Source organism: Choloepus didactylus, chromosome 11, assembly GCF_015220235.1.
Source record: "Choloepus didactylus isolate mChoDid1 chromosome 11, mChoDid1.pri, whole genome shotgun sequence".
NCBI lineage: Eukaryota > Metazoa > Chordata > Mammalia > Pilosa > Megalonychidae > Choloepus > Choloepus didactylus.
The window spans coordinates 28,635,672-28,707,760 of record NC_051317.1 but is presented as its reverse complement, the minus strand read 5'-3'; the positions used below and the strand labels follow the sequence as shown (position 1 = coordinate 28,707,760).

Here is a 72,089-nt window from a genome sequence, read left to right as displayed (position 1 = left end):
ATGCAATTCCCTCTACCAGAGTTCTTTATTTCTTCATATGGCTTCAAGTTACTGTCTAGTATAGTTTCATTTCAGTGTGAAAGACTCCCTTTAGCGTCTTCTGTAGGGCACATCTATTAGTGATGAACTCCTTCAACTTTTGCTCATCAGGGAATATCTTAATTTCTCCTTCATTTTGAAAAATTGTTGGTTATAGAATTCCTTCTTTCTTTCTTTTCTTTCAGCACTGGAAAATATCATCTAACTCCCTTTGGCATAGCTTCTGATGAAAAATCTGCTATTAATCTTATTGAGGTGATGAATCACGTCACTCTTGCTGCTTTCAAGATTCTCTCTTTGTCTTTGTTTTTCAACAATTTGATTATCATGTGTTTTGCTATGGATCTCTTTGAATATATGTTTCTTGGGGATCTTTGAGCTTCTTGAATGTGTAGTTTCATGTTTTTTTCTTAAATAAAATTCAATCATTATCCCTTCAAATATTCTTTCTTCCCTTCTCCCTCTCTTCTCTCCATTTTGGATTACTGTTGTGTGTTTATTGGGATGCCTAATGGTGTCCCATGTGTCTTTAGGCTCTTTTCATTTTCTTCTGCTCCTCAGACTGCATGATATCAATTTACCTAGCTTCAAGTTTTCTAATTTTTGTTCTGCCTACTCAAATCTGCTCCTGAAACCCTCTAGTGAACTTTTTATGTAAATAATTATACTTTTCAGCTACCAAATTATTAGTGTTTGGTTTATTCTCAAAGTATCTTCTCTTTGCTGATATTCTTATTTGTTCAGAATCATCCTGTAGTGTCTTTTATATCTTCATCTATGGTTTCCTTTAGTTCTTTGAGCACATTGCAGACAGTTGATTTAATATTTGTCCATTAAGCCCAATGGCTATGTGTCCTCAGTAACAGCTTTAATATTTTTTTTCTCTGAGTGATCATAACTTTTTGTTTCTTTACATGCTCCCTAATTTTTTGTTGGAAATGTTATATATTGAATATTTTAATGTGTTAGTTCTGTAAATAGATTCTTGTCCTTCATCAGAGTTTTTGTTGTTGTTGCATGCTGTGGGCTATAGCTATTTAGTGACTTTTATAAACTATTTTTGTAAAGTCTGCATTTTTTGCCATGTGTGGTGTCTGAAGTTGTGCCAGTTTGTATATATTATGTCCCCCAGAAAAAGCCATATTCTTTAATGCAATCCTCTAGGGGTAGATTTATTAATCTTTCTGATTAGGGTGTGACCTCTTGATTGAGTGCTTCCATGGAGATGTGACTCACCCAACTGTGGGTAATATCTTCAATTAGATTATGTCCTTGGAGATGTTACCCTGCCCATTCAATGTGGGTCTGAGTTAAATCACCAGAGGCCCAAAAGAGCTCAGACAGTAGAAGTGCAGTGCTGCAGTTGAGAGAGACATTTGGAGACAGCCATTGAAAGCAGACTTTTGCTAGCCCGGAGTTTGCCTGGGAGAAACTAAGAGAACACCCCCAGATGCTTAGAGAGAAATGTCCTGGGAGAAAGCCATTTTGAAACCAGAACCTCAGAGCAGATGTCAGCCATGTGCCTTTCCAGCTGACAGAGGTTTTCTGGATGCCATCGGCCATTCTTCAGTGAAGGTACCCTATTGATGCCTTAGTTTGGAAACTTTTATGGCCTTAGGACTGTAAATTTGTAACCAAATAAACTCCCTTTATAAAAGCCAATACATTTCCGATATTTTGCATAACAGCAACATTAGCTAACTGGAACGGAAGTCTTTGTTAGTTTATCTTGTGGGCAGCAGACCTGTCTCTGAGGGTTATGCTATGCACCTCACTCATGATCCACCTTGATTGATTTGCTAATCTTTGCAGATGGTATGCCCAGTGCTCACTCCTTCCCCAGAGATCCCCTTGTATACTCTAGTTCCCACTATTTTTCCCCAAGAAGAGTTTTCTTATACATAGAGGATCAAAGAAGCTTGCAATAGATTATGTCTCACAGTTTTTTGAACCTCAGTTTCCTCTTCTGTGAAATGAAATGATATCACTATTTATAAAATAATTAAATGAGCTTAGACTTGCATTATAATCTTTACGCTTATTGCCATTATCAGCAGAGAATGACCTATACACTTCTATTAGAAACACAAGAAACACTGCTTTTCCTATTTTCCAGCCTATTTCTGATTATTGTGCTTTTGGTGTTCAAGAACCCCTCACCCCACTTGGTTTACAGTGTATGTGGGAGGGGACAAGGGTAAATGTTCACAGAGCTGTGTCCACCCAGGATTGTTGTGAAGTCCCTGGCATGGAGGTCCCTGGGGAATGGTGGGCTGTGCAGGACAACAGTGGCTGGGCATGGCCTCCACTGATGGAGAGGGGTTGATGAGCAGAACCAGCTCTTCCTTGGGAAGCTGCTGGGCAGCCCTGAATGTCAAAGGGTGATACAGGCTTTGTGCCCCGCTTCCTCAGCATGCCCCCTCCCATGCTGGTGTCACTCGGCATCAACTCTCCTCTCTCTGTGGAGCTCCTGGTCAGATCCTCCTTCCAGGTAGTGTCCCCCATGGTGTTGGGCTGTCCTCCCTGCTCCCTCCACTCTGTCCTCACCCTGCCTGCCTCAAATCTATAATGCCCTCTTTTCACCTGGCAAACATTTTGAGGACAGAGACCCTTTAATCTGCTTTCCTGAGGCCCTTATCTTTGGATTACCAAGATCCAGGTTTGAAAGAAAGAAAAATAAGTAAACTATATTAACTTATTTATCCTCTTTGCATGTCTACTGTAACTTTTAATTTTTCTGGGGGTAATTCAAATACTTCTGAATGAATTTAGGAAATTTAGTAATTATGGGTGGGGGAGCTGGAAGATTACTATTATAAAAGCTTAAGATGCCACAGAAATACACATATTAGAAAGATTAACAAGAGGGTAACCCAGTGAGCCTGTCTGGGTTAAAATGTGTGATTCTGGCTCAGGTCCTTGCTTTGTTAAAAGAATTCTCAAAGTCAGAGTCCTGTCACCACCTTCTTGACACTCAACATATACACCCTGATCTATATGACAGAAAATGATGGGCAGTTTTTGTTTTCCCTGCTTGTTCTTTATTGTCCTTCCCCCTCTTTAATAAAGACTATAGCTTGGTAGGCCACTGGCTCTAAGGACGAATAATTATATAAATGTAGAAAGACACAGAGAGGTCTGTCATCTTCATCCAATTCCAATGACTGTAGCTATCCTCATCTTTGAATAGATCCCTCCAGACTTAATAGACTTAAAGGGACAAAACTGTGTCATATATTATGCTTGCTAGCAATCATTAGAAAGTCCATATTCTTTGATCCAAGGTTCTTGTATGGTAAGTGTTGGTCACCTGATGATAGAGTTTAACAAAACTTTGATTATTTTCTCACATATTGTCATGTTAACTGCTATCACCAAATTCCTTCACATTTTATAGCTCTTTTACATAAAATGCACAGCATGCTACTCTTTCCATATCTATAAGACATGCATAGGCTGCTCTCCTCCCAGAAAGGCCAGATCAGGTCCTGAGTTAGGGCTGGCATTTTCATGTAAATGGCAAGTTCTATATCAATGTCATATTAGCCACAAGGTTGTTTAAACACTGAAACCCTCTGACCAGTTGACAAGACAGGATTTCCATGAAGGAGGTGACATTTCTGAGTCATCTGTGTTTCTGAGGTTTTGATGTATTAGTTGATCTATCCCCTGATGGCTAGCGAAAAAGACACTATTGTCAGTCTTATAAAAATAATAAAAAAAATGTATTTTTCCCTGCTATAGTTTTTATTTGAAAAATCATTCTGTTACCAAATTACCTATTCAATATTAACATTAAAGCCTTGGACCAACTGAATTAAAAAACATTGTGACCATATCCCTCATAATAGAGGAAAGCAACCACATATCATGCAAGTGAAGTCGATTTACAATCAGAAAATTCTCTGAGACAAGACAGTGGCTCCTTGTTTCATAGTTTCTACCTACATATGAGAAAAGGTGACTAGTCCCAGGGTGTTGCATGGTTTGTAATTTACTTTTGAGCAGACGATAGGCTCTGGGGTGATAACAATTAAGTCACAGAATCACACTCTTGTGCTTTTGGAAAAGACCATGGTTTCTTAACTATTTCCTACCTAAGAGAGAAAGAAATATGATTTTTCCTTATAGCATTTGAACAGCACAGATGTTATACAAAGAACAGGAAATTCACAGCATACACACTGAATTATATTGCAAGCATCATACGGAGAGATTTTAGATTCCCTTGATTTATTCTCAACAGTAGTGATAAACTATTTCTATCAGTTTAATTGTATATTCATTCCTTCTTTCCTTTACCCCATATTTTAGAAGTAAAATATCTACTAAAGCAAGTGAAGTTATTCAATGATAACTTTGTGTTTGGAAGATTAGGTTTAATAACTTAGGTCAATCATGGCATGACCAACTCCCAGGTTCATTGACTGTAAAATGTCATCTTTCTCCAAACTGCTGGAAACCCTGACTTATTAATTATAATAATAACAATAACGGTAATATTAACTATATTGATAAGACCACTATTTCAATAAGTTGCCCAAATTTCTTCTCCTTCTCTTTGTCCTTTGTCGCAGACATTTTTTAAGCAATGAAATTTCTAAAACATGCCCTTATTATGTTTTTCTTACTCAAAAACTTGAAATAGAATTTCAATGCCTACCAGACAGTTCTGAACCCTTTATCCTAGTAATCATGGCTCTCCCTGGTTATTTATAAATGTCCCCTGTTACTCCATTTATTAATTCCACTTTCAGGCCAAATTGTGTTATGTGTTTGTCCCCAAACATGGCCTACAACTTCCTATCTCCATTGTATTTTCTACCTCTGCCTGTCTCAGTCTTGCACATTCTGCAGAATCCAGGTCAGATATACTGTCTTCTTAGTGAAGAACATCTGCTCTTGTCAGTCAGTGGAAATTCCCTTCCTTGGCAATGGAATGAGTTGTAAGTGCATGTAAACTGCTTGAGCACAGAGACGACGCTTTTATAAACTTCGCACTTCAGTAAATCACCAAAAAGGGCTTTATATACAGAAATATGAATAAATTAAGACTATTGGCACTTTACAGGAAAAAAAATGAAATGATCCATCAGTTGAAGCATGAGAGAAGAAAATATCTCCATTGTGTTGTCAAAGCTGTACTTCCTCAAATCTAAGCTAATTTACCTGAGGAAACAGACGGCATCATTTCCTTTGTGGAATTCTTTTTGGGCTACAGGGGGTTAAAGTGGAAATGCCTGCTTGTAGATTCTGTCTTTGAATAGCTCCAATATAGAAAGTGGCTGAATGGCTGCTGACTGGTTCTGTGCAGTTGACTGCAAGGCCAGATTGATGAGAAACATGTTTTAAAATGCAAAGTGCTAAGTTTTAAATAAGATATATAATCCATAAGAATCTATATATCCAACTAAAACATTCCAGACACAATTTTAGTTAAAATTTACATAAAAATGCAAGAATTGAGTTAGTAATCAAGTTAGAAGAGAAAAATATTTTAGCTATCCCATATTTTAGCTTGAATGATTATTCAGGCAAATATTCTGGGCCTGTATTTGAAAGCCATTCTGAATAAATTGTGTTCTGATAAGTATTTGCCTTGAATACCAAGTTTCCTCCCTTAAATCAACACAAAGTGAAGGCCACAAGCTCAAACAAGGGGAGAGAACTGATTAGCATGGAACTCCATCCCTCGCCCGTCTTGTTGTTTATGATATTTTTCCTGCCTTCTTGTTAGTGTGGTGTAAGAAGGGACAGCCTGCCTGTCTGAATGTGGATAAGTCTAAAAAATTCAAATCCAGCTTCCAAATATTCAGAGAGTGGGCACCAACAGATTCATAGAGGATGGTACAGACAAAAATAGCCTGTTAGACTAAGAAAATTTAAAACCTATTTCAGAGTTAGTTGAGATTTCTGTAATGTTGCAAGATTTTTATTTGCCAATTTAAAATGTAATTCAGCAGTCTATGGCAAAATAGAGACATGCATCATCACGATTTTACGTCTCATGCGCCAGTTAGTGAAGGCTGGTGGAGGTACTAGTTTGGGATCTTATTGTTTGAGATGCAGGCTGTTGAGGGTGGGAAGTAGTCACCCTCTCAGCGGAGGGCAGAAATGGTGCTGGGGAGAAAAATGAAAATGAGAATGGAGGAATTCAGGTAGGGAGAAGGGAGTGCATAAAAGCCATAGGAAAACAGGGCATAGCTGAGTATATCGAATCCCACCGCACTCCATCGCCCAGGATCTCAAGAGTCTGGAGGAAAAGAGTGCTCCGGGTGTGTGAGAATGTTTGGAGGGAACGGTTTGAAAAAGCACAAGCTCAACATGATGCAGATTTCTTGGGGATGGAGATGGCAGAAGAAATCCTGAAGGAATGTAAGCAAATGGGTGGTTGTTCCAACCCAGTTCTTGAAGGGCTTGGGTCTTACAGCCCTAAGACCAGAGAACCACCAGGCACAGAGTGAAATGTGGGTTTTTTAGGACTTATGGGCAGAAGAGAGTTCTTCCTGGTGGCAGCTGGTTGGAAAATGGAATTAGCATCTGCAAGGGTGGGGGATGCAAAGGGCAGCTTATAAAACTTTAGGACAAAGACCTTCCATAGGGTATAAGAACAGATTTTCAGCAGAGTCTCATGGTACAGGATCTGGAGGCTTATTATCAACAGTGATTGATTGGGAGGGGGGAGTTTTAATGCTTTGATTATGACACCATCTGACATTCTTTCTTCCTTGCGTGAGTCTGATGACCTTCAACTTCTGTCCTTGTCAAGCAGGCTGCTACATGCTGTGGAGCCTCATTCCCCATGAGGGAGGGGGACCTGGGCCCTGGGTCCCCATAGAGATTGTGATGATAGAGAGGATGCTAGGGTGAAAAGAGGAAAGCTGACTCAAGGTTAAAAGCCTGGACCACTGGAAAAATCTGTCAAAGTAAATACTTAAAATTACAAAACTACTTTTTAAATGTGCTATTACTTAAATGGCACTGCCTCCAAGCAGTCCTTGGAGGTATTTACGGCCAGAGTATAGGATGGGGGTGTGCACATGGATCTTTTGTGCATATCATGTGTTTCAGGTGTCCTCTGTCTTTTTGCTTTTCTGCTGTTCTGACTTGTTTTCAGTGCTGAAACCTAACTGCTTTCCACTTTATTTGTCTGTGCAATCACGATCACTAAGCCGCTGCTCAGCCAAGGGGTTGCCTAGGGAATCACTCAACGTTACCTTTACTAATACAGAGATTGGTACATCTTATACCAAGGTGGTTAAACCAAGTGGCATTGGGCCGTAGGCAATAAGGTAGCTATTGGAAGCCAGAAGGCTGGAGAGCTCTTCTCCTGGGTTGTTCTGATCCATTGATGTGCTGTCAGCTTAGAGGATGCTGTGGATCTCGTGTGTGTGTGTATTTGTTCATGGGTCACCATATCAAATTCACTTGTCTTTGGACCTCAACCACAAAGAAGCATTGCTTCTTCCGACTCTCCTTCAGCTGGTCAGGAGTCTTAAATAGCATAAGCCCACCATAGTGGGTGATACAATAAAAATACAACTGAGAGTTAAAAATTTGCAAGGCTAAAAGGAGATTCAATTTAGAGGAAAAGTGGTCTATGGGTTCTGTGATGCATGAGAACATTTCCCTCAGAATTCAAGGACCAGTGATTATTATTCTGTGGCTATTGGTATTGTAATGACATTGTCAACATAAATTATGTATTTGAATGACTCCTTGTTTTAGACCTCCCACCTTAGAACAAATTCTGTTAGGTCCCATTCCCAAACCCCCTTACAATTTTAATTGATAAATCCATTTAGGTAAATGTATAGACAAAATACTGTAAAATAATTTATGCTAAATAATTTTTAGCCGATGATGCTAATTGTGTTTTCACTCTTACATGGCAAAATCCTTTTCCTAAAGCAGTGGTTTAACTACTTTTGTTGTTGCTGTTGATATTTTTACTGTAAATTCATCTTTAAATGAATTCTTGCAGGAACCTCTGAAATATAAATCTTATAGTTGAGATGCCCTACTGATGTTGCATGGAGGGCCTAGGGAGTTTTGACACTGAACGCTCCCAACCTACAGGCTAAAAGAGGGCTGAAAGTCGTCCCAGACACAGGGTCCCAGAGCATGGCTGGCACGAAGTGGACCTTCACCCAGTATTCTATTGTAATAAGTTCATGATTTCAGGTTACCATGACTGTATTCGTTGGTGCTCGGTCTTTAAACAGAATGGGTCATTTCCAGTTTTACAGTGACTACTGTCAGCGCTCCTGATGTTGGGCTCTGTTGGGGCCATGTTATCTGGCCAAAAAAGCTCCTTCTTGCAGAAATGCCCTGATGAACTCTCTACCAGGCTGGTTTCAGAATTTCTTTATCTTCAACTCATGCATAATTCTCTAATGTGCCTCGCTATCCAAAGTTAAAGGTCTGATTCCATCAGAACATGTTGTAAAACGGAGCTGAAAGCAAGAATCTGCACTGACCGCAAGGGAATACTGAGCTTTCACCTATTTCTTAATGGAAATGGTGTGGTTTGCACGGCTAAGTGACGCCGTATGCGATACGTACTTGCATATGCATATTTTCCAATAACACTCATTATTGTATTGGCAGAGTTAGGCAGCATCTATTGAGAAGCGGACTTCGCCATCATGAGGCACTCCCGTTGGGGCTTCCTGCCAGTCTCCTGGGCTGTCTTTCCTTAATGCAGTGTATCTGTATTCCGTATGCAAATTCTCCAGGGAATGATTTTCCTGTTTTGTAAGCCAGACTGCACCTGTAACGTGTGGGATTGAGTTAAAAATGACAAGCCGACAAGGACAAGACACATTATCTTGACAAACTCAGCCTCCGAAAATTACCCTGGGTCTGAATTATTGAAATAACAAGGAATATTTCACTCCACTGTGCAGAAATGATCCTAATTGTCCACTTTAGCTAAATCCTTTCAGTCTCTGAGATCGGTCAATTTACACTGGTGGCTTGCAAATTCCTCAACTCCCATTAGAGAAAAGCATAGCAGCAGCCCAATGCACCCTCATTTAATTTAACAACCTGCCAAGCAGACATGAAAATGTTACAGTTGGAAGGCTACAACGTGACAGGACCCTGACTTGTCAGAGCCACGTTACAATCAAGTTAAAATACTTTCTTTCTCCCTTTCATGTCTTCTCAGGTAAGTGGGAAACTAATTGTCAAATTACTAATTTTGTTGGCATTAATATCAATACTAAGACAAGAGGAGCATGAACTGTTGAATGAGAGGTTTTTCTCCTACACCTGCTGCTGATGGGGAAATTACCCCGGAATCAAGTAAAGAATTAAATTTCTATGATCCAGTTGTTATTTGGTGCTACCTCATTCTTGCAGGCACTGCTTGCTGATACTGTTGATCATAAAGGACCTCATCTGGCTTGTTTGCAGTCTTAGCATGTAGGATATGATGATAATAAATAAATACTAAGCATTTCCTCTGTGCTACATTGTGTACATTTATATGCTCACAGGCTTGATATTTAAAGTCATTGCAGGTAAAGGACTTTAAATCTGAGCATAGATTGCGTGGTCCTAATTTTTGGATTATGTCTGTTTTCCTGGAAAAAAATGATTAACAGGCACCCTGTTCGCTCTTGGAAGAATGCACAACTTCAGTTGTAGAAGCCAGGTCTATTTGCTAGCCAGTTTTTATACTACTTAAAAAAGGAAAGAAAAGAAACCCCAACACTTGAGTAAAATGGGATGGAATTATTTTAAGAATGATGAAACTCACACAGCCCATTTCTATTTGATTCTCCAAAGGAAACAATGCATGAGCTTGAGTTCCTTGGTGTCTGTTGATTTTCCAACATAGTAATTCCTTTAGTCAATGAAGCAAAGCCTTTGTTTTCCACTATTGGCGTCTTATTTTGGCAGTCACAGTGGGATACCACATATTCTAAGATACAGAAAATTTAATGAATTGACTGTTAATCATGTTTACATATTTTTCACATAAGGTACTCATTATTCTATTTTTTCTTAGCAATTTTAAATCAAAATCCAGTCAGAAGCATTATTCTCTTTGGAAGAATTCATTATTTGTTTTGAAGCCTTTAATTTAAAGAAATTAATAAAATTAATCAATCTTTCCTTTATACAAAGTTGGTATTTGCAATAAGTGCTTCTGAAATTAAAATCTGTGGGAGTTCTTTTAGCCTTAATTTGTGCATTTGTTAGTGCAATTAGCTGCTCAGGTGTTCCAGGTGAGCACAGACACCTGGGTCAGAGATAACACAATTATCTTCCCCTGTGATCCTCTGTGGATATGTTCAAGAGCCACATTGCAGGCATCAAACACATTGTTTTCTTTTCTTGAAATTGAAAAATGTTTAGAAACTGAATTCTGCTTTGTAAAGAGAGGCATTTGTTCAGGTGTCTAGTGGGAAACTGAGGCAGTGAATTCATGGGACACGAAGGCTAAATGGGGAAGGGAACTCCAGGAGGAATATCAGTACCTCAAGCAGAAAATATAAACTGACAACTCCTATATCTGGTCAGGCAGAACTAGAAGAACCCCGATACTTTGGTTCTGAAAGTGTAAACCAGTACTACTTCCCTATTTGCACCTAAAAGTTCAGACCCCAAGACGGGGAGGCCCCAGGTGGGATTGCAGGGTACCTTCTGGGCCCAAGGCTTACTGAGGCCTGTTGCTAGGAGTCTCCTCATTAGGGTTGGGGAGTCCAGGGTTTCCTTTTCTGAATTGTCTAACTGAGCCCATCTGTCAGGTATGTGTGCCCTGTACTTGGGACAAAGAAGACCGGGGAACTGTGTGTTGGTTGTGGATCATCAACTGGAACTTTATATTGCCTTGCTCCCCTGGTGAGCAACATTTGTGGAGGAGACATGAAAATCAATGGGCTACTTGCTTGAGGAAGGGTTTATCTCTTGCCTAATAATGGAAATGCACAAGACTGTGAGTGATGGACTCACAGCCTTGGACTTCACATCTTTTCTTTCTTGGTATTCAATGAATTCTGTTCAAACCTGCAGACTGTGCACACCCATCCAACATGTCTTCCTTGGGCTGGTGAACAAAGCTCTATTTCCCGCCCTTGGGCATCCCTGTGTTGTCAATGCCCTGGCATCTCACATCTGCTTCTCTAATACCAATCTGCCCCTCTACTGTGGTATTCTCAGGTGACGTATCTCCCTCCCAAGGTAGAAACTACAGGTTCAATTATCTGAATCAATCTGGCCTCTGAGAAATCTGTCCACACCTCTCTTTTCTATTCTGATTATGACTTACCATATCTTCTTGGTTTTCTTGTCATTTCTTTTTTTGTTTGTTTGTTTTAGAGATGTTGTAAGTAACAAAACTCATGCAGAAAGTACAGATTTCCTATAACCCCATCACCACTACCACCACAATCCAGTTTTCCCTATTATTACCACTTTGCCTCAATAAGATTAAGCACTGCTTTCTTCTCATTGGAAACCACAGAGGCAAGAAGGCAGTGGGAAGACATATTTAAAGTGATGAAGACAAAAGGTTGCCAACCAAGAATTCTGTGACTGGCAAAACTATCTTGCAAAAATGAAGGAGAAAATAAGACATTCCCAGACAAACAAAAGCTGAGGGACTCCATCATCACTAGACAAGCTCCACAAGAAATGCTAAAGAGAGTTCTTCAAGTTGAAAAGAAAGGACACTAGACAGTTGACTGAAACCACATGAATAAATCTCTCATAAAGATAATGATATGGGAAAATGTAAATATTATCATATTTTTTATGTGTGCTTCCACTTATTACTTCCTACAGGTCCTAAAAGACAAACACATAATGTATAAATATGTAATTGTGACAAGAACTACATAAAGGTGTGGGGATAAAGGGGCATAATATGAACAGTCCTGAAATTTTTAAGTTGGTATCAAAACAAATGCTATTATAGATTTAGGGTATTAAATTTAAGCTCCACGGTAAAAGCAAAGAAAATATCAGAGAATATGCAAATTCATAGAGACAGAAAGTAGAAGACAGGATACTAGGGTTGGAGGCACTGCATTGGGCAGATAATGCAAAATATTATGTTACAGTAATAGACAGTGATGAGGGCACTGCAACATTGTGAGTGTGAGTAATCCCAGGGGATGGCTTGCCTGGGATGCACTGCCGTGGGAAGATTTATGTTATGTATGTCTCAAGAAAAGAAGGATTGAAGAGAGGAAGGAAGAAAGGAAGGGAGGGAGGGAGGGAGGAGGAAGCTAAAGAGATAATTGCAATTAAATGCAATAAATGATACTGGATGGGACCAAGCATGGAAGAGAAAAGGTATAAAAGGATATTTATTAGGTCATAAGAAAAAAAATGGAATATAGAATGTAAACTTTATGTAAACACTGAATTTCTTGAACCTGACAATTGTACTTAAAGTGATTATACGTGAATATCCTTGTTTTTAGGATGTACGTAGAAGTATTACATGTTCAAAGCATATGATGTATGCAACCTTCTCTCAAATGTTCAGAAAATGATAACTAAATAGGTAGAAAGATTGATAGATAATAGAATGACATTATTTCAAAGCAAAAAGTTTAAAAATATATAATATCAAAACTTGTGGGATGCTACTAAAACAGTATGTATGAAGAAACTTATAGCCCTGAACACTATTATTGAAAAAGAAGAAAGTTCTCAAAAATGTGACTTTAGATTCCACATTAAGAAATTAGAAAAGAAAGAACAAGGCCCAAAATAAGCAGAATAGAAATAAAAAAAGATCTGAGTGGAAAACAGTGAGGAAAAAAGGAAAAAAAAAAAAAAACAGACATAGTAAAAAAAAAAGAAATTAATGAAACCAAGAGCTGGTTCTTTGAAAAGATCAATAAATTTGATTAACATCTTCCCAGATTTTTCAGGAAAAAAAGACACAAATTAACAATATCAGGAATGGGAGGAGGAACAGAACTGCAGATTCCAGAGGTATTAAAATTATCTGGAGATAATAAATACATTTAGAAATATCTGTGTAGTATGAAAGTATAATATGAACAACTTCATGACAATGAATTTGACAATTTGTATGAAGTGGAAAATTCCCATGAAAGACACAAAGCAACCAAACTCACTCATGATATAATAGATGACCTGAATAGCTCTATTAAAGACATAGAATTTATACTTTAAAACCTTTCCACAAAGAAAAATCCAGGACCAGATGATTTTGGTGAATAAGATCATTCCTCAAAAATCAAGATTTACTAAAGAAACAAAATTAATTCTCTACACACTCTTCCAAAAATTTATTCTAAAGCCAGTATTACCCTGATAATAAAATAGGGAAAGACAGTGTACGAATTGAAAACTACAGACCAATGTCTCTCATGGGCATGAATGTAGAAATCATCAGTACATGACTGATAAATCAAATACAGCAATATATGACCAGGTGGAGTTTATTCTAGGTATCCAAAGCTGCTTGAACTTTCAATATCAATTGATGTAATTCTCCATATTAAAGATCCAAGAAAGAGAAACTGATTGTTCATCTCAATATACAAATTGCAATATTCATTTACTGATGAATATTCTCAACAACCTAGGAAGAAAATATAATTCCTGAAATTGAAATGAATGTCTACAGAAAATCTGCAGTTAATACCATGCTGTATGGTGAAAGAATTAATGTGTTCTGCCTAAGATTAGGAACAAAACAAGAATACCTACTCTCACCACTTCTATTCACCTTTGTATTGAAAATTTTAGCTAGTGGAATAAGAAAATCAAAATAAATAAAAAGCACCCAGATTGTAAAAGAAGAAAAAATACACATCTTTAGTTGCTGTTCCTGTTTGTCAGAGCTGCTTATTCAAAATACCAGAAATGGATTGGTTTTTACAAAGGGGGTTTCTTAGGTTACAAATTTATAAACAAAGGTCATGCAAGTGTCCAAACTAAGGCATCAACAAGAGGATACCTTCACTGAAGGAAGGTTGATGGCATCTGGAGCACCTCTGTCAGCTGGGAAGGCATGTGGCTGGCTTCTGCTCGTCCCTTGCTCCTGGGTTGTATTTCAAAATGAATTTCTCCAAAATGTCTCTGGGCTTCTCTGTCTGTTAGCTTCTCTCAGCTCTCTTCTTGGTTCTCCTGGGGCGTTTCTCTCTAAGCATCTGGGAGTCCTTTTGTAGCTTCTCCAGGGCAAACTCTGGGCTTCATCTCATAGCTTAGCATCTCCAAACATCTTCCTGTCTGTATCTCCAAGCATCTGGGTCTGCGTCGGCTCTTAGCTTCTCTCCAAATTTCTCTCAGCTTCTCTTGGGGGTATTTTGTCTTTTCTGCTCACTGGGTGAGCTCTCTAATTAAAACCCACCTGGAATAGCTGGGGCCACATCTCCACAGAAATAATTTAATCAAAGTTCTTATTCACATTTGGGGGGTCACATCTCCATGGAAACACTCAATCAAAAGACTTCACCCTAATCAAAACCAATAAGGCTGCCCCCCACAAGATTGCATTAAAGAACATGGCCTTTTTGGGGGACATAATAGATTCAAACCAGCACTGGTGCCATGTTTGATAAAGTAGAAAGCTGATATAATCTACAGTAAATAATAGGACTAGTAAGTGAGTTTAGCATGTTAGCAGAATACGAGATCAAGATCAATATATAAAAATTACTTGTATTTCAATATACTAGCAATTTACTATCAGAAATTAAAATATTTACAATAGTATTCATGGTATAATGGAAATATACTTAAAGAAAAACCTTATAAAATATTTGAAAGACCTTTATATTGAAAACTACAAAATATTGCTGAAAAAAATTAAAGAAGTAAATAAATGAAAAGATACACTATGCTCACGGGTTAGGAAGGCTAATATTGTTAAAATATTAATTATCCCCACAATAATCTGCAGATTCAATTAATTTTCAATCAATAATCCAGCACACAGTTTTGTATAAATTGACAATTGGATTCCAAAATTCGTTTGCAAATGCAAGGTGCTTAAATTAGCCAAAGAAACATTGAAAAAGGGAAAAAATAAACTTGGGCAACACACACTACCTAATCTCAAGGTCCATTTGTAAACCTACAATAATCAGTACATTGCTTCATTGATGCAAATATACACAAATAATAAAAGAGAATAGAGAGTTAGGAAATACAACTGCACATCTATAGATGGCTGATTTTCAGGAAAGATGAATAGGCAATTTGAGGGAGAAAAGAGTCTTTCAACTAATGAGTTTGGAATCATTGCATACTAATGGACAAAAAACGTCAGAAAAAAGCAGTGAAAATACCCTTCGATTTATACCTTATACCACATGCACAAATTAACTCAAAATAGATCACAGGTATATATGTAAAATGTAAAACTGTGAAATTCATGGCAGAAAACTGAATTGGAAAAAATCTTTGTGACCTTGATTTAACAAAGATTTTTTTTTAGATATGACACCAAATACACAATCAATAAAAGATTTTGGTAAATTGAATTTCAACAGATTGAAAATCTCTGGTCTTTGAAAATTACTGTTAAGGGAATGAAGACAATACAGAAAAGGAAAGAAACATATTTTGAAATTATCTTTCCAATAAAGGATTTGACTCTAGAATATGTAAGAACACTGAAAACTCAATAATAAGAAAACATACAACTCAATAAAAATGGGCAAAAGATTTGAATAGACACAACCCAAATAGTCATATTGATGGCAAATAAGCACTTGAAAAAGATGCTCAAAATCATTAGGGGGCATGCAAATTAAATGACTGGGACATGCAAATTAAACCACAATAAGATGTCACTGTATACCTATTGGAATGGCTAAAATTAAAAAGTCTGACCATACCAAGTGAGTGTGGAGGACTGGGCACTTGTGTGCACTGCTATTGGGAATGTGAAGTCACACAACCACTTTGGAAGGCTGTGTGGCAGTTTCTTAAATAGTTAAACATAGAGCTAGCATAAGATCCTGTCATTCTCTCATAAGTATTTACCCAAGAGTGATTAAAGCATATATACATAAAGGGATATGTGCATAGATGTTCACAGCATCTTTATTTGTCATGGCCCAAAGTGGAAACAACCTAAACATCCATAAACATAGGGGTGGATGAACAAATAGTGCATGTGCATCCAATAGGACTAGTCAGCAATCAAAAAGTATCAGAATATTGGTACACAAAACAGCATAGATGAATCTCAAATGGATTATTTTGAGTGAAATAAGCCAATTATAAAAAGACCACATATACTATAGATTCCTTTTGCATAAAATTCTAGGAAAAGCAAATGAATCTATAGTGACAGAACACAAATCAGTGGTGCCTGGGGATGGAAGGCAGAGAGGCAAAGAGTGGCAAAAGGGATGGAATAAAAGGGGTGCTGGAAAACCTTTTGAGATGGTATATATGCTCATTATCTTGAATGGTGTGATATGTTCACAGGTATATATTATGCAAACTTATCAAATTGTAAATCTTAAGTATGTGAAATTTATTGCATGTCAATCATATCTCAATAAAGTTAAAATGGCTCATGCAATTCATTTCTCTGCTTTCTTGATATTAATTATAAAATAATTCTGAATATATATATATGCTGATAAAATTGGTTTTCCTCTGAAATATTTTCTGACCATTTCCAACCCTATTCCAGTGAAAACTATCCAACTTAATTCACTTGTCGTGGTTTGGGGGTTATTTTTTTATGATTGTTTTTGTTTGTTTCTCCTAACACATAAACATATAAACCCTCTTTTCTTTAATGTTGTTCATATAATATAATACATTAAAAATAGATCTCAAAACCTCCATAAATTATGTTTTATATTATATTGAAACACTCTGATTTTAGGGGCAACAGTCTAGGTGGAAAGCCAACTTTGTTTTAAAAGTAATAGGGTTGAAACAGAAATTCCAGATGCATAAACATCTTGTTTGTGTACTAACCTCAGGCACCCTAGTGACCCATCAGGTTAGGGATGTTATTGTTTGAAACTAATTTTGCATATTACAATTATTCACATAGTTGATACTATTATAGTGTTTTTACTTGTTCAGAGGGAGCATAATTTTGGGAGCATTGGAAGTGACAAAATGTGGTACTTAAAGTAAGTTCTCCACAAACTTGCTTTAGTTTTATTATCACTGTGTAATTTTAACCTCAAATTTCAATGCTAAATGTACAAATACGCATACATTTTAATTTGCATGGTAGAAAATTTGCAGAATTATTCATGACTTGGTACTCCAAAATAGGCAATAATTTCAATGAATTATCTGATATCAATATTGCTGTGCTGCATATATAGTACATAACAACAAGCGAGCCATGGACTAAGATTAAAGCATCTGTGACTTTCAAACTACAGGAATTTTAAATAAATAGGAATACTTTTCATTCATTCCAACGCAAAGGAAGAGAATATTGCTACAACCACTTACATTTCACTTACAAGCAGTTGACAGGTTGTCTTAAATGAAAATAAACATCTCTCCAAACAGCTTTGCCATTTGCTACAGAAAATGAAATAAGTAAGCATCAAAGAGTTTAATGGAGCTAAAATAAAATAGACGTGGCAAAATAAATGGATCTTAATCCCTCTATAACTTGAGTAAATAAATACTGCTTTAATTTAGATGCAGTTTTGCCTTTGGGTCTCTCTGTTCTGTTAACATCACCTGTCAGCAGTAATTCCATGTAAATGAGCAAGCTGAGCCCTTTCCCTTGCATCTTTGCTAATCCTCTTCTATTCTTCTAATCATGCTACACAGAAGCCAATATCTGTTTTCATCAGGCAGATAGGATCTCTTAAGGAATTAAAGAGGTTTTCCACTTAGTTCTACAGTGGGCAAGGACATGCCTGTGATCTGGGGCTTTAGGGATTTCTCATTATGCACCGGCACTTGCTGGATCGAAGAACTGAGTTCTGATTACTGGATTTTTAATCCTCTTGTGGTCAGGGCGAGAACTTCCAGTTATTTAAGATCTTTGATTACTCAGCACTTGGATTTTGATTGAGTGAACTTCTGAAGAGAGCACAGGACTGTGATTTCAAGTTAGTAGTTTTATAGTAACTACTGGAAAAAATAGATAGGAAAAGCCTATGATTAAGCTACCCTATCCCTTTTTAATCGACTTTCTGCAGTTATCTGATGCTTAACTCTTCATGTGTCACAGGAAAAAAGAAAATACACAGAGTGAGTGCATTTAATGATTTCACCTAAGGGGGGAAACTATATATAAAATTTACAGGACTCCAGACTGAGAGAGGCCCAGGAGTAACAATTGATATGTAGAGGATTTAACATGAAACAGATGAAGCACATTTCCACCTGTGGATAGAAATTCCCAGGGATGATGATTTAAGCCTTTAGGAAAAAAATAGAAACAAGGCCACTGTGACAATTCTGTGAGTTCAGAGAGTGAGTATACAATTTTTTAGTACAAAATATATTACAAATAAAAAATATTTTTGTACTGATTAACAAAAGTTAGACAGAATAAACTTAAACAACTTTTCCTATGTAAAATGAGGCATGAAAGAGATCTGGTCTCATTTGTCTGGTCCTGGAAAGAAGTTATTCACGAGCGATGATATCTGTCAGACATCTGTTATAATAAATAACTTTGAGAAAGGAGAATCAGTGAAAACAACAGCTCTTACTTCCTGGAGGCTATTGCTGTAGAAGCTCCTGAGAGTCCTGACTGGCCACAGAGGGTGTCGCTGTGACTCTGGTCACACCTTGTGACCCTGTTCTTTCCTTTCGCTCTTTCCTGGGTGGGGCTATGGGTGGATCCATGAGTCATCATCCACAGTTCTGCTGTGTCACCCATTCTGAATAGTCATGTGGACAAATGCAAGAAGGTCTGTTCCCATGGCTGTGGTGAGACGGGAAATGTGAGATCGAGCTTCTCCTATCCTTTCCTTTGTGGACCACACACCCAATAGTAAACCATTTTGCCATTTTGGAAAGGCCTGGGGTGAACAGTGTTCAGATATTTTAAAACTATTTAGTGGTATAAGGAGAATGGGGAATAAAAGGCTGCCTTTCAGTTTTTGATATCAGCACATAGGAACTATCTGTAAGAAGAGAGAAGATAAGGAGGCAAGTTAAACCCTGGTTGGATCAGGAAGGAATGGAGATGCAAAGGAGATAACTGGATTTGGAAGCAAAATGTAGAAACCTAGACATGAATATACTCTACATGAAATACTTTGCTTCATTCAAACATAGGTTCTTGGCATCCACAATTGAACTCACTGCATATAAAATAAATTTTGTTTTGTGTAACATGGTCCTTGATTTTTACCCCTGAAGAGGTCTTAAAGAGACATGGAGTATAAGACATCCCACTTATAGAATGGTCAATTAGCTCATTTGGGGCAAACCTTCCACATAGAACAGTGATGAACTCTGGGAAAAATACATAAAACAACAGTCTTAAGTTACTGGCAAGTGATCAAAATCAGAAATAAATTGGAGAATTGGAGGGGAGTTAACACTTGGAAGAAGCAAATGACAGCATATGACATTTCCATCCTTTTTTTTTTTTAATTTTTCATGAGGGCAGTTCCTAGAATTGGTTAGAAAATGATAATGTTACTAGTTTGAGAAGTCAGATGGCAGAGTTCAGGGCCACTAGGGCAGGTTAAAAGTGAAGAATGGAATCCCTGTTAAGAGAAAATTATGGAGGGTTTGGCCCAGATTGTCCACGTAAAATTTATCCCAAATCTATCCCCTGAACTAATGTGTGAGTCTGAGCATCTCAGCTAAGGTTAAATGAGTTGAACAGAGTTTCAGTTACTAATTACCACAAGTAAGGCAAAGTTTGAAATGGCTTTTTCCAAGTTAATTGCCCACTAAAACCAAAAAAAAATAATGCTCCTCAGGGGAATATAACTGAATCCATAGTTTTTGCAACACATCTTTCAAAGTGTCTGTGATGCCATGAAAAATTACTAGACATTCTAAGAAAAAACTACATGCAACACATACCCAAGGCAAAATGCAGTCAATGGAGACCAGCTCTAAGATGAACCAGTTGTGGGAATTAACAGACAAGAATTTTAAAGCAGCTATTTAAACTATTCTTAAGGATGCAAAGTAAATATGGTCATAATGAATAGAAAGTTAAGAACTCTCAGCTGAAAAACAGGAGCTATAAGATAACTTCTGGCTGACCAGCAATTCATGGGGTTCCCTGGCTTTTCTATCACATGGTGACATCTTTTCCTTTCTCTTCTGGGTTCTCTTGACTTCTGGATTCCAGCTCTTCCTGTGGATTTCTCTCTCTATGTCTGGATTTTCTTTGGCTTTCAATGACTTAAATAATCTGGATTAAAGCACAACCCAATTCAGATGACCATACCATAACTAAAAATAATATCTTCAAAAGGTCTATTAAATTGAGTTCACATCCACAGTAATGGATTAAGATTAAGATTAAGAACATGTTTTTCTAGGGTACATAATTCAAGCTATAATATCCAATCCCAGGAACAGAGGATAAAACTATTGAAAAAATAATGAATAGATCCTCAGTGCTCTTGGGAGCAAAATCCAGAGGTAAACATATGCAGTTGGAGAATTGAAAATGAGGGAGAAATTGAAAGGAGAGAGAAAATGGAGCAGAAAGTATACTTGAAGAAATAATGAACAAACATTTTTCAAATTTGAAAATAAAGTATAGCAATTATCGAAGGCAAGACATCCTTACCTTCTGGGGAGTTGCTCTAGAGTCAGCAGTGAAAGACATGCCTGCAGGCTTTCATCAGAGATACTGATCTATTGTCTTTCTGACTCATGTTTCAGTGATACTCCACGGTGACCTGGAGTTTTCTATGCATTAATGGCAGGGACAGATTTCTGCTGGTCCCCAGTGACTTGAGGCGGCACATCAGTCTTCAGTGCAGATCATTCACTTGTGTGCACTCAGCCGTGCCTGCACCTGTAGGTAGCATTTATGAACTCTCACCAACTCCTCTATTTATAGATAGATATAGATACAGGTAGAGGTATGGTTTGGATATTAATATAGACAAAGACATAGATCCAGATATAAATATAGACACAGACATTAGACAAACAGATAGATGGAAAATATATAGATATAGATAGATAGTTATAAATATATATAGATATAAACATGGAGATATATATACATATATACTTGAAGGGAAAGGAAAGCATGGATTCACAAAGCCAATTTTCAAATTGTTCTCAACAGCCACATTAAACCTTGGGCTTTCAGTTGATACCTTTGAGCTTCTGGAACTCTTGCAACAACTTTCCTAGAACTAGAATACTCACTTTTTTATTGCTAGAAGAAAAAGTGAACACACGGTTCAAGTGTTACGTCTTACCTTGTACATTTTCTTACTTTGGCTTAGGGGTAAGAGATGATGTGAGTGAAGTGATTGAGATGTGGGTCTCTGCCACCAGATTTCTTGGGCTTGAATTCCATCTTGGGCAAGTTTTAAACCTTTCTGGGTCTTATTTTCCTCTTTGCAAGAGGAGGGACACTATTACCTACCTCATAGAACTGTTGTCTTGTTTAAATGACTAAAATGTGACAAACTCCTGGAACGTTTATCTCATAACAATACTCAACAATGTTACCTGTTATGCCATTATCATTATTGCTCATGACGAATGATTATTTTCAAAATCAAGATCACCCTGGAGCACTGTACTTGCTACCTATTCCCTGTAAGTCTCATTCTCCTAATTCAAATAATATTTAATTAACACTAGGTAATATAGATAATCAGTGAGCTTTCTTCGTATAATTGCTGTCACAATGCCTTCACTTAATACTTTGGCATTTAATTATATACCATGGTTATTTTTATGTATGTGTATATAATATACTGTCCAAAATTGCTATGACCTAGCAAAAGGGGCAACAATTTTTCTAATTTGTATCAATTATAGTACCCGTCATGATATACTTTGCAATATAGGTTTTTATATAGCTGTTCTTGATATTAATCATGGTTGTAATATGTTTACATCCCACGTAAGAAAATTTTGATGAAATTGGAAGTTAAAATAGTTGGAATGTCTTCTTATGTGTTTTTGTATATTCTGGATTAACCTGGCATTTGATATTATATCTACCTCTAGACAATTGATTCTATTCAAAGTTTTCAATTAAGAATTATATGAATATCATAACCTAAAGCATTTCCTTTTTTAATTAGTAAAGGGTCTTTCTTTTCCAGTTGCAATCATGAAATTTGGTTTTCATTATTACAGAGATCCACACACTTGTGACTGCTTGCCTTTCAAAATGAAATTCATTCATTCCTTCATTCCTTCAATATTTATCAAGTGCTTTCTATGTGGTAAGTGCAGTCCAGCATGAATTATTGGATTTGTTTGTTTTTTTCCTAATGCCATTTTTGTTTTATTTCCTCCTCTTAATTTGATAACCTAATGTCGGAAGACCCGGGGCTCAGTTCTTGGACCTATTCTTGTTTCTATCTTACACCTAGGTGGTCTAATCAGCAGATTAAAAATTAACTTTCTAATTTCTCAACTTAACCAAATCCAGACCTGCTCTTCATTCAGATCTGCTCCTGCTCAGAATATTCTGCTCAGCATATTCCCTTGCTTTATATTTATATCTATGACAAAAATTAACTCAGATTTTTTTTTTTAACTTAAGAGAAACGGTAGATGAAATCAGCAGTGATGGAGGCACGGCCATCCTAATCCTACTCTTCTCTTACTCTATTCAGATGCTGCAGAAGGACATCAAGGATCGTCAGTACGTCCACTGTTTTTTGCTTGTAAATATTCTCAAGGACCATGTATTTATTGTGGAATGTTGTTATGGATTTTCTGCTTGAAATGCTGAATCCCTATTTTTCTCATCATCACAGTCTTCAAGAGATCACCATGACACAGCAAGGATAATAAATCAGCAATTGATTTCTACTGTATTAGGAGCTATTCAGTGCCCTAGGACCTTCCACTTACATTATGCAAATGACTACACTAGACCAAGAAAGTGCCTGTTTCCCTGCAAAACTTTGTGTTGGGTGGCAAGTGGGGAGAGGTTACATTCTCTCTTGGTGTTGTCGTCGCAGCACAGTGGCTACGAGTTATTTCAAAACCTTGACTCATTTGTTCCATGAATACATTAGTGGAAGAACCCTGTTTTAAAGTTTGTTCTGCTTTAACTCATAATGATTCGATTAAGTCAATGAGCAAATGGCTTTATGTGTCTTTCGAGATTTGCTGTCTTATTCCCCAATCATTTAATGCACCAAAGTCTAGAACCAATTTAGGAATGAACTTGAACATCTTGAACCAAAATCTGAATATTCGATCATAGGCTATAAGGCTGTCTGCAAACAGGGAGGGCTCTCCAAAGCTCTGTATTCAGATTAAAAGACCGAGGACTGTGGGCAATCCCCATAGTGGGGAGGGGGCAACAATCTCCATGCTCTTTATAGCCGGACATCTTCCAGGCACTGATCAGGGTTCAGAGGAGGTTGGTCAAAGCACAGACTCAAATTAGCATTTATTTTCATAACTTCCAACATATTAGTGATGCTTTCACCACTTTGTTGATGGTCACCTTAGATCTGCTGGATGGATTTGGTTACAGATCAAAGCCAAGAGAGAGAGCACATTTCAGAATCCTCAGCTGTAGGTCTGCTATAAATATCTCCCTCATAAACTCCTGGTTCCAAGCACCTTTTGTTAGCAGATTAAAAATTAACTTTCTAAGTGCATCTGCATTTTTTTTTTTTTTTACAAAAGGATACTGAAACTTTTATTGTGGTTCTCTGTATTTTTCTCCACAATAGATGAAGACTCCATATCCCTTTCCTAGGAAACAAAAATCGCTAATTGGAACACCTTTGATTTACTTGCTTGTACTTCCCATTCTTTATGCTCTGAAAACATTTTTGCAAAGACTGCTTTATTCTTAGGGACAAATTGATTCACAAATAGAATTTGGTGGAAAAAATGCAGTGAGAGAGAATGAGCCAGAGAGAAATTGGAGTTGCAGTTGAAGATATCAGCAAATTTGGACAAAGTCAAAAATAACTCAGGTATAGATAGACCTTAATTAAGGGAATTGATGTGTTCTAGCTAGGTATACTAGTGTACCTCGTGATTTTCATTATAAACAAATACGTATTTGGAAAAATAGGGTCCCTGTAATACGTAATAAGGAGCATAGGAATTTCTAATGAAAATATCGACACATTTAGTTGGCCATTTAATTTCCTCTCCATTGCTATTACTATCTTGCTCTTACCACTTGCCAGGGCTATTGAAATCCACATATAACTTGTCTCACTCTTTCCAGCCATGGGACTCACCCTACATCCCAGGCCTTTTCTTTCTCTACCTTGCTGTCAGAATAATTTGCTTAATAAAAGATTGGATTATTCTGTTGCCCTAATTAAAATTAAATATCAAAATATCGAGAAATTTATCATTTAGGATAAAGTGTACCCTCTCTTTCACAGCCTAGTAAGTTCCTTAAAGGCGACAAACATGCTACTTTTCCTTTGTAACACCATCCCCAGAAAATGAATAATTGCTGAATGAATAAACTCCATAATTGAGCATCAAGATCTTTGCCCTACTCACTGCCTCCCTTACAGCTTCATTCATTCAGTGAATCATGTGATCTTTTCTGCAGGATCAACCCTATACCATGCACCTTTCCAGGTACTAGAAATTCAGATAAAATTGATAAATAAACTCCTGTCCTCAATAAAATCCCCAGCTAATGGGGCCAACACCTGACAACAACAGGTAGAGTGGTAAGTCCCAGGTGAGAAGGGGTCTACAAGATAGGCATGGGTAGACCCCCAAATGTGTGAGCCCTCATCCTGGTCTTAAAGGATGTGCTGACTTTAGTGTAGAGGTCAGGGCTCCAAGTAAAGAGAAGGTTACATGAAAACCAGGGATGTTCTCAAGGTCTAGGACACAATGGAAATTTCAAGAGGAAAACTGAGCTGTGATTTTGGGAATGGAAAAGAATGAAGTTGCAGAGGTGGGCTGGGTCAGATCAGGAAGGACTATTTCAAGCTTCATGTAGGTTTGGGATTTTATCCAGAAGACAATGGTGGGGTAAGGGGTTCTCTTGGATATTTCAACTTGACTTAGCAAACATGTCTCAGGTGAGAGGTCTCTGTTCAAGGCCCTTGGCCTGCCATATATTAGATAGTAAAGATCATCATGTATCCCGGTACCTTCTGGAAGCTTACACTTCAGGTAAACCTGATTTCACTTATTTTAATCCATTGAGTCAGCCACTTGGACTCAGATAATCTGTTGTCCCAATCTCGAGGTGAAATGTTTTCTTAAAGGATGTTTCTTCAGCCTCCACCAATCCCAGACCACACAACAGGGAGAAGCCCCTCCCCTGCTCCTCTTCATGGAAACCCTCCCAACTCCCATCCAATCTGCTGCCTTCCTACTTCAGTCCCGGAGCAAGTGCAGGGAATGGAGGGAAGGCGAGTGGAAAATGGCTAGCAGCACACAATTATCATGAGAAACACAAGACATGCATGCCAATTTGTGAAAGGGCCAAGTGACTACATATTTTAAAAGTCAATGACAAAAGTTTAAAATCAGTGCGAATTCTGCAGGAACCCAATGCCAAAATTACACAAAAGTAACAATGTACTGTTACCACTTATAGTAGTTATATGATTTAATTGCAGCATTTGTAAGTGAAAGTAGAAATGATTTATCAGGTAATAATACAGAGTGAATAATGGGAATAATTTACTTTCCAGGTAATTTAAAATTTGAGGGTAGACTGATACTATAGTATCTCTGTGCAAAGGAAGTTTTCTTCTGGTAGTTTCTTCCCTACAAAACTATCACTATATCTAAAACAAATGTTGTGATATCTGTCAAACAGCTCAATTTCACAAATATATAGTAGGCAGCGGTTCTGTAATCTGCCTCCTAATTTACTACTTGCCTTTTGCCAAAGTCCTTTCATATCTCTGGACTTTGTTTCCCTCATGGACATTTTATGTAACAAGCAAACAAGAAAAAAACATTGCAAAATAAATGAATAAACACATGAGATTTTTATTTTGATAATCTGATTAGTGATTAAAATCTTCTAAAAGTTAATACTCATATTCACTGGATTACAAATGTGTTTAGTAGGGCAAAATAATGTATATCTATCTATCCAATCTTATCCAGTACATGACCCCAAAATGCCAACTTTGAGGAAATATCCATTCTACTTTTGATGAGACATTAATGAGGCCATGTCTAGTTTTATTAAATATTATACATTATTCATAAACCATCCATTCTGGGAACTAAAATATAGACATTTTCATATTATGAGCATCAATACTACATGAGATTAGCCCAGGGGTCACCCACAGCGACGTCAGGGACCACTGCACATCCCAGAACAATTTGTGGACTCTTGCTCTAAATGACACCCATTGATGGATTTAGAATAGTTTCTTTTGGGGGGAAAATATACACATTTTTAAAAGTTTATTTTACAATGTTCCTTTGTTCTTGCAGCTCATGAAATGGACCTTTTCATACCATGAGTTTGTTAAGTGTCCCATAAGGAAAGGGGAATTCTAAGAGTAAATGATGATTCTAAATTACCCAAAATGAACATGGTTTAACTCAAAACTGTGCAGGGAAGAGCTGTGTGAGATCACTTTGACATCAGACTGCACCTTACTCCTTCAACTTCCAACTAAAGTGAAAAATATTTGAGATATGATTTTATCTTTTTGTGTACATTGACAGTATCACACCAAAAAATACCCAGTAGCCATGATCGAAAGAGCACACAAAACCATTCCAAAATGCTGTAGGCACACTCTGTAAGTGACAACAAATTTAAGTGCTGTTATTCTTTGATTAATATAAAGAAAGTGATGTAGATTATTTTGATCACAGCCTGTAGAGAGAAAATAACTTTTTAAAGAGTATAATATAACCATTTGAAGTTTTAATTACTCAACTAAGATGTACTTTGGAAAATAACATTCACCTGCATTTTAAATAATAAATAAGAACTGTTTTACCAACTACTCTCGCAGTTAACGTGGTCCAACCACAAATGCCCATTTCAATCTCCTTACATGACAACCATATCACTAATTTTTTGAGGAATTTTAATGTTTCTTAGAACAAAACAATTAAATACTCAATTATGTGCCAGTTAGCTCTCTCTACACTCTACTGGTAGAGTTCATTTTTACCACGAACACGGAGGTGAGATAAAATTACACTAATTAGTTAATACTTAATGACCCAGCCATTGCTCATTCCCTCTAGATTCAGGGGCTTCTCTCCCCAGGAGCACCTTCCTCGGCAGCTGCCCCGCTGGGGAGTGCCTGACCCATCGGAGCCTTCAAACATTTGCCAGAGGCCCTCTGTCTTCCTGCAAGTCTTCTCCCCATCCTTTGACCCACCGACTCCTCTTGGTAGAAAGGCAGATGCTCTTGCACTACAAACAGCCCCTGTTTTCGCCTTCTACCCCCAGGACAGACCTGCAGGCAAAAAAGTGGGTCTGGAACCCATTTACCCAATGAACACCCCAGATGAGGAAGGACCTTCTTTCAGCCCATTTTTATCTTCTAAAATGGGACAGCTTTTCAAGGCTGTTCTGTGGATTATATGAGAACATGCTACACAGCCTTTAGGCCAATGTGTGGTCAATGGAAAGTGCCTAATCATATAAACTTGTCATCATGCTCTCATTGTGCTACATGCATCCTTCTGTTTAAAGTCCACCCCACCCCCTGCATTTCAATCTTCTATTTACTTGCCTAACCCATCTACTATTCACATCCTCATTTATCTATATAAAAATGCACCTGGCTATAGCCACATTTATCAAGTGCTTTTTACAAACATTTAATGAAATTTAATTTTTAATTACTAATCCTTGCCCTGTAAATTCAGCATTATACCTCCCTTTTTATAGATGATAAACTAGACTTGAAGAGTTTAAGAATTGCCCAATGGTGAAATATTTATAATGCCTCACCAAAATCTATGTGCTTTCAATTCATAGACACACGAGAACTTAGGCAACGAACAGCTCAGGAACTAGCTGCTGCTGAAGCCCCTCGCTGCCCACTCCGTCTGGTCTAGACTGCCCTCACCTCTGCACCTCTGGATCCCTGGATCTCCCCATATTCTAGCATCTAAAGATTGACCCTCTAGCACTGCAGGAGCCCCAGGGCACCACCTCCCAGCCCCCAAAGTGCTCATACATCATAACTAGACAGACCAGTTTTGAGAAGTTATAGTCGTATCCTTCCCACGAGTCCTAAAATAGTTTAAATACCACATCTGGGAAACCACTTGATTTTTTTTTTTAATTAAAACCTGTAAATATCTGTTCTTTCGACAATCTTTTGAAATGAGCAGAAGCCAGTTCTTTGAATATGGGTTTGCTGCTGTTCGAATTTCTAAGCCTTCTTTCTTCAAAAATGTACACTTAGGCTAAGTCTATGGTTTCTGTGTATGTGCCTTTTTTTAGGGAGTGGAACCTACAGATATTCTGTGAAGTAATTTAAATACAGAATACTTCTAAATTTTTACTCTTTGTTTTCTAAGTGTGAGTTGCTGGAGTAGCTCATTTTGTAGAATTTTTAAGTGACTTCCCTTTATCAAATCTATCTTTTGTGTGGTCAGAGCACTTCAAAGGAGGAATGGAGAGTAGGGGTTGATTTGGGAGTTTATTAAGTCAAGGCTGGTTAAGAGAGCTGTTTTTATTGTAATATAGCCTTCATTTTGAAAAAAAAAGTAATTGGAGGAGGCTTAAGGGGTTAAGTAGCATATTCAAGGATAAAGTGTAATTATTGACTCAGGAATGAGCCCACCCATCTGCAGTGACACACTCAGCACCCAGATCTTGCTTTCTAATACCATTCTTGAATTAATAAAAGCTCTCAGGGCTTTTTGGACAGGTGGCTTATTTTAGGACTGGGGCACAAAATGTGCAATATGAGCCTGGAGCGTCTTATACTATGAGAAATGAGGAATTTGCTTTAAAAAATCCACGATGTTGAGGTTTCAAGGGGACACAGGAACCAACTGAAAGAACTCCCAACGACAAAACATAAAGTAGCATTGGATTATACCCCAAGGCCAGAATAAATATCCATGAGCAATACTGATATAAATAGATGATTGAATAAGTAAGTAAATGGGGAAAGACATAAATCTCCCGTGCAGAAGGATTCTAGGAGAATCCCCACCCACCCAAATATATTAATATTCTTCCCTCAGGGGGGTAGAGCATTAACTCTTTTAGTGTGGGCTTCCACTGAGCAGAGTAATTTGTGGTGGGGAATCCTGACAAACCCCACCTGGCCAGGGGATCAGGGTTGGCAACTGTGGGGCATGGGTCAGGTTGATGGTGTGAATCCGTGATATGACGTGTTGAAAATGGCACTTTGCCTCAGTGCTCTCCCTCCCAAAAACACGTAGCTGTGGAGAGCCGTCTCCCGGGACGGGCATAGCGCATGCGCTGTAAACCTGCTCCAAAGTCCCCCCGCCCATCGAGTGGTGCCAAGATGGCGCCCACATCCTGCTTCCGGCTTCTGATGTATGTAACCACCCGCTGTATTCACCAATCACGCTTGTGTGCGTGGCGTTAGCCCATTGGATACACGCAGGGTTTATAAGAAAGTTCCCGGGCAAAGCTCGGGGAGACAGCCCACAAGGAGCCGTACCTGACGGCCGCATCGAGGTTGTTCTCCCCCGAGGCGCCTCGTCCCGGGTGGAACCTGTAAAGATGATGATTGCCTAGTCCCAATAAAAGTTTATCTGCTTCACCACTGTGGGTCCCGAGTGATCACAAGTGCTCCGGGTAAGATACTGTCCGTGCCCTCTCTCCCCCTGTCTCTCTGGTCCCCATCGCCGGCCGACCGAGGACTCGAGGCGGGGCGGAGAAAGCGCCGGACACGTAGCCTCTATCTAATCATGATCAAAGTGTCAGACAAATCCCAATTGAGGAACATTCTATGAAACACTTCACAGTATAGCTCAGCACTGCCCAGGACAGTCTGAGAAGCCATCACACCCAAGAGGAGTCTTAGGAGACATGACGACTAAATGTGATGTGGGATCCTGGAAGAGAAGGACATTTGGTAAAAACTAAGAAAATCTGAATAAAATATGGACTTCTGTTAATAATTACATACCAATATTGGCTCATTAATTTTAACTAATGCGCCATACAAATGTAAGAAGGTAGTAATAGGGGAACTGTGTGGGGGGAAACGTATGGGAACTCTGTACTATCCCCCAATTTTTCTGTAAATCTAAAATTGTTTGAAAATTAAAAAGATACATATATTTAAGAAAATCAAGGCTTGCCTGTTTTCCAGGTCCAGCATCTTAACCACAAATTAGGCTGTTTTCCCACATGGCCCAACTGTTTGGCCATGTGCTATTTTGAAATGCCCTGCCCTGTGCTCAGGAAACTTGCATTTATCCTCAGAATGCTCTTTGTTAAACATTGTCGGTTCAAAGATCCTTTCTGAATTTATGATGGACCGAGTCATACAAGTTGTTGTTGTTTGTTTTGGAATAAAACAGGAATTTTCTTAAGTGTAAATTACAGAGCTTTTGGGTAGATTCAAAAGAGGAGGAGACTTTCACTTTTTATTCAATATACTCTGTATTTTTTGAACTACAGAAAGTGTATGACACTTTTCTAGAAAATGCTTTAAAAAGACAGTAAAATACTATACAATGTTTATAAATTTTTGATATCACAAAAAACTGGGAATTCTAGAATTTGCTCAGGGATGAATATTTGGCATAAGGAACATGATTGCCTATAACATCAAACTTTGCCCTGCATTTCCTGGTGTTGGCTGCAACACTTCTGTGACTTTGTTTCCCCAGAGGACTTGTTCTTTGGTGTAATTAACAGATGGCCCTTGATAGGGCTGTCCCTTACAGAAACATATGACCTCCCTGCCTGTCCTCGCAAAAGTAGGCAGCCTGTCTTCAGCGTCTGTGTTCCACCCCTTTGCCCTGCACTTCTCCATCCTCCTTTCACTCTGTTGTCCTTGTCTCCTCTTTCTTCCCCTCAACACCAAGTCAGTATATCCTGACTGGCAACTTTAGCAGGACTCACCCTGCTCTCTCAAAATAGTGATTTCATACAAAACCTTAAAGATGCCTTTTCATTTTTTCATTTCGATAGGTAGATAGCTTTAATTAGAAAATGCATTTTTGCTTTAAAATATCCAGGTGTTTTAGAACCTTGAAATATAGACATTTTAACTATTTTCCTCTTCTTTTGAATGACTTAAATGCTGGTGGTGTCAATAACATGCATTAGGGTCAGTTGCCATTTTCAGTTTTTTAAAAGAATGATTTTATAGATATTTGGCAGAGGCCATGATCAATCATACCTAGAAGTATGCTTTTGCAAATACTTCCAATGTTTGCATAGCATTCATGTGGACAAACACCCAGCTCAGTTAGTGTGAATGTCTAAAATGGTCAAGAAGCCGTCTGCTTGCTGGAACATCACTGACCTCTAGGTGAGAGACGGCTCAGTCTTTGTGATAGTCATTTCTGGTCAAGTTGACTCCCAACACAGCAGTCAGACTGGGGGAGCTTTGTCCTAATTGTTCCACTGCCAAATTCCAGGAAATTTTGCTGAAGTAACCTAAACACTGTGGATTCTTAAATGGGGTTTAGGGATAAGCCAGTAAGGCCTCTATTTTAAAGAATTTTGAAGAAACTTCTTGACTTTTTTCTGATATGTTATTTACTAAAGGAATAAGAGCTGCCAGATTTCACTCACACCGATACACAAAGCATGCACATCTATGTGTGTTGCATGAAGTTATCCATACAGAATGTTGAATAAACAAAACCAAAATGGGAGAGTTTATTTGAATTCAGCATTGTTTCTAAGCATCAGTGTTTTTGGTTGGGGGCATGAGAAGTGTTAAAATGTAGTTACTCTAACGAGCTGAATTGATAAAGATGTCCCTGGCTGTCGCCAGTCTTTCTGTCAGGAGCACGGTGCAAATGAAATCAGGAGGAAGGTCTGCAAAAATGCAGGTGCCCAGGCAATTGTCATCTTCTAGGTATTTGCAGAGCTGGGCTGTCCGCTCTAAGGGCAGGCGCCACATTTTACCTTCCTCCTCAACCCTATAACCTCAGCAAACCTTTGCCTCATGTGTGGAATTGAGAGGTTCATGCCATTCTGCACAATCACACTTTTTTCTCAAACATGCATGTGGGTAATTGAGGATTCTCAGTTATTTTAGATAGTGCCCTCTTCAGTTATCTAAAAGAGCAGCTAAATAGAAAGCACATCAGTCAGGCATTAGGGTGGCTGTGTTCAGACACAGCTAGGCTAATGCTGTACGACCTGAGAGCCATAGATTCATCAGTTAGATGGAGGAATGGTGGGACTTGACACACTTGGAAAATTAATAATGCAGAAAAAGCGACTACTCCTCTGGGCCTGGCAAATGCAAGGCTGTAAATGCAAACTTCAGGTGCCTTGGGTGCTGCGCTGGTGGGCTGATACATCCTCCACGCTGCACCCCTGGGAGCTGCTCCCAGGCACTCCCTGACTCCACTTTAACTCTTTCCATGACTGCTGCCCGCTCCTTCCAGGAGAGCCCAACGCCTCAGCTCCTACCACTGCATCACCCTTATCTTCATTTTACGGAAAGGTCAATTGCCCTTAGCACACCGGCTGACAGCACAGGTCTGATTTCATTTTTATTCATTGTCACCTGCAAGTTGAGTATCATCATCTCTGCATGGCCCCTGAGGAAGCTGGGGTCTAGGGAAGTCAGCGCTCGCGCGAGCCCCTTCTTAGCAGAGGACGCCAGGGGCTCAGACAGAAGACCCCGTCTCCTGTGCTGCCTCTGGACCCCGTAGCCTGAAGTGGTCTTTATCCAAGGGAGGAGCAGGACAGCAGGGCAGCGGGAGAGTGGTGAAGTCCATCCCAGGGCTCCTTTCTGGATTCACTTTGATCCATATTCCCCCGTAAGGACTGATTCAGAACAGAATCCACTGCATGCTGTAACTTTTGGCTAAAAAGTTGTGTTTTTCCTCAAAAGTGTAAGTGGAGTTGAGCTTCCATTTGTGGAAAAGACACTCAGGATAGTAAACATTTCACTCAAAAAAATGGCCTTGGAGGAAAATATATAGAACCTGTGCACAATTATAACCTTGCTTATTTAGCAGGTTGATCAGATACTTTACATATTGTTAGGTATTTATTAGCATGCCTGCTAGTCATCTACGAATCATTTGCAAAGTGCGCTTTGCTTTTTCTTTTCTAATATTTCTAATCTCCCCACTTAACTTTTCCATTTCATCTATTCCTCCCTTCCTCCTCTTTTCCCAAACACAAAAGTCTCCTTACAATTCCTGGCTTAATTATTTTACTGTTATCTTTCTTTACCTCAAGGGTCATCTTTTCTGAGTCACACAGCAAAATTTATTAATGAGAGAAGCAGTTCTCTCTTACATTCTCACCCCTCAAATTTAATCATCAGGAGAGAAGTCTTCTTTAGAGGAATATGAACTGTTAAATGAATGGTATAAAGCAGAATATAATATTCCACTACATTTCATACTATGTCTTTGTTACACTTGCCAGGAAAGCTGGTATTGATGGAAATTGCAGTCATCAGGGAGGCAGAGACTGAGCAAGGTAAGGGGGATTTAGAGAGGCACATTCTTGGTTAAGGTGATGAAGTGAGCAAGGTGGAACCGACGAGATGTATGAGGGTGACAGGAGAAGGCTTCTGTCCCTGCCAAGCAGGCGAGGAGCACTGGGCATGCAGAGGAACAGGGAAGCTGAAATCAAGAGAAAGCCTGAAACACATCATTTTCCTTAGGTGCATGCAGAAATGCAGCATGGAATGTACGCAGTGCTGATTGCTGTGTGTTTACACCTCAGTTTTCATATGTTGGATGAGTGGTTTCTCTTTTACTTTGGCTGTTTTTGAGGGATGGGTGCAGACATATGAGTGCTTCATTCTGGAGCTCTCCCTCTGACCCAGGTGCACAGGGGAGGCTCAGATGAATGGCCATGGAGAGGGGACCCTAAAAGCCTTTCCTCACTTACCAAGCAAAGGAGCAAATCTGTTTACTTAGCACCAAAGCACTGGTCTAATTGGCAAACTCAATCATTTATCAAATCAATGGGAATAAAATAAAAGAAATAATTTATTTGTTGATTTGCCATCATGGTGGTTAAATAACCATGTAGTGACTTAGTGCTATGTCCACCAGAAAAACATGTTCTTAACCTTAATCCATTTCTGTGGGTGTGAACTCAATGTAAATTGGATCTTTTGAGGAGGTTGTTTCAGTTAGGTGCAGCCCAACTGAATCAGTTTGGGTCTTAATCCTATTCCTGGAGTCCTTCATAAGCAGAATGAAATTCAGACTCACACACGCACGCACACACACACACATGCATGTGCACAGAAAGCCACAGGAAAAAGTTGGAAGTTAGTGGAAACCAGAGAAGCCAGGAGAGGCCGCCAAATTCATTGTCATGTGAGAGAAGAGCCAAGGGGTAAGGATCACTGGCAGCCAGCCCCAGAACACCACAGTCTTCCAGGAAAAAGCACTGCTCTGCTGATGCCTTGATTTTGTACTTCTTCTAGCCTCAAAACCATGAGCCAATAAATTACTGTTGTTTAAGCCAACCCGTTGCATGGTGCTTGTTTAGGCAGTCAGGAAACTAAAACAGACCACGATCCCGTATTTTCTATATCCTTTCACAATTTTAATTAGTCATAATAGCTTTTAGGCATTAATGTCAACAATCCCCCTTCTTTGAGTCATGATTAGTAATCTTTAAAAAAAAGTGAAATGAATCTGTTTTACCTTAGTGTTCAGCAAGTAATAGTGGGTTGGGGGGAGATGGGTGATAGGGGCCAAATTCTATGCACCTTTTAAGTGAGACACAGGAGTATATATTGAAAATGCTTAGGAACTATGGAAAACCTGGAGATAATCACCACATTCCCCATATTTTAACTTGGGAGTGTTACCCTTACTACGCCCCCATTTCCAAATTCTCTTTATGTCAATGGGATGTACTGAAAACACTGTTGTCGCACCTACATGTCATTTGATCTATTGTTCAACTCGATTGGACTACCTGATGTGAATCAGTCTGTTTGAGTTAATTATTCAGCAGTCAGTAGACCAGAGAGTTGTGTTACTGGATCTTCATAATGAAAGTATTATTGAGATGAATAAGCAGAATGAAGATATTAACTTGTGTCTTCTGTCTTTGCCCAAACCAGACTGCTCAGACTGGTGTTGGTGAGGTGATCCAACCAGCTATACGAAGAAAGGGAGATAAACACTGGGTCATATGGTAACAAATCTACGGTTACATATTGAAGTCCTAAAACATGTTTATGGTCATAACTCTCAGTTTCTTCTCTCTAGTTCTCTGAAGGGGAAAGGCATTATGAAAATTCAGGAGGCTATAACTCTAAAATTCATTGTCATGAACAAATATTTGACATTCCTAAGAAAGGGAGTGAATCCTTGAGACTGTGCTAAGTTACAGCTGGATTTTTATTTGTCTGCAATTTTAAAATCAGACTGTTAAAACTAATTACATTCAAGGAGAGTTTATCAGAATAAAAGTCTCTGATGTGATATTTTTAGTCTCTGAAATTAAAGTGGCATGCGGGAACCAATAGATCACACTGAAAACAGCCCAGCTTGCCTTTTAGAGTTCTTTAAACAGACTTATTCTGATTGTAACAAAAACACCCATAAATCTATGCACATATATATTGATCTTGGCTTCCTCTTAAAAATGACTCTGTCCTAGTAAGTTGGCATATTTCATAAACAAACCAGCAAATTATTGATCTATCATATACTCTAAAAAGTCCTATGAAGAATCTAGGTTGCTTTTAAGTTCATACTGCACCTAAGGGAATGAGAAACTCTGAAATGAAAAATAGATACTCAAAAAGAAGCGTGGAAGATATATAGCTGTCTCCTTCTACTTGTTTCTAACCCCCATTGTGATTCAATCTGTGTATACTGCATCCCACATTGTATCTACTGATATGACATTCAGAACATTAATGCCATTGCTTCTAAGAAGCTTCATAATTAAGTTACTTACACCCCTACATTTAATAATTGCTTTGTGAAAAAGCCTGTCTAAATCTTCCTTTGCTTAAACAAACGATGTGGAAATTAATATGTTCGTTGAGTATATTCTACCAAAGTCTCACTGTGAACATAGATAAAAAATAATTTTCTATTCATTTAGTCTAAAAAGGATATTACTGTGAGATCTTTTATTAATAAATTAAAATGGTAACCGATGCATTAATCATTGTACCGAATGAAAGAAGATCCCGCATAATGTCATTTTATCAGCTGTGTTTATCCACGATGTGAGCAAGGCAGGCTGTGTATACTAAGTGAATGTCGATTACCTGATTATGAAGATTGAGATTAATACTTGAGGAATCATTTGGTTCTACTTAAAAGCTTGTGTAATTATGTAGGGCCTAGGCTAGCATTATAAATTAACAGGTAATGAATATTGTTTTACTAAAAAAGGCTTTTGTCTTTCAGCAGGGGGAGACAAAGTGTAAACAATAACCAAGATGACAAAATAAATCTTAACATACATTAGAAGGTGATAAATGACAGGAACAAAAAGAAAAAGAGGATCTAATCAGGGCACAAAGGAGAGCCTGGGGAGAGGTGGGCAGATTGCAATTTAAACCAGTGTGGGCAGGCTGGGGACATTTGAGCAAAATCTTAAAGAAGGTGTGAGATTCAGTCGTGCAGGAGGCTGGGGCTGAGAGTCCCAGGCCAAGGCAGCCGTGCAGCCACGGGGTGGAGGTGAGGCCGGGTTTCAGCTGGGAGGCGGGTGTGGGAAACTGTGTGAGGAGACAGGAGGAGGAGAGGGTCAGCATGGCGGCCTGCAGTGAGCTCCTCCGGGGTAGGACGTTGAGGGCCATCGTCTGCTCTGTGGCAGGCAGAGCCTTTGGCTGCTGGAGGGTCAAGTGGGAGAGCTAATGCCAACACCACGTGCCCGATGGTCCTGCTTCAGACAAGTTCTGGGGAGGCGAGAAGGGGTCAGACAACGGAGATGTCGGATGGCTGAGCCACCTGCTTTTCCTAACTATTGAATGTGAGATGAAAGGAAAAGAAAACAGTTAAGGATGCCTTCAAATCTTTTGGTCTGAGTAGCCTGAAAGACAGAACTGCCAACTGCTGAAAGAGAGGGGATGGAATAAGCTGGCAGAGGAGAGTGGGGATTCAGGTTTTCAGTTTTGGGTGTGTTATTTTGAAATGTCTACAGGACATCCAAACGGGAGTGAGGAGCAGGCAACGGGATGGCCACGTCTGGAATTCAAGAGAGGGATTGTGCTGATGGACATAAGTTGGGGTCCTTAGTGCATAGAGAAGCGTGAAGCCTAAGAAAAGAATAGGTGAGATCACCAAGTGAGTAAGTGCAGTAGAGAAGTGTGTGAGTATTCCAAAATGGCTGAGAAGTCTAAATTTAGCAGTATTTAGATAAAGGCAGTCATATGTACATGTAATAAAGAACCTGATCTAGGAATAGGGCTTATTTTAGGTGATGATTGCTAGTCCTCAAATAACCACAAATTAACCATAAATTGATACAATATCCAATCTCTAAAACACAAACACCTCAATTTCACATATTAACGTAGTCACCGAGTAATTCAAAGATGAAAACAGATTATTTCCAGGCTTGCATATGTTTTCTATGACAAACCAAGAAAATCCCCAGATAATCTATGCAGATACACTCAGTTTACAAGAATTAACTTCATTAGATACAATGAATTATTTCTTAGAATCATTGACTACATTATCTTAATTGCATATTTATAATAGTATTAAAGTAAATCACAGTTTTTCAAATCAGAATATTTGATTCTAATTTCTAGTTTGGGCGTTTACTTAGCAATATGTCTTTAGACAAAGCATCAAAACAAATCCCTAATTTTCAGCTTCCTTAGGTAATAATAAATCTACCCCATCGTGGTGGAAATCACATTTTTTTTTTCTGAGTTTTAAAATTCTACAATCATTTTCTCTTTGAAATACCTCTAATTTAGAAGTGTGTGTTTTATATTATTAAAGGTATGGGATGTTTTGGTTACCTTTCCCATTTTGATTTTTGATTGCCTTGAATGGACACAGTCAGAGAATAAGGCTGGTATAATATTGATATTTTGGTAATTGTTTGAGATATGTTTTGGGTTTATTCTTTGTAAATGTTCTAGGAGTATCTGAAAAATAAATTTTATTCTCTAAATATGGAGTACAGGGTATTCCATATTCCATTATAACATGGCTACTAACCATGTTCAAAATGTTTATATCCTTACAAATTTTTTAATGTTTTACCAATTTCTGAAAAAGTTATGTCAAAGTCTTGACTATGATTATGACTTTTTCTATATCTTCTTGTGATTAATTTAATGTTTTTCTTGTTATCATTTTTACTAAGTGCATACAGATCCAGAAACACTGTATCATTTAGATGAAAAGACTCTTCTATCAAGAGATTCTATCAATTCATTTCTTCATCCATCATAAATTCTTCATTGCTTGAAATCTATTTTGTCATAACAATATAGATATACCAAATTCCTTTTGGTTTGTATTTGCCTGATGTAAAATCTGTTCTTGGGGGCAGGGAGGGGGGTGGTTTTATTCTACTTATTTATTTTTAATAGTTCCTGTCAGAAACTCTGTATTTTAATAGGACATGTAATCCATTACATGCATTGCTATTACTAAGTGTGTTAGGCTGGCACCTCAGGAGCAATGCCTGGAAGAGAAGGAGCCTAAGAAAAGGTGGAATTAAGTACAAAGGAGAGTAACTTTCATTCAGTCCATTAGGGGATATCTGGGGAGAGTGGAGGTCACATCTCAGAGCTGTACCTATCAAGCTAGAATGCTGGACTTTTAGACTCAAATATACATCAGTCATTGGTTAGGGGCTGCCCTTTAGTAAGAAGCTGGGAGGGGGCATAAATTCACACTTATTCCCTGCTCTCTGTGTACCCGGGCATCCCTCAGGAAGAGAGCCAGTGGTGAGGTTGCTGGACGTGAAAATAACAAGAGAATCCGTGGGGATATGGACACAGTTCCGGCATATTAGGCTACATTGATACAGTTAAAATCCTCTACTATCTTATCTATACTATCTATAATGATTTTGCTTCTTTTTCTCTACTTTCTCGTATCTGTTAGATAAACATATATATACATTATATATATATATATATAAACACATATCTATATACATAGTCTATTTAGTCCAAACATAAATTTTGAAACTATACATTATATTTTAGTAGTGTGATGGTTGGGTTCATGTGTCAACTTGGCCAAGTGATGGAACCCAGGTGTCTGGTCAAGCAAGCACTGGCCTAACCGTTACTGCAAGGGCATTTGTGGCTGGTTAATAAACCAGAAGGCTGGTTTATTAAATCATCAGTCAACTGATTGCGTCTGTGGCTGATTACATTTACAATCAACTAAGAGAGTACCTTCCTCAATGAGAGAATCCAATCAGTTGGATTTAGTTCAATCAGTTGAAGAATTTTACAGGAGAAGAGAGAACTTTCACTTTTTTCTTCAGCCAGCCAGCCTCTCCTTGGGAGTTTACTGAAGTTGCCAGTTTGCAGCCTGCCCTACAGAATTTGAACTCATGCATCCTGCCCTATGGAATTTGGACTCATGCATCCCCACAGTTGCATGAGACACTTTTATTAAATCTCATATTTACGGATATCTCCTTTTGGTTATGTTTCCCTAGAGAATCCTGACTAATACAAGTAGTCTTGCATTTCTAACATCCTCATTTGACTGCATCTAAAATTAATCAGTATAATGAATCCCTCCTAAGTGGAAAAGGGCTCATACTGTAAACACCTTTCCCATTTTCCATGTCATAGTTGTGCATTATTTTATCTTCACCTTGTTTTTAAATACTGAGAAATAACTACACATTATTAGTACATTTTTGCCAAGATAAAGCTTACTTTGTTTACCAAAAATATTAAAAAAACTCTGTTTCACTGTTGATCTTTCCTTTTTATATTCTTTCTCTTCTAAATTTGTTCAGTTTCCTTAAAATACATCCTTTGGTAAGTTCTTCCAAAAGAGTCTGTGACTAGGACACTTTCTTTGTTTAAACATGTCTTTATTTTCCTTAAATCAGTAGGTACACAATTCTATATTGATAGACATTTTACACCAACTCTTTCAAGATACCACCAGATTACTTCAGACTCCAATTGAGTTTAAATGTTTTAATTTATATTTTAAAAATTTAATATATGTGGCTTTCTTTTCAAGTACACCGAATTCAAGTACTCAAGAATCTTTAGGAATATTTGACTAACTCTTTTAAAAAGCCAGAGGAAATAAACTTACTCAGAGCCATTAACTCTGCTGTAAAGAATAGACAGAGAAATTCCCTGCTTTACCAAACTCAGAGCTGTACAGATGCCCACAGCATGGCGTTTTGCATTCTGTAAAAAGAGAACGTGTTTCCTCTCCTCTTAACCTCTACGACAGCCATTCCCATAATTGCAGTGAATTGTTGTGAACTCAGAGAATGGACTCCATGGTGCAAATTAGAAAATTTTTTTAAAACTTCTAATGATTGTGGAAAATCAATAAGAAAAAACTTTTAACTGTATAACTTATAGGGAAAGATAAACATCCTTAAGTTTACTTTGTTCTAGGTGAAATCTGGGATAACTTAACAAAAATAAATACATGTATAAATGCACAAACAAACATACACACTAAGCTTGGGCATGTTATTGAAGTAGCTTGTAAAAAGAAGTAAATTTTTTTAAACGCTGATTTAACCATAGTAAAAAAAAAATGTATTTCAAAACATTTTCAGGACAAATAAATATGTGTGACAGTCCCTGGGATTGACTATAAAATAAATAGTGAAGGAACCTAAGGGGGCTTGACCTCCCACTGTATTAATCTTGGGAAAATGGATGTGGAAGTCTAGTAACCAATTAGAATCTCAAACACTTTCTTTTATCCTTTGTATAATCTGAACTCAAGTACTTAAACTTGTGGAATTCCCAGATATCTTCCTGAGGGGACCCTATTAATACTCACTCTTTGGGGAAATTTGCTTAGTTAAATTTAATACAGTTCTCAAACATGACTTTTTAGCTATTGGAACTCTTCCACTGTGCTCCAGATGATGATTTATTGGAATTGTCAACTTATTTATTTTCTCCTATTTCCTCTAACAACACAATCACAATTCTGTGGTCTCAGTTTATACTCAATTTCATTAACAAAAAAGAAAAGAAAAAATCCTCTAATTCTCTTGCTGTCAAATCTACTAATTTGTTCAATGATACCTTTAAACTTGATAGAATTTTTCTCCATGGCAACAACACATGCAAGTTCTCTATGTGATTAATTTACATGAGGAACAACTGTATTCCAAGCACAGATATTCTATTATTTATCACATTAACATTTTTTGTTACATTTGGAGAAATATGTTAGCAATCTGACAACCATTTGAGCCTTCTTCAGGTTTTGAATTTGGGAATAAAAGCTCACCGTCTTGATACAGGGCAAGGTGGAAAACAATACAATTTAGTTGTCCTTGGAGATTTGCGCATCATGTCGTGAGTACACATCCCCGTCTTGAAGCTGACCGCTTAGGAACTTCACGTCAGATTCTCATCAACGTTTACTTAGAAACTTCACCATTAGGTAATATGCACCAAGGGAGATGAAATCTACTGAGAGCCCAATATACGCCAGGGCGGGGTTGCCTGAGTCTGCCCAGGCTGCTGTGACACCCACCATGGACTGCCGGGTTTACCCAGTGGGAATTTATGGGCTCACGATTTTAGACTCCAAGACTGAGGTCTTTCAAGGCCATGCTTTCCCCCAAGTCTGTCCTGGTGCTGGCTGCCCACGCTCCGGGGCCCCTGGGATGGCATCTCCGCCACATGGCTGTCTGCCTTCCTGCCCCCCCCCCCGAGGCTTTCTCTGGTGCATCCAAATTTCTTTCACCTTCTAAGGCCTCCATCCTGTGGATTAAGGTCCACTCACATTCAACTGGGCCTTGTCTAAACAGGACCTTCAAAGATCCTATTCACAAATCAGTCCACAGTTTAATGACAACATCTTCAAAAGCCATATGACAAATGGGTTCACACCCATAGCACATGATTCAATCCCCAGCAGGTGCTAAGTGTATTTGGAAACAAAAGCAAGGTATACCATTTCAATTCTCTAGAAATCTAATACTGACCAGGAGAGGAAATCCACAACAAATAAACACAGAGTAATGAGTTAAGGAGTTGGTACATTTACAAAACAGAAAATTATCTTTGTGACAATGGAAGGATGTAACAATAGAATTCACATATTTTCCTTTTATTAGTTTTGAACAAAACATTCAGGAGCCTCTCAAGGATTTCCCTCTGCATTCCGCTAGAGAGAGAAGCAAGAATATGTCAGCTCTCACTTTGCTTAGCAGCTACGTATGTGATAAGAAGGTCATAAGATTTGGAAAACTGGCATGCAGATAATGGTTCCAGAGCCATAGCAGAAATTTGCATCTCAGTTTCCCACTTTGAAGGATAAATACAAGTCTCATCTGTATCTTTTAATAGAAGGGCTTACCCATGGTGGCCAAATTTCAAAGAAAATTAAGTCATCTGGAATACTGAGGATTCTGATAATGAATTTTAAGCTGCTCAATGGTGTTTTATGATAATGACTTTTAGATCACTTGTGTTTGGAAATATCAATACTTTTACCAACCAAGAGCTTTGTATTTTTCCCCTTAGCCATACTAGCAGTGAATTCACCAGCCATCACTCTTTTTGGTAAGTTCCCTTATATGAGAAAAATTTCACCCAGCCCTGTGGATTGCCTATGAGAACTCGTTTCAGTCACAACAATTTATCTTTCCTGATCTCACCATACTTCTTTTCCTCTGTAAGACATTGCAAGGTCTTGTTATATTATCTTAGGTTTCAGAGTCAAAAAAAAATAAGGTTTAATCTTGCAGTTTTTTTGCTCTGTTCTCCAAGGAGAAAGTTCCTCACTGCAAGAAAGAATAAGGCATTTTAAAATCTCTCTCTCCTTTTGGACAAGAGAAGATTAATTGAGTATAATTTTGAGTTAGAGGTAGATATATTAAGCCTGAAAAAATCTCAAAGATCCCTCAAGACTGGGCAAAATGTGTAATTTTGTTTTCCATGCTGGGTGGAGTTTTAAAAGCAATGGCTTCTTTTTATGATGAATATCATCCATTTTTCCTTCTTGCAAGAATTCTTCTGATTTATCTGCCATTTCAGTCAGATACCAAAAAAAAAAAACTAACTAAAAAATAAAATTAAAAATTAAAAAAAAAAAAAACATATTCTCCACTTTCAGCTTTAGCACATTTTAATCACCAGCAGTTTTACCTGTTCTTAACATAGGTGTATTTAAGAACTGCATCTTTGTTGATCTCCGGGATAGTTCTGTTCTCCGGTAAGATCAAAGCAAGACGGTACAAAAGAGAAGTATTGCTTGTGATTTGCATCCTTAGCATGAAATTTGAATTAAAAAAACACCAAAAAAGATGAAAATGCCAAAGTGAGAAGACAATAACCACAGTGTTCTTTTACCTATTACCCTGCCTGCCCAGATTGCAACTGGATATTTATTGACAGTGTGTCTGTTACTGTGTTGCAAATGCAAAAGGAAAGCCCAGCTCAAGGTGAGAATTTAAGATGGAGATTTGTAAAAGATTGGCCTAGAACAGTGTTTGGAACAGGAGTTAGTGATTGTACAGACTCATTAAACAATGACTATAAACCTTACTGTGCAAAGGGTGGCATGTATAAACTAGAATAATGCTTATTGCTGTATCTTTCTTTACACGAACATATCTTTATTATTACTGACAGTTAAGACAACAGTGGCTCAGGAGAGCAGCTGGGCTTCCCTGTCCTTAGCAAGGGGAGTGTGCTTATGATAGTGGCCCCAGTGAGGGGGGCGGTGTCCCCCAGGGTGGTTTCTGTGTCTCATGTTCAGAAGGGGTCAGGTGTGTTTGTTCTGTTTCTGTATCTTTTGTTTTTCTGATCAGAACTTCACTACTGACCCGTTCTAGGCAGCTATCCTGCAGACACATGGATGTGAGAGTAGGAAGGGAGTACATGTTGGGATTGCTTGGAATCTGTGATACTTGAACAAAAACACCTGGGAGCTGTGCTCTGTCCTCACCCCTACCCCCACCCTGGTTCATACTGAGGAACTGAGCTCTGAGGGGTTGGGGCTGAGTGGAGTCGGGGCTGGAACCCTGCCCCCAGGGGAGTGCCCTCTGGGTCTTCAATCCAGAACTGTTCACATGAAGATACTCGCTGTTCATGAAGACACTGATGTTCAAGTATTAAGACCTATGCAATATTTTTAATTTTTCTAATAAAAGACACCCATCCCTGGTCACAGTGAGGAAGGTCAGAAAAGTTCCCTCAGGAGACCCACGCTGATATTGGGGGATTGGACAACAAATTCAGGAAATTAAGGAACCTGTGGGGCTCCCTCTCACACATCCTGAAAATTATGAAGAGATGGGTATAGAACTCCCTAAGGGGATCGTTCCCTGTGATCCACCTGGCACAGGTAAAGCATTGTTAGCCAAAGTAGTAGCAAACCACACGTGGGCCACTTTCCTGAGAATGGCTGACTCTGCATTTACTCAGAAGTACCTAAGACATGGGCACAAACTTGTGCAGGGAATGTTTCAAGTTGATGAAGAACATGCACCATCCATTGTATTTATTGATGAAACTGATGGCATTGGGACAAAAAGATGACTCAAATTCCGGTGGGGAGAAATTCAGCAAACTGTGTTGGAACTGTTGAACGAATTGGATTGATTTGGCTCAAGGGGAGGTGTGAGAGTTATCCTGGCCACAAACTGAACAGAAACTTTGGATCCAGCACTCATCAGACCAGGCCGCATTGACAGGAAGATCGAGAAGCACGTCTTCCAGATTCACACAAGCAGGATGGTGTTGGCTGATGATGCAGCCTTGGATGACTTGATCATGGCTAAAGATGACCTCTCTGCTGCTGACTTCAAGGCAACCTGCACAGAAGCTGGTCTGATGGCCTTGAGAGAACGTAGAATGCAGGTAATAAATGAGGACTTCAAAAAATTTAAAGGAAATGGTCTTTATAAAAAACAAGAAGGCACCCTTGAGGGGCTTTTTCTCTAAATGAGCCACATACCTTTAAGAAAATGATTGGGCATTTCCCCAACCCTCTCAGAAGACAAGGTTGGGGAAGTTGCCCAGGGGAACCCATATTCCAGTTTATTTTTATTAACCAAACTTTTCTGTATCTTTTTGAGCGTGATCTGTAGGACGCCCCTTGGGCTGCATTCATCAGTTGGTCACTGTGCAGCACTGTTTCCAGTACAATGTATTCTTTCAGAAGCAAAACAAAACAAAACAAAATAAAAAAGCTAACTAAATTGAACACTGGGTTTGTCTGGGTCAAGTACTGCCTTAGTTTCCCAGAGCTGCTATGGCTAAGACCACACAGTGAGTTGGCTTAAACAACTGGAATTTATTGTTTCATGGTTTTGGATGCCAGAAGTCCCAAATTGAGGTGCTGGCAAAGCCATGCTTTCTCTGGAAATCCATCACCCTGAGGATGCATGCCACAATCCTTGGGGTTCCTTGGCTTGCATTTCTGCCTCTGTCATGTGGTGACATTCTTGGTCTCCTCCCACAGTTTTCCCTGACCGATGGCACCAGAATTTCTTCTCTTTATAGGGCTTCCAGCAATATAGATTAAGACCCATTTTAATTCAGTCTGGCCACACTTTAACATCATCACAAGGTCTTATTTACAAATGGGCTTACCCCCACAGGAACATGGATTAAGGTTTGAACAAGTTTTTGTGGGATATATGATTTAATCCCCCAACAGGTACCATTCCTTAGCAATTTCTAAAGAGGAACTTTACATTCAGTTCTTTGTAGAGAGAATAAAACAATGAAAAGAACCAAGCTCAGATTTTGGAATAAACTATGATCAAACTTGTATATACACATACATATTACAGAAAAATACAGGATGTTTCTATTCTCAACTTGATTGAGTAGTAGAATTTGAATGATTAAGTGGTCAGAAAATATATAAATTAAGTCTCACTTTTTCATGAGAAAATCTGATGTCATCTTCCTGAATAAAACAAAGGAACTAAATGCAAATTGTGCAAAGAAAACAATAAATAAAATTTACTCCTGTATAAATTTGAATCCAAATAAATAAGACTACTGAAGTTTGGAATGAATGAGAAAATGAAGTTGTGGAGAGGCTTTTAAAAGAGCTAAGGGAATTTGCTTTGTCCCTGAACTAATTTCAAAGTTCCTTCTCAATGGCAATAAATAGGTAAACTCTTAAAGTCTTATTTTAGTTAATTACAAATCCTGCAACTTTCTTCTCCAGAAAACAGCAGGCTAATTAAGGAATATCTGAATGAAAGTTCTAAGACCTTGGGGTTGAAATCATGTCATTATCATTTCCTTTGTCCTCAACTCAAGTATTTTACCTTTAGCAGTGTCTCTGTGTTTCATGCAGATTTACATTTCAATTGAAAGAGTCATGTACAAGGAATATTTACACAAAAGTTCTTCATAGTTTGTGGGACTTTAGGAATGTCCACCACCAGATATTTCCTCTTCAAAGTACAACCTTCAGCAGGAGTTTCTAGAGTCCTGGAGAATTCATATTGATTTTTTACTGCAGTCTCTTCCTAGAAGAATAGGCATAATAAGAGAGCAGAGCCTTTGAATCAAAGTGTTTGCTTTATTCACACATCCAGAAATACTTGTGTATATCAGTTCTTGAATGGCCTCTTCCCTGTTTGATGGTGCATAAATCAGCTTTTTTTTCCTTTTATCTCTTATTGCTAAGACTTTCAATCAAGCACTTGAAGACATCCTATGGGATGTTCTATATTCTCAATACAGAATAGTACAATTTACATTATCAACAATAAATCTCAAATACTTAGATACAAATCTAAAAAATTACATGCAAGATCTGAAATGATGAAAATAATAAAACACTGATGAAACAAATAAGAAGAAGTGAAGAGATATATTATGTCCACTGATTGGATAACATAGTGTTGCTAGGATTTCAATTCTTTTCAAATTGATCCATAAGTTCAATACAATCCAAATCAAAATATGAGGATCTTTTTTTTTATTCTAAACCTCAATGTTGATTCTAAAATTTATAGAAGAATGTGAAAGGACAAAGAATAGTCAAATAAAGTTTGTAAAACAGAAACAATGTTGGGGGACTCATGCAGGCTGATTTTAGGATTTACTGTAAATATATGGTAATTAAGAATGACTCATGCAGGTTGATTTTAGGATTTACTGTAAATACATGGTAATTAAGAAAGTATAATATGGACAAAAAGATAGAAATACAGATCAACTTAACAGGTCACTTTCAGAGAAGATGGTGGAGTAGGGAGCCTCAGGACTCAATCCTCCCATCAAAACAACTATTAAACAGACAGGGACTGTCTGAAACAACTATTTTGAAATCCTAGAGGCCAGAAGAACAGCATCCAGTGAAGAGCATGGAGACTGATAAATCATGGTAAAGAAGAGTGAACTTGTCTCTGCCCAGCAGCTACTGGCACCTACCCCTACCCTCACAGTAGTCCACCACGGCATCTCATAACTGGCCAGCTGTTGCTAGCAGAAAGAGATGTAAAATCCTCTCCCTGTGAGAGGGAGGTTTGCCACCTGAGAAACAGAGGGGACACCCAAACTCCTGTAAACAGGGGAATTCCCAAACAACTAACAAGCAAAAGCCCAGGACAAGACAGAGGTCCAGTAAGACAGGGAAAACCCTGCACACTGCATTCACCTTGGAAAGACCTTCTGACAGGAGGTCTGAAGATCAGGAAAATCTCTATTGTGTCACCAGCTGCTTACAAAACCAGGAAACAGACATATCAAGGAGTAAATCCCAGATTTAACATTTTAAACATATTAAAATATACAGTGTCTGACAGAAGAATAAAACACAAAGAAACAGGAAATGATGGCTCATGCAAAGGAAGAGGATAAAAATACAGAAAACACCAATAAAGAAGATGAGAATGTGGACATGCTGAACAAAGCCTTTCACAATGCTTAAGGTGATGAAGGAAGGTACAGAGAAAGAATTACAAGATAGCAGGAAAACGCTGAATGAATAATATGAGAGTCTAGGCAAAGAAATGTAAATTTTAAAAAGGAAGTGAAGATCACAGTAATGGAAATAAAAATGCCCAGGAGGGTTTCAGGAGCAGAATGGAGCTTGCAGAAAAAGGAATCAGTGAACTTGAAGACAAGACACTTGAAATTATGTTCAAAAAAATCTCTTAAGTCAATTCAAGGAAATGAAGGAGAAAAAGGCAAATGAGGTAAAAGATATTAAGAAGATAGTGGGTGAGCATAAAGAAGCATTTGGAAGTATACAAAGAAACATAACAGAATTTATGGGAATGAAAGGTACAATAGAAAAGATTAAGAAAATGCTAGAGGCATACAACAGCAGATTTGAACAGGCAGAAGACAGAATCAGCAATATAAAAGGCAGGACAACTGAAATCTTACAGACAAAAGAACAGAAGGAAAAAAGAATGGAAAAATTGAGAAACTGAGCAGTTTAAAAAAGATTTGAATGATAGCATGAGGCACACAAATATATGCATCATGGGTGTTCCAGATGGAGAAGAGAAGGAAAAGGGCAAGAGGGAATGTTTGAGGAAATAATGGCTGAAAATTTACCAATTCATGAAAAACATAAATATACATGTCCAAGAAGTACAACATACACCAAATGGATTATATCACAGTAAACCTACTCTGAGACATTTACTAACCAGAATATCAAATGCCAGTGATAAAGAGAATCCTGAAAGCAGCAAGAGAAAAACAATGCATCACATTCAAGAGAACTGCAATAAGTTAAAGTGCCAATTTCTCATCATAAACCATTGAGGCAAGAAGGCAGTGGTATGATATATTTAAGGGAATGAAACAGAAAAACTTCCAGCAAAGAATTCATTATCTGGCAAAACTGTCCTTCAAAAATAAGGGAGAGTTAAAATATTCACAGATAAACAGAAACTAGGGGGTTCATCAACAAGATGCCTGCCCTGTAAGAAATAGTAAAGGGAGTTCTGCAGGTTAAATGGAAAAGAGCAGAGAGAGAAGATTGGAGTAGAGTGTAGAAATGAGGATTATCAGTAAGGGTAATTAAAAGGGTAAAATAAAAGATGAAAATAAGATGTGAGACATAAAAACCAAAGGATAAAATGGTTGAAGTAAGCACTGCCTTTACAGTAAAAACATTCAGTGTTAATGGATTAAACTTACCAATCAAAAGACACAGATTGTCAGAAAGGATGAAAAAGTATGATCCACCTATATGCTGTCTACAAGAGACAAACCTTAGACCCAAATAAAAAAATATGTAGAAAATGAAAGGTTATAAAAAGATATTCTATGCAAACAGTAACCAAAAAAAAGAGCTGCAGTAGCTATACTAATATTGGACAAAATCAATTTTAAATATGAAACTGTTAAAAGAGACAAAGAAGGACACTATATTTTAATAAAATGGGCAATCCACCAGGAAGAAAAACAACCCTAAATATTTATGCACCTAACCATGATAACACAAAATACATGAAGCAATACTGTCAAAACTGAAGGGAGAAATAGATGTCTCTACAATAATAGTTGGATACTTCAATACAAGACTCTCATAAATAGATAGGACATCTAGACAGATGATCAATAAGGAAATACAATTTTAATAATATGATAAAGAAACTAGACCTAACAGGCATATACAGAAAACTGCACCCCCAAACAGCCAGATATACATTCTTCTCAAGTGCTTCTATATCATTTTCCAGGATAGACCATGTTGGGTCACAAAACAAGTTTCAATAAAGTTTAAAAGACTGAAATTATACAAAGGATTTTTTTCTGACCATAATGGAATAAAACCAGAAATCAGTAACAGACAGAGAACTGGAAAATTCACAAATATTTGTGAGTTAAACTGCACACTCTTAAATCAGTGGGTCAAAGAAGAAATTGCAAGAGAAATCAGTAAATAGCTTGAGATGAGTGAAAATGAGAGCACAATGTATCAATACTTATAAGATGCAGCAAGGCAGTGTGGAGATGGAAATTTATAGCCCTAAATGACTACGTTTAAAAAAAGAGGAAAGAATATAATAAAAAACCTAACCACACACCTGCAGGAACTAGAAAAAGAATAGCAAATTAATCCCAAAGCAAGCATAGGGGAAGAAATAACAAAGATTGCAGCAGAAATAAATGCAATTGAGAACTAAAAACACAATAGAGAGAATTACCAAAACCAAAAGTTGTTTTTTTGAGATTATTAAAACTGACAAACCCTTAGCTAGAATGCCAAAGATAAAAGGAGAGAAGATGCAAATAAATGAAATCAGAAATGAGAGGGAGGACATTACTATCGACTCTACAGAAATAAAAAGGATTATAACAGTACACTATGAACAACTGTATGCAAAAAAGTTATACAATTTAGATGGACAAATTTCTGAAAACACAAAAACAACCTACACTGACTCTAGAAAAAATAGAAGACCTCAACAAACCAATTATAATTAAAGAGATTAAGTCATCAGAAACCTCCCAATAAAGAAAACCCCAGGTCCAGATTGCTTCACAGGTGAATTTTGCCAATTATTCCAAGAATTAACAGCCTCCTGCTCAAACTCTTCCAAAAATTGAAGAGGAGGGAACAGTACCTAACAAATTCTATGAGGCCAAATCATCCTCATACTAAAGCCAAATAAAGATACTAACATAAGAGAAAATTACACACCAATTACTCTACTTAACATAGATGCAAAACTCCCCAACAAAATACTTGCAAATCAAATCCAACAGCACATTAAAATAATTATACACCATGATCAAGCAGGTTTTGTCCCAGGTATGCAAGGGTGACTCAACACAGGAAAATCAATTAATGTACTACACCGCATAAACAAATCAAAGGGGAAAAAATCACATGATCATCTCAGTCAATGCAAAAAAGGCATATGAAAAAATCCAGCATCCCTTCTTGATAAAAACACTTTGAAAGACAGGTATAGAAGGAATCTTCCTCAACATGATCAAGGGCATGTACAGCTGACATCATACTCAGTGGCTGAAGACTGACAGCTTTCCTTCCAAGATCTGGAACAAAACAAGGATGCCCACTGTCACCACTGTTATTCAACTTTGTACTAGAAGTTTCTTCAAGAGCAGTTATGGAAGAAAAGTAAATAAAAGGCATTCAAATTGAAAGGAAGAGGTAAAAATTCACCCTTTGCTGATGACACGGTCATATATATAGAAAGTCCTGAATACTACAACAAAGCTATGGAGCTAAAACACAAGCTTAGAAAAGTAGTGGAATACAGGATCAACACATAAAAATAAGTAGTGTTTCTGTACCTAGGAATGAGGAATCAGAGAAGGAAATCAGGAAAAGAATTTAATTTACAATAGCAATGAAAGAATCAAATATCTAGGAGTTAATTTAACCAAGGATGTAAAGGACTTGTACACAGAAAACTGCAAAACATTGATTAAAGAAGTCAAAGAAACCTAAATAAATGTAAGGATATTCCATATTCATGGATTGGAAGACTAAATATCATTAAGATGTCAGTTATACCCAAATTGATTTATAAATACAATGCAATCCCAATCAAAATCCCAACACTCTGGTGAATTAGAAATGCCAATTATCAAATTTATTTTGAATGGTTTGGGGCCCTGAATAGCCAAAAACATCTTGAAAAAGAAGTTTGGAGGACTCACACTTCCTGACTTTAAAGGATATTACAAACCTACAGTGGTCAAAACAGCATAGTTCTGGCATAAAATAGACATATTGACCAATAGAATCAAATCGAGAGTTTAGAAGTAGGTCCTCTCATCTATGGCCAATTGATATTTGACAAGGATGCCAAGTCCAACCAATTGGGACAGAACAGTCTCTTCAAAAAATGGTGTTGAGAAAACTGGATATCCATATCCAAAACAATGAAACAGTACCCCTACCTTACATCTTAAACAAAAATGAACTCAAAATGGATCAAAGACCTACATATAAGAACCAGGAACATAAAACTCCTAAAGGAAAATGTAGGGCAGCATCTTCAAGATCTTGTGGTAGGGAATGGTTTCTTAGACTTTACACCCACAGCACAAGCAATGGAAGAAAAAGATAGATAAATCGGGCCTCCTCAAAATTAAAAATGTCTGCACTTCAAAGAATTTTGTCAAAAAAGTGTAAAAGCATCCTCCCCAATGGGAGAAAATACTTGGAAAACACATATCCAGTAAGTGTTTAACATCTAGAATATATAAAAAAATTCTACAATTCAACACTAAAAAGACAAACAATTCAATTTAAAAATGGGGAAAAGACTTGAATAGACAGTTTTCCAAAAAAGAAATACAAATGGCTAGAAAGCACTTGAAAAAATGCTCAATAGCGTCAATTATTTGGAAAATACAAATCCTAACCACAATGGGATACCATTTCACACCCAGAAGAATGGCCACTACTAAAAAACCAGAAAACTACAAGTGTTGGAGAGGATGTGAAGAAATAGGAGTACTTAATCACTGCTGGTAGCAATGAAAAATTGTGTAGCCACTGTGGAAGACAGTTTTGTGGAGTCTTCCATGATGGCCATATGATCTGGCAATCCTGCTACTAGATCTTTACCCAGAAGAACTGAAAGCAGGGACACAAAAATCATCTGAACACCAATATTCATAGTGGTATTATTCACAAATGCCAAAAGATGGACACAATCTAAGAGTCCAACAACTGATGAATGGATAAAGAAAACGTGGTATATGCATATGATGGAATGCTATTCAACAGTAGGAAGGAATGAAGTCCTGAAGCTCACAACAACCTGGATGAACCTTGAGGACACCATGTTAACTGAAATAAGCCAGGCACAAAAGAACAAATGTATTATCTCACTGTTACGAACTAATTATAATAAGCAAGCTCATAGAGTTAAAATCTAGAATATAAGTTACCAGGAGATAGATTGTGGTTAGAGAATGTGGAGTTGATAATTAACTTGTACAGAATTTCTATTTGGGCTGATGGTGAAGGTTTGGAAATGGATGATGGTGATGGTAGCACATTATTGTGAGTGTAATCAAAGCACTGAACTAAGTAGGTGAATATGATTAAAGGAGGAAACTTTAGGATTTATATATTACTAGAATAGAACTTAAAAGATAAAACATAGGATTTTACAGCACAGTGAACCTTATCGTAGATGAAGGACCATAGTTAATAGTGCAAGTATAAGAATGGTCTTTCATGGGTTATAACAAATGTATGACACTAATACAAGTGGTAATAATAGAGTGGGATATGGGAAAATACAGCTCATGTAAATAATGGACAATAGAACTAATTTAATAATCTTTCATCAATTGTAACAAAGGTAAGTACTTTTAAAACCTAGCATGATTATTTTAAAAAGTGCTACCATGAATGGTAACAAATATTCCACACCAGTGCAAAGTGGTGGTGGTGGAGTGGTGTATTGGAATCCATTACTTTATGCACGTTGTTTTGTAAACTCACAAGTTCTTTAAAACAAACAAACAAACAAATAGAAAAAAAAATGATGATGAAGTAATTCAAGTCAGAGAACTAATCTCAAAATTGAAAGAACTAGAAAAAGGAGAACCAACTAAACACAAACCAAGCAAAAGGAAGGAAATAACTGTGGGGAGCCGCTTTCCGGGTTAAGGCCTAGTGGACACGCCGCGACCTGCTCTAGAGTAGCCCCCGCCCATCGTTTGAGCCAAGATGGCGCCCATATCCTGCTTCCGCTTATGACGTGCACACTCACTATTCCTATCTGCCAATTGAGTGCATATGCGCGGCGCTAGATCATTGGTTATGAGTAGAGTACTTAAGAGTTTGCCCAAGCGAACCTCGGAGAGACAGCCCACTAGGAGCCGTACCTGACGGCCACATCGAGGCTGCTCTCCCGCGAGGCACTCTGCCCCGCGTGGAAACCTGTAACAGAGAATGCTTATCTAGCTTCAGTAAAAGACTTGCTCTCGCAACCGCCGTGTGGCTCGAGTCGTGACTTCCAGCCAGGTCAGTTTGCGTGGTCTGCATCTCTCTCTCTCTCATCCCTTGTTTCTCCCCTCGCCGGCCGGGGAACAGGGGTCGAGCGGGGCGGCGCCGGACAAGTGGTGGCCCGTACGGGGAACGCTCCTCCTCCTGCCTCGCTCTCGACGGTCCCTCTGTGAGGAGAGCAGCGCTGCGCATCGAGCTTACGGCGGACTTCCCGCGCCTGATCAACGCGAGAAGGTGAGTGCGTCTTATTACATGATAGTTAGGGCCCGTGGGTTTTCAGGTGACCCCGGGGGACTCGGAAGAGCTCTCCGAGTGACTGAAGTATAGTGCCGACTGCAATCATGGGGCAGTCCGGAAGTTCACCTCTCTTAGCTCCCTTAAAGAACCTTTTGAAACAACAGGGTATCTCGGTCAGGAAAAGCTCCCTTCAGCGTTTTCTTGATGATGTTGATACTTTTGCCCCTTGGTTTGCCTGCACCGGCAGCCTTAGCCTACCCTCTTGGATGAAGCTCGGTCGCGACATAGACCGAGCGCGCCAGACGGGCGTGTGTATGGACCCGATTCTAGTACCCATATGGGAGACCGTCCGTGCGGTCCTTGAACTAGAATCGGCTGCCGGCCTAAGCCCGTCCTCTGCCTTGCAAGAAGCACGGTGCGCGCTCCAAGAAACCCAGTCAGTTTCGTCAGCGGACGGCTCCTATAAGGGCAAACCGCCGGAGTCCAGTGACTCTGACTCAGAGTCAGATAGCGATACTGACGAGGAGGCGGAAGCATCCCCGCTACTTGAGTGGGAGGAGCCTCCCGCCACACCCGTGCGGCCTTCCGCCCCGCCAATGTCTACCGCTGCACCCCCAGGGACACCCCAGCTCCCAACTGACGCCTTGGGCGGTCCCACCAAAGGACCTCGCCGAGAGCTCCCTCTAGTGGCCATGCCCAGTAAATGTAATTATCCTTTGCTGCCAGACCCGGAAACCCCGATGGGCCGGTCAGGGGAGGGGCAACCTTTGCCGTACCCCCCGCCCGAGTACACAGGCCCTCAGGACCCTTTGCCATTAGGTAGTGGTGGGAGACATTTCTGGAGATGGAACCCTTTCACAACATTTAGACCTTTTGGCATGCTGGGTGGCTACCAGCCACTTGAGCCGCAGCCAGTCTCAGAAATGTACCCGGTTATTATCAATCCCCAAGGTGGCAATCAGCACGAATCATATGATTACAAACTATTGAGGGAATTGAGGCAGGCCGTCCATCAGTATGGCCCCAATGCCCCTTATACCTTGAACATGATCGAGAACCTCTCTGCTCTAAATCATACACCCGCAGATATTTTTCAGCTAGCCCGTGCTTGCTTGCCGTCAGGCCGATTCATAGATTGGAAAGCATGGTTTGAGGAGTTAGCTGAAGAGCAGGCCGCAAGGAATGCGGCGGGGAGACGTGGCGGGTGGAATGCTGACATGCTGTTGGGGAGAGGCGCCCATGCCCAGAACCAAACGGGTTTCCCACAAGAGGTCTACGCCCAGATCTTCCGCTGTTTTGTGGGTGCCTGGAAAAAGCTAACAGGTAAGGGAGAGGCTCAGGCCTCACTCAGCAATATACACCAAGGCCCCACAGAACCATTTGCGGATTTTGTAGCCAGGATGCAAACCGCAGCTGAGAGAATCTTCTCAGATCCAGGAGTAGCAGAGACTGTGGTTAAGCAAATGATTTTTGAGCAGTGCAACAAGGAGTGCAAAGTTATCCTGGCACAAAACAGAGCAAAAAATTTGACAGAGTGGGTCAGGCTCTGTAGAGATACTGGCAGCCCTTTAACTAATGCAGGTCTAGCTGCCATGCTAGCTAGCTCCCTACAGGTGGCTACAAAAGGCCCGAGAACCTTAGGGGCAAAGTCTAACGGGTGCTATGGCTGTGGCCAATCAGGGCACTTTAAGAGAGATTGTCCCAATAGACGTCAGCCCCCTGCCACTCAACGGTTTGGCGAACCAGGTGCAGTAACCAGGCCGTGTGGCCGTTGCCACAAAGGCCCTGACCCGGTGCTCAGCTGGGCCAGAGGCTCTGTTTGTGTTTTTCCCCAGGAACCAGGACGTCAACCAGTGTGGGTTCCGGAAAGACTGGTGAGAACCGTGACATCACCTGAAGAAGCCAAGGAACAGCTGTCAGAAACGCCAACGAATATACAACCTGAACCATTAGACCAAGCCTCCGACCCTGCTGATGATGGCGACGACCGACAAGACGATAATAGTAGGACTGACCACCCCGCGGTTGCCCAAAAAGAGGATCGGTAACTCTGTTCTTTGCTCTCCTATAGCAATCCTTCTAATCTGCCTTTTTCTTTTTTTTAGTGGAACTGTGGTAGCGCAGGAGAGTGGTCTTTGGGGCCTGTGGCATCATCCCCCGACCCTGGCCCCATTCTCTGCTGGGTCTCCCGCCTCTCCTGTGTTTTTCACTCGTACCCTGTCTCTAGGTCTCCACCACCTGCCTTCTGACAGAAATATTTCCTCCACAAGCTTCAACGAGTCCTTCCCCCTCACCAATGACACACTGATCCTCTCTTTTGCTAACCTCTCTGTCAAGGTTGTCAACACCACAGTTGCGGCGAATGCTACTTGTGAAACTGGTAATGGCGAGTTAAGTAAGGGAGTCTTGCTTGAATTTCTTAACGTTACAGGGAAGAGCCGCCAGTCTTGTGAAGGGATCTTGAGTAAAAATGAGACTCAAAGGTGCCTTTTCCTTCCGGGGTTTGCTCCTACAGTCTGCAACCGTTCCAAAGACCCGGATGCCTCGCCGCCCCGCTATCCTAGTGTATCGCCCAAGTTATGTCTGGCTCCCCGTCAAGGCAACCGACTGGGTTGGCCCTGTTTCTCAAGTTGTTTCACTTAACAATATCCCCTTCTCTAAGTCTAGGCGTCCAAGAGGCATACCTTACCCGAGACGTGCTACGCCGCCACAATCAGATGCTGAACTTAAATTTCCAGGCCATTCAGAAACTCCTAGCGGAGATAGATGAACTTGGACTAGAAATAGATGGACTCTGGAGAGTTCTCCAGCAGACGTGTGATACCCGATGGTTATTCGGGAGGCTTTGTGTCACCCCGGTTAGGGTGAACTTGACAGAGGAGCAGCAAGATGTCGCCGAGTGGCTCAAGGACACTTATCTCCCCAACTTCACCAATCTCTCCGACCAAGTGAAATCCGACCTTCAGGGACTTGAGAACATTAGGAAATTGAAGCCTGTTAGTTTCGACCTTTCCACACTGGGCGAGACTGTAAAAAATCTGTGGGACCAAGTTACCTCCTGGTTTTCATGGCCCAATCTGACCACTTGGATTCTCCTCGCTATAGGGTTGTTGGTGGGTTTAGTAATCGTCAAATGCCTGTTAGAACGCTTGTTTCAAGCACAGCAGCAACTGCGCGTTACCACTATGATGGCTACGTCTTCAACCTGTAGTACTCCTGACAGTAGCTTCTATACTGATCGATCCCCGTCCCGGCCACTCGGGGTGGGGCGCTCTGGGGCCAGGTTCGCGGCAAAGTCCATGGCCGTATCCTGGATATAACATATAACTCCAGCAGTCTTAATTTTTGTCTCAGGCGAGTCTCTTAGGCGGAGTCCCAGTTGTGGCCAGACTGGACTCTGGCCATTGCACAGAGACGCCTAGTGACGCCTTTGACGCTGGTTGCCACTCTCCTGCCCCAACCGTCTTTCCCCAGTTACGAGGCGAAGTACTGTAGGGAGAGTCACGTTGTTTCCAGCTCACGGGCTCTCCGGTCTCTATATGAGGTAAGCATTCTGGTCGGTGCCAGAGGTTCCGCCGTAAAATGGCAGGGGCCTAGTCCAGACTCCCCAAAGCACCAAAACATGTAGTGGGTCACTCAGGCCCACGGGAGTACACTCATCAATGGAGACACTGGGTTGAAATATATAAAAAAGGGGGAGATGTGGGGAGCCGCTTTCCGGGTTAAGGCCTAGTGGACACGCCGCGACCTGCTCTAGAGTAGCCCCCGCCCATCGTTTGAGCCAAGATGGCGCCCATATCCTGCTTCCGCTTATGACGTGCACACTCACTATTCCTATCTGCCAATTGAGTGCATATGCGCGGCGCTAGATCATTGGTTATGAGTAGAGTACTTAAGAGTTTGCCCAAGCGAACCTCGGAGAGACAGCCCACTAGGAGCCGTACCTGACGGCCACATCGAGGCTGCTCTCCCGCGAGGCACTCTGCCCCGCGTGGAAACCTGTAACAGAGAATGCTTATCTAGCTTCAGTAAAAGACTTGCTCTCGCAACCGCCGTGTGGCTCGAGTCGTGACTTCCAGCCAGGTCAGTTTGCGTGGTCTGCATCTCTCTCTCTCTCATCCCTTGTTTCTCCCCTCGCCGGCCGGGGAACAGGGGTCGAGCGGGGCGGCGCCGGACAAATAACAAATATTCAAGCAGAAAAAAATGAAATAGAAAACAGAATAAAACAAAACAAACAAACAAGCAACAGCAAAAAAAAAAAAAAAAACAATTGAGAGAATAAAAGAACAAAAGTTGGTCTGGGAAAAGATCAACCAAATTGACAAATATTTAGCTAGACTGACAATGAATAAAAGAGATAAACTAGATAACCTAGATGAAATGGACAAATTATTAGAAACACACAAAATGCCTACACTGATTCAAGAAGAAATAGAAGATCTCAACAAACCAATTACTAGTAAAAAGATTGAATTAGTAATCAAAAACCTCCCAACAAAGGAAAAGCTCAGGAACAGATGGTTTCACAGGGAAGCTCGACCAAACATTCCAAGAAGACTGAACTCCAGTTCTACTCAAATGCTTCCAAAAAACTGCAGAGGAGGGTACACTCCCAAATTCATTCTGTGAGGCCAGTGTCACCTCATACCAAAGCTAGATAAAGATACCATGAGAAAAGAAAACTACAGAACAATATCTCTTATGAATATAGATACGAAAATCCCTAACAATATACTAGCAAAGTAAATCCAATTGCATACTGAAAGAATTATACACCATGATCAAGTGTGTTTTATCTCTGGTATGCAAGGTTGTTCAATATAAGATTAATTAATTCAATACGCCACATTAACATAATGAAAGAAAAAAACACATGATTATCTCAATCAATGCAGAAAAGTCATTTGAAAGAAACCACCATCCTTTCTTGCCAAAAGCACACTAGAAATAGAAGGAAACTTCCTCAACATAATAAAGGGCAGATATGAAAAGCCCACAACTAACATCCTAGGTAAAAGAATGAAAGTTTTCCCTCTAAATTGGAAACAAGACAAGGATGTACACTGTCACTAATATCATTTCACATTGGACTGGAAGTTCTTTCTGGAACAATTAGGCAAGAAAAAGAAATAAAAGGCATCCAGATTGGAAAGGAAGAAGTAAAACTTTCCCTGTTTGCAGATGACATGATCCTATCTACAGAAAATCCTGAAAACATCAACAACAAAGCAACTAGAGCTTATCAATGAATTCAGCAAAGTGTCAGATACAAGATTAACACCAAAAAGTCAATAATGTTTCTATACACAAGCAATGCACAACTGGAAGTAGAAATCAAGAAAACAAACTCATTTACAATAGCTACTAAAAGAATCAAATATCTAGGGATAAATCTAACCAGGGATGTAAAAGACTTGTACACAGAAAACCACAAAACATTGCTAAAACATATCAGAGGACCTAAATAAACTGAAGAATATTCCATGTTCATGAATTTGAAGACAAAATATCATTAAGATATTAATACTACCCAAAGGAGTTAATAAATTAATGCAGTCCTAATCAAAATTCCAATGACCTTCTTAGCAGAAACGGAAAAGCCAATCATTAAGTTTATGTGGGAGGGTAAGGCACTCCAAATAGCTAAAGCTATATTGAAAGAGAAGAATGAAGTTGGAGGACTTACACTTCCCAGTCTTAAAACATTTTACAAAGCCACAATAATCAAAACAGCATGGTACTGGAACAAGAACAAACATACAGACCAATGTAATAGAACTGAAAGTTCAGAAATCAACCCTCACATTTATGACCAATTGATTTTTGACAAAGTGGTAAAGAGCACTCAACTGGTAAAGAATTGTTTCTTCAACAAACGGTGCTGGGAACTGGATCTACATTTGCAAAAAAAGGAGGATTCCTACTTCACACCATTACAAAAATAAACTCAAAATGGATGAAATACCTAAATATAAGAGCTACAATTTTCAAATTCCTAAAGGAAAGCACAGGGAAGCATCTTCAGGACCTTATGTTAGGCAATGGTGTCTTAGACTTTGCACCTGAAGCACAAGCAACAAAAGCAAAAATAGATAAATGGGACCTAAGAAAAAGAAAAAGAAAAAGTTTTGTTCCTTAAAGGACTTTATCATGACAGTAAAAAGACAACCTACACAAAGGATTAATGTCCATTATATATAAAAAATCCTTCAAGTTAACAACAAAAAGATAAACAACCCAGTTACAAAATGAGCAAAAGACTTGAACAGACATCTCTTCAAAGAAGGTATACAAAAGGTCAGAAAGCACATAAAAAGATGCACAACATTAGCTATTCAGGAAATGCAAATCAAAACCACAGTAAGATACCATTTCTCACCCACCAGAATAGCTACTATCAAAAAACCAGAAAACTACAAGTGTTGGAGAGGATGCTGAGAAATAGGAACACCCATCCATTGCCTGAGGGATTGTAAAATGGTGCATGCACTGTAGAAGACAGCGGCAGTTCCTCAGAAAGCTAAGTATAGAACTACCATATCATTCAGCAATCCCACTACTAGATATATATCCAAAAAATTGAAAGGAGGAGCTGGACCAGATATTTGCATATCAATGTTCATAGAGCATTATTCACAAGTGTCCATCAACTGAATGGATAAATAAAATGTGGCATATACACACAGTGGGCTATTATTCAGCCATAAATAGGATTGTAATCCTGATACATGTGACAACATGGATGAAACTTGAAGGCATCATGTTATGTGAAATAACCCAGACACAAAAGGACAAACATTCTTTGATCTCACTGGTTTGAATCAATTAGAATAAGAAAATTCATAGACTCATAATTCTAGAAGATTCTAGGGTCAATGCAGAGTGGGAATAGGGAATGAGAAGTTAAGGCTTAAAATATGCAGGGTTCCTATTTGTAGTGACAGCAATGTTTTGGTAATGGATGGTGGCACAACACTGTGAACACATTTAACAGTACTGAGATTTATATATGAGTAAAAGAGGAATTGTTAGATTGTAAATATGGTAACAGAAAAAAATTAAATCCATGGAGCTGCACTACACAACAGAGAACCCTAAGTTAATCCATGGACTTTAGTTATAGTACAATTATAAAAATGCGCTGTCATCCATTATAACAAATGTTCCACATCAGTGCAAGGTGTTGGTGATGGAGTGGTATATGGAATCCTCTATTTTATGCAGGATTGTTCTGTAAACCTACAAATTCTATAATAAAGTAAAAAAAAAAACAAGAATAGGAAGTCCATATATAAGTATACATATATACAGTTAATTAATACTACCTCACAGCATGTCCATGAATTTTCCCAAATATATCTAAACCTAAATGTTTCACCAAAAAAATCATAGAAGAAAGCACAGGAAAAATCTTTCAGAACTTGGGATAGGCAAGGAGTTCTTAGATTCAATATCAAAAGATCAATTCCTTGAAAATGATAAACTGGGTTTTCTCAAAATTAAAAATCTTTGCTCTTCAAAAGAGAAGATTAAGAGGTAAGCCACAGAGTTAGTGAAAACATTTGCACAACATATCAGACAAAGGATTTGCAACTAGAATATACAAAAGACTCTTACATCTCGATAATATGAATACAAAGAATACAATTAAATTAAAAATGGGCAAAAATTTTTAACAGACACATCACCAAAGAAGATAAATGCAAATAAACACATGGAAAGATGCTCAACATCATTATTCATTATGTAAATACAAATTAAAACAATATTGATATAACACTGCAGACCTATTAAAATGGCTCAAGTTTAAAAGACTGACACACTGAGTGTTGGCAAAGACATAGAGCCACTGAAACCATCTTGCACACTGCTGGTCAGAATGCAAAATACTGAAAGCATTTATTTTTAAAATTCCCTCATGCCCCTTTGTAGTGCCGCCCTTCTGCCCCCACCCGCCCCAACTCAGCCCAGGCAACCACTGATAGGCTTTCTGTCACTGTAGATTAGTTGCATTTTCTAGATATAAATGGGATCATCCAGTATGATCTTGTTTTGTCCAGCTTTTTAAAATGGAACTCTTAATGAACCATAAAGACCAGGTGAATATATATAAGATTCCAAGGTCAGGAAGAAATTGTTAATCCTAAAAGCAAAGGCAAAAATTTAAAAATATTTTGATAAACTTCTCTATGTATTTTAAAAAATATCTGAATCTAAAAAAAAAAAAAAAAAGCCCCAAATATCATAACGAAAATGAATATTTGAAGAAAAGATTGTCAAAGGTTTAGAAATTCAGTATTTATATAATAAACCTGCATGTATATTGCCCTAGTTATTTGGTCAAATGTCATTCCTCCTGTGACAAGAATGGTCATTTGTCAAGTGCTTTGAAATCTAGACTTTGAAATCTATCAATTAAAGAAATCCATGGAATTTTCAAAGATTTTAAAAAAATATCAATTGCACATTAATGAAAAGAGATGGATCGTAATTAATTTAGAACTAAATTTTATAACCTGAAATATTTTATTTGCTTTTGCTTTCAACACTATATGTCTAAGGTAGATTTTCCTTCAAAATTTTTATAAAGCATATATTCTATTTTAGTACAAAGTAGAATATGTTCAGGCATATGATCACACAAATAATACTCAGTTGAGGGAGTATAGTGAGGGAGAAAGGCCACTCAACTGAGAACTAAAAGAAACTTTCTTCAGTTCTATCATTCACCAGCTGTATGATCTGATTGAATACAATATTTAACTCCCCCACCCCCCAGCTTCAGTTTTCTCAAATACAAAATTTGGAAACAAAGTTTAGAGTTTCCCAAAACTCAAATTCTGGGACCATGGACACCCAGGTTATGGTTAAATTAAAATCTTTCCCCAGTGCAGTTATGCAAGACAACTGCATCAATGAAAGTATTTTCCCCCTTCATTTAAAACTAACTACTATATTAAGATTGTTTCCCTTATGGATTGTTAGGGAATAGAAATGCAACTCTACAGGTAAAATGTAACTTGAAAAAGATTTATGTGGCTCACTGGTTAATAATTGCAATGTTTTCCTTGGCCTATTAAACAGCAATTTCTTTGGTTTTATTATGTGTTTCAGAATATTTTGGAGCGTTTTCCCTAGTGTATTTTTTCTTTTTAAATCCTCCTTTGAGTGGCATGATATTTCTGTATTTCAAAGGAGAAAGTGAAAGTACTATAATAAAATGAAAATTTCTAGCACAGATTTTTTTTTAATGCTTCTTTGTAGAAAGACTACTTTTATAATATTTTTGTGATTTACTATATCTTTGAAGCACAATTTTTACCTTTCTTGACACAGAAAGTTCTTCTGCATTGGTTAACTAGTTACTGCTCAAGGGTTTAGTGAAAATATGGCTCCTCAAATGTATCTGACAATAATACATACTCATAAACGGAGAATATGTCATTTTCTTTCTCTGCCTTTTCCTTCTTTTCTTTGGATCTTGGCCAAAGACTTTAGGAAGTCATTAAGGCTTTTGATAACTCAGTCTTCCTTTGTGAGCTGCGTCAATTTCAGAGCTCCCGCTGCAGAAGGATCTGGGGTGAGAGTGACTCGGGCTTTGTGCTGCTCCGGTGGCCTCGAGGTTGTAGCTGACTGCACCTGCTTTGCTTCCCAGGACCTGCCGGCAGGTGGCAGTACAAGACAACACTTGCGATAAAGGGCAGGTGCGTGAATCAAGTCTTCCTCAACAATTGCAACCGATTAAAAATCAGCTTTTCCTCTTAATTACTGCTAAGAGAATCTCTCCTGATTTCGCGGTCAGAAGGTAGTTGATTACTGAGCAGAAGACCAGCCTTCCTCCAGAGCCAGAAGTACCCCGGGACCTGTGGTGAATATTTTCACACCAACTTGATACCTTACCCAGCATTTCAGCGAGACTGGGGCACAAATATCCAGAATTTTAAAGATCAGTGCCCTGAAATGCAGAAAGTTTAAGCAGCTTCCTCGAAGAGGCTGTAATAACTCAGAGCCACGAGTGAGACGGGAGAAGGGAAGGGGCACACATAAAAACACACACACACACACCAGCGCACGTGCGCACAGAGGTTTCCCACACCAAATTAACTGTCAAACAACAGTATGATTTCTGTGACATCACCATAAGTTCATGAACACTGTGGTGCCCAGAATATGCGAAGGACTGAGATTTACCAGCAAGGAAGATCCAGATGTGGAAATAGGACGCTGCTCTGAGTGGAATCAGCCTGGCTGGAAAAGGGGGTGAGGGGAGGTGGTGGTAATGATTTCAGAGATCTCTTTTTCATATTTTTAAAGTAGACATGTTTGTAACAACATGCCCACTCTGAGAAGTGCTGACCTGGAGTAAAGATGGATTTTTGAGGGAGACTGACATCCCTGTAATATTGCCAGCATCTTTGATTTTGTTAACCGAATGGCACACAGAAACACACACACACACAGATACAATCTTATTATGAACAATCAATACATTTTTCAGCACCAAGTCTTGCCCCTATAAAATGTACGGGTTCCCTAGATTCTGATTCCATATTTATGCCAAGTTCAAGCTGACAAAATAATTGCCTTCTGTACATTCAGAAGTACTCCTCTGTGGTGGGCTTTCTTTGCCAGTAGAAAAGAAAGAACATGTTCACATGAAAAATAGATACTCAGCAATCTTCCGCAGGCTGGCATGCTGGAGAGGATAAAAGGATGTTATATGTTTAAATATGCCACAAAAATAACTTCCTTATGTAAGTTGGAATGAATGCTAAGCTCATTAAAAGGACTTTTTAGAAAATCAACTTTATTAAGGTGTTTTTGACATGACAGTGCATATTTAAAGCTTTTGATTTACCATCACCTCAATCAACATAATGAACTTACTGTTCATCCTCAAAAATTTCATCATAAGTTTCCTGCTCCCTTCCTCAGGCAGCCACCAGTATGGTTTCTATCACCATACCTGTTTGTAGTTTATAGAAATGTATATAACAAAAAGTGTACAAACTCTATTTCTCTGGCATCTTCCACTCAGCATGATTTTTTTTGAGGTTCATCTATGTTATAGCCTTATCAATAATTCATTCATTTTAATTGCTGACTAACATTCCATCATATGACACACCACAGTTTATCCAATCACCAGTTACTGAACATTTGAGTTGTTTCTACTTGTTGGCTATTACTGATAAGGCTGTTAAAAACACTCAGGTATAAATATTTCTGTAGACATATGCTTTCATTTCTCTAGGGTAAATACCTAGTGGTTCAATGGATAGATATATGGGAGGTAAATGTTTCATTTTTGAAGAAATTCAAACTGTTTTCCAAAGTGATTGTATAGTTACACATTCATACCAGCAGCATATGAGGGTTTGACTTCCTCACATCTTCACTAGCACTTGGTAAGGTTAGTATTTCATCTAACTTTAATCATTGTAATAGATGTACTCTGGTATCTCACTGTGGTTTTAATTTGCATTACAGTAATGGCAAATGATGCTGAGAGTCTTTTAATGTGCCAGCTTGCCACCTGTAAATCTTGTTTTGTAATATGTTTGTCCAAGTATTTTTGCTTATTTTTGAATTGGGTTTTGTCTTCTTATAAGTGAGTTTTCAGTATTACTTTCATATCTTGATTAAAGTTCTTTATTAGACTTGTTACTATAAAATGTTTTTCCAGTCTATGGCTGTGTTTTCATTCTCTTAAAAGTGTCTTTTGAAAAACAGAAGATTTTAATTTTGATTAAGTTGAATATGTTATTTGTTATGCTTTGGATTGAGATTTCAGTGTCATATCTAAAACATCCTCACTCAAGGATATACAAGGTCATAAGCTCTCCTATATTTTTTTCTTAGAAGTTTGATAGTTTTAGCTCCATGATTTATTTTGAATTGATTTTTGGAATAGATCAAAGTTCATTATATTTTGCAAATGGATATGAAATTATTCCAGCAGTATTTGTTGAAAGACCCGTTATGTCATCACTGAATTGCCTTTGTCATTTGGACAAAAATCATTTGTCTGTGTATGTGTGGATGTATTTCTGAGCTCTATATTCTGCTCCACTGATAGATTGATTGATCTGGATGCTGATAACACAGTTCTGATTAATGTAGTTTTATAATAAGTCTTGAAATCAGGGCATAATACTCCTCTGATTTGTCATTTCTGGATGTTTTTGTTTGTTTGTTTTTGCTACGTCTTTTGCATTTCCATAAGAACTTTAGAGAATATGAGAATATTTTCTGAGATTTTTATTGGGATTGAGTTAAATCTATTTGTTAATCTGGAAATAACTGAAATCTTAACAATATTGAGCCTTCTAAACCATGAACACAGTATAACTCCATTCATTTAGGTCTTATTATTTAAATTCTCTCTCAGTATTTGGTAGTTCAGTGCACAGGTCTTGCACATACTTTATCATATACATTTTGATGCTATTATAAATGACATTGATATTTAAATTTCAATTTACAATTGTTTGTTCCTAGCATGTAACAATACAATTAATATTTGGTTTTGATTTTGTATGCTGCAAACTTGCTACAGTCACTGACTGGTTTAAGTAGCTTTTTGGAGATTCCATGGATTTTCTACATAGACAATCCTGTCATTTTTACATAAATACAGTTTTACTTCATTATTTTCAATCCAGATGGTTTTAATTTCATTTTCTTGATCTATTGTACTGGCTAGAACTTCTATTACAATAGTGAATAAAAGTGGTGAGAAGGGACATCCTTATCTTGTTTCTGATCTTTAGGTAAGAATATTAACTCAGTCATAACTGAGTAAGCATGTTAGCTGTATATTTTTTCTAGATGTTCTTTATTAAGTTAAGAATGTTTTTTCTTCTATTTCTTCATTTCTGAGAAATTTTATAAGGAATGGAAATTGAATTTTGTCAAATTCTTTGCTGCATCTATTGACTTGATCATTGTGGGTTTTTTTTTTTTTTTCTGTCTTTTCTGTTAATATGCTGAATTACATGGATTGGTTTGTGACTATTAATCCAATCCTAAATCCCTGGGATAAACTTCACTTGGTAGTGATGCATAATCCTTTTTACATATGTCAGATTTAATTTACTAAGCTTTTGTTTTAAACTCTGCATTGATGTTTATGGATTATACTCTACTAGTAATATTGTTGTTTGATTTTGGTATCAGGATGTGCCAGTTTGAATGTATTATGTCCCCCAGAAAAAGCCATATTCTTTGATGCAATCTTGTGGGGCATATGTTTTGGTGCTGATTAGATTTGCATGGAGATGTGCCCCACCCCAACTGTAGGTGATAACTCTGATGAGATATATCCATGGAGGTGTGGCCCCACCCATTCAGGGTGGGCCTTGATCAGTGGATCCATATAAATGAGCTGATGAGCAGAGGGAAATCAGTGCAGCTGTGAGTGATGTTTTGAAGAGGAGCTACAGCCAAGATGGACACTTTGAAGAAAGCACAGGAGCTGCAGATGAGAGACAGTTTGAAGACGGCTATTGAAAGCAGACTCTTGCTCCAGAGAAGCTAAGAGAGGACAAATATCCCAAGTGCAACTAAGAGTGACATTTTTGAGGAACTGCAGCCTAGAGAGGAACGTCCTGGGAGAAAGCCATTTTGAAACCAGAACTTGGAGCAGATGCCAGCCACATGCCTTCCCAGCTAACAGAGGTTTTCCGGACACCATTGGCCATCCTCCAGTGAAGGTATTTGATTGCTGATGACATTTTGGACACTTGATGGCCTTAAGACTGTAACTGTGTAACCAAATAAACCCCCTTTTATAAAAGCCAATCCATCTCTGATGTTTTGCATTCTGGCAGCTTTAGCAAACTAGAACACAGGGTAATCCTGGTCTCAAAGAATGAATAACAAATATTCCCTATTTTTCAATTTTATGGAAGAGTTTGTGTTGAATTTGTATTACTTCCTTTTCAAACATTTAATAGAATTTACCAATGAAGTTTCTGGTTCTGGAATTTTGTTTGTGTAAAGGTTTTAAATTACATAGATACAAGGACTATTCATGTCTAATAATAATTCATGTGTGAGCTTACACAGTGTGTGACTTTCACCCAATTTTTCTATTACATCTAAGTTTCTATTACATCTAAGTTTTTGAATTCATTGGTATGTAGTTATTCATAATATTCCTTCATTATCCTTCTCATGTCTGTAGAATCTATAGAGTTTCATTCTTGATATTGCTAATTTGTGTTCTCTTTCTCTCTCATCCTCTCTTTTTCTCTCATTACCCAAACCCACTCCATCTTTTCTAGTCAGTCTGGCTAGAGATTTAGGAATTTTTTTGGAAATTTTTAAAAACCAGCTTTTGGTTTCATTGATGTTCTCTGTCATTTTCCATTTTCTTTTTCATTTGTTTCCCTTCTGTTTTATTATTTTCTTTCTTCTATTTACTTTGGATATAGTTTGATTTTCTTTTTATGGTTTCTTAGGATAGAAGCTGAGGTCGTTGATCTAAGAACTTTCTTCTTGTCTGATATAGGTGCATAGTGTTTTGACTGTTTCCATGCATGCTACTTTAGAGGCATCCTACAAATTTTATATTTTGTGCTTCCATTTTTATTCTGTTCAAAATACTCTCTAATTTCCCTTTTCATATCTTCTTGACCTATGCATTATTTAGGAGTTGTTACTTATTTTCCAAATTTTGATGGATTCCTGGTGACTTACCTATTTATTAGTTTTATTATTTCCATTGTGTTCAGAGAACATGTTTTGTATGACTTGCACCATTATAATTTTATTAAGACTCTTTTTTCAATTTTTAATATGGTCTATCTTGGTAAATATACCGTGAACATATGAAAAGAATGTACATTCTGCTGTTATTATTTGAGTATTCTGTGTATGAATTAGACCAAGTTGTTTGATAAAGTCACTCAAATCTATACCTCTGTCTCTATGTTCTATCAAATATTGAGAAAGGGATATTGAAATACCTTAATATATTTGTGGATTTGTCTCTTTCTCTTTGCAGTTATATATTTATCCTTTTAGTTACCAGTTTTTGGTGTTCTTTATTCATTTGTTTGTATTGATATTTCTGTATGGAATAATGTCTCTTCTTCCTGAATGATTCCTTTTAACATTTCTAGGCTTTTTGGTAGTGAATTAATTCAATTTGCATAAAAACTATTTTTCTCCTTTTATTTGGAAAGATAGTTTCATTGGGTATAAAAATTTAGTTTGCTAATTTTCCCCCCTCAATACTTACAGGTTCTACTCCACAGTCTTCCCAATTACATTTTTTTTCCAGCAAGAAATATACTGTCCTCTTTATCTTTATTCATCTAACATGTGACTTTTGTTCTCTTGTTGGTTTATAAATTTGTCTTTTATCACTAGGCTTGAGAAATTTTTTTTAAATGATGTATAGTTTTACTCATGCTTCTTGTGCTTGGAGTTCTCTGAGATTTTGCATCTATGGGTTTATAATTTTCATTATGCGTGAAGAATTTTTTCATTGTTTTCTCATATTATTTTTTCTGTTCCTAACTCAGGTCACATGTCATTTTCACACACAAATGGGCTGATGTCCAGTATTATCTCTCTATGCCACTTTGTCCTGTGAATTCTACTTTCCTTGTATCCTCACTTTGGACTTCTAAACTCCAGCATTCTGCCCAGGTCTTATGGAGGAGGTTGCTCCTCCCTGCACACTCTTCAGTAAGCTCAGGCCATCATAGCACTCACCTCAGTTGTTTCCTGTGTTGTGGGGAGCACTATCAATTTTTGCCTGCTGTCGATTGTCTTGAAAACTGTTGTTGCATATACTTTGTTCATTCGTCCAAAATCTGTTCCAGTTTGCTAATGCTGCTGTTATGCAAAATGCTAGAAACATGTTAGCTTTTATAAAGGGGGTTTATTTGGCTAAAAATTTATAGTTCTATGGCCATAAATGTGTCCAAACTAAGGCATCAACAAGAGGATACCTTCACTGAAGAATGGCCAATGGTGTCTGGAACACCTGTCAGCTGGGAAGGCACATGGCTGGCATCTGCTGTCCCTTTGCTCCTGGGTTGCATTTCAAAATGGCTTTCTCCAGAATGTCTCTGGGTTTCTCTTAGCTTAGCATCTCCAAATGTCCTTCTGTCTGAATCCCCAAGCATCTCTAAGCATCAACAATCATCTCTGTTTCTGTCAGATCTTAGTTTCTCTCTTAAATACTCCTGTGAACTAATCAAGACCCACCCTGAATGGGCAGGGCCACATTTCCATGGAAACAATCTCATCAAAAGTAACACCCATGGTTGGGTGAGTCACATCTCTATGGAAACACTCAATCAAAAGGGTCCACCCTAATTAAAAGACTAATTAATATGCCTCCCACAAGACTGCATTAAAGAATCCTTTTGAGGACTGGAGATGATATATAACCCCTGCCACTCCATGTTTGTCATAAGTGGAAATCTTCTTCACAGGAATTCATTTGTTTGCAAATGAATGGAGTTGTAGCTATTGGCTTTGACTTTCCTACGCAACTGAGGCCGTTCAGTTCTCACTTCACTATCCCTTCTCTGTCCTCTTTGAAGGGGACTGTTCCTACCTATTGACTCAGCATACCCCCTGCCTTCAGAATAATCCCGAATTGAGCAGGATGTATTTAAGTAGATTTTCCTATTCCTTATCTTTGTTTGAGTTTTTTCCTCCAGGTCTAACATAGATTTCTACTCTTTTGAAGATCTGCTCCAATGTTTATACCCCATTCCTGGAAGAGAAATAATAAGAAAAAAGAGGATCGCATTGAGATGTAATGCTGACATCTACTATCTGCTTTTAGCTGTATTTTCTTTCATTGTCATTTCTTTTCCCACACAACTTGTTCCTGGGTCTTTGCCTTCATAAGTTACTCAGAATCTAATTCTCAGAATAAACATCCTTCTCTCTCCTTCTAGTTGCTCTGAGTCTGCACAGCAGAACTTGCAGCCTGAGGGTCTGGGGACAGGCAGAGTCTTCTCAAGCAGCAAGGGGTTGGGCCCAGATGAGAAGCCAGGGCACAGCCCTGCACCCACCCTGCCTTCACTGTTTGCCTGTGCACGAGGGGCTGCAATCAAGCCTGTTGCCTCTAAATAGAAGATCTGGACAACTCAAGTGTCCATAGAGGACACCAAGGTTAGGCAATAGGCTAGCATGTCATAGAAGAGGGAAGCCCACCAACCTGAGAATCACTGATGACTGTGGGATACCCAGACCCTACAAATCTGGTTTCTCATGTAAAATTTTATACCCTTTAACTATAGGACCCAAAAGAAAGAACCAGTTTAGTGCTACTGAGCTGAATGATGCTGCTCTCATTGTTACTGTTCCCTGATGCTCCACCCTCTGCTCTGTGCAGGGCTCTCCCTTCCCCACAGGTCACACACCCAGACTCCAGACTTGTTTACGGCTGAAGATGAGGGGACAATCCCAGGCCCACCTCAGACCTCTTCTGTCAGCCATGCATTAGTCTCGTTGCTGGTGTCCGTGCTGATGCCACCACTCCTGCCCTCTCA

At 38.5% G+C, this 72,089-nt stretch overlaps 1 pseudogene; it reads left to right on the top strand.

Moving 5' to 3' along the window:
* Nucleotides 1–41,730: 41,730 nt before the first annotated feature.
* LOC119505971 lies at nt 41,731–45,335 on the top strand (annotated as a pseudogene).
* Nucleotides 45,336–72,089: the final 26,754 nt, after the last annotated feature.